Source organism: Vidua chalybeata, chromosome 4 (genome assembly GCF_026979565.1).
Source record: "Vidua chalybeata isolate OUT-0048 chromosome 4, bVidCha1 merged haplotype, whole genome shotgun sequence".
NCBI lineage: Eukaryota > Metazoa > Chordata > Aves > Passeriformes > Viduidae > Vidua > Vidua chalybeata.
The window spans coordinates 39,438,130-39,510,218 of NC_071533.1; the positions used below are offsets into that span (position 1 = coordinate 39,438,130).

At 38.5% G+C, this 72,089-nt stretch overlaps 2 protein-coding genes across 2 annotated transcripts; one reads left to right on the forward strand and one right to left on the reverse strand.

Moving 5' to 3' along the window:
- Positions 1-12,557: 12,557 nt before the first annotated feature.
- On the reverse strand, positions 12,558-35,960 carry TRAPPC11 (trafficking protein particle complex subunit 11). The gene is made up of 29 exons (XM_053941177.1): positions 35,627-35,960; positions 34,471-34,640; positions 33,983-34,053; positions 32,996-33,110; positions 30,609-30,708; positions 29,800-29,873; positions 29,480-29,576; positions 28,533-28,666; positions 28,074-28,221; positions 27,536-27,629; positions 27,105-27,184; positions 26,931-27,009; positions 26,796-26,850; positions 25,568-25,713; positions 24,436-24,497; positions 24,201-24,333; positions 23,477-23,607; positions 22,768-22,923; positions 22,096-22,283; positions 21,743-21,891; positions 20,073-20,194; positions 19,294-19,413; positions 18,867-18,932; positions 18,611-18,767; positions 16,922-17,030; positions 16,580-16,671; positions 15,563-15,696; positions 15,014-15,181; positions 12,558-13,529 (listed from the first exon to the last, which is right to left on the reverse strand). The coding sequence occupies exons 1-29, from the start codon at positions 35,831-35,833 to the stop codon at positions 13,485-13,487; spliced, it is 3,402 nt and encodes a 1,133-aa protein (XP_053797152.1). The 5' UTR covers positions 35,834-35,960; the 3' UTR covers positions 12,558-13,484.
- Positions 35,961-36,265: 305 nt separating this feature from the next.
- Positions 36,266-42,958, forward strand: RWDD4 (RWD domain containing 4). The gene is made up of 7 exons (XM_053941634.1): positions 36,266-36,375; positions 36,635-36,715; positions 39,069-39,178; positions 39,288-39,432; positions 40,174-40,288; positions 41,549-41,598; positions 42,926-42,958. Exons 1-7 carry the CDS (start codon positions 36,352-36,354, stop codon positions 42,956-42,958), a joined length of 558 nt encoding a protein of 185 aa, XP_053797609.1. The 5' UTR covers positions 36,266-36,351.
- Positions 42,959-72,089: the final 29,131 nt, after the last annotated feature.

Here is a 72,089-nt window from a genome sequence, read left to right on the forward strand (position 1 = left end):
CCCATTCAAGACTTACTTACATGAGCCTGACTAGACTTTCCTGGACACAGAGTCAATGTAAACTGGGTCTGGCTTTGCTGCTGCAGGGGTGCAGGAGAAGGGCCAGCAGCAGGTGTGCTGGTAACACGTGGGCTGGGTGCTGCTCTTCTTGTCATACTGTGAGAAAAACCAGGAGCAATCTTAGAAGAGTGAATGTTCTGAAACAGCAGATCATGAGCAGTGGTGGGGACTTGCACCTAGGGAAAGCAAAATGGTGGAAGGGGCATACTAGTAGTTATTCCTTAAAACTCTTCCCAGAGATGTGGCATCCTTTGTAGGTAACTATAGCTCTACATTCACCTAGTTTGCATCACTTGATGACACTTATTTGCCACCAAGAATTTCTAAAACAATACCATGTTTAGCTTCACCATTTGTTTTGGTAACCAGTTTTTGCGATACAGGGATAGTAATACTTCTCACATTTGTGAAGTCCCTTGAAGCCTGCTATTAAAAATCAGGAACGGCTGTTTCACTGTCTCTGCTCTGGTAGGGGCCAAGTATTTCTGTGCTCAATCCTGTCCTGCCATCTTCCATCAAGAAGCCCTGCGCAGAAATCCTTGCTCAGTGTTCCCAGTGAAGTCAATGGGAGTTTCCTGGTGAAGAGTGATGAGCTGGGTCCAAACTAAACACCCAACTAATAAACACAGCAGGAAATAGCTGACTGCATAATTTTAAAGCTCTGTGCTTTTACCTGACTCAGACACGCTGGCATCAAGAAGGATCCTAGGGCCAGGATGTGACCCAAGGGAGGAGAGGAGATTCCAGGTTATGGGCAGGCATGTCTATCTTCTTCTTCAGGAAAATCTTTGGCAACAGTGTTACACCTTTGCAGCTAGGTGAGTGTTGCTTGGATAGGTGAGCTGGTAGGTAGGCTATTATCTATTGTCTGCTTAACAATAGCCTACACATACTGGGGAAGTTACAACAGACTAGGAGGAAAATCACCTCCCAGCAGACACTGAAAACAAATTTCCGCTTTACTCACAATACAGGGTACAGGTTTCTCACATTGAAACTCAGGTGCCTATGTTTAGACATGTAAATAACACAGCACTAAAACATCTGGATTGGAAAGCCCTTTAATTTTATTTATGTATGAATTTGCAAAAAGGGAAAAAAGACTTGCAGATGTTTTTGAAAAAAAAAAAAAAAAAAAAAAAAAAAAAAAAAAAAAAAAAAAAAAAGTGCACAGCCTATAACAACAGTGTGGGTTTATATGGGCCAGAATAGATTTTCTGCACAGGAAATTCTTGACTCTAAAATAATAGAGGCAAGAGAAGGGCATGTTTATATGTTGACTTTCTAATTTTTTTTTCTAGAGATGTTTTTTATGTGCCTTCCAACCTATATTTGTCTCTTACCTGCTATGGTATTGATGATTATTTTTGGCCAGATTACAGTCAGACACTAAGGTAGGGGCTTAGGTGATGTATTTGACCAAGACAGGGTTTATTTCAAACTCTGCAATTGTACTCTACTGAAGCCATAAAGGACTCAATACTTGGAGGAAACATACAATTTTAATTATGGAAATAGCACACCAGTTTGCCTTCAAAAATATGTGCTTGTCATGTTGCCTTGGAAGAACTACTGAAACATTGAGGCAGCTCAGGCACTGACATGCAAAAAAACTAGGGTTTGTTTTTATGATTCCCCTACCAGTAATAGAAAGAGCTTGTGAATGAAATGGCCATTAATTTTCATGAGTGCTTTGAAAGAAAGAGCAATAAAATCTATTTCTCCACCATTTTTCTTATTTCCTTTTACAGCCTGTGTCTTGAACCAGCCTAGCAAAGGCATGTGGTTGATCCCTGGCAGATCTCATATTGCCAAATTTATGATGCCAAAGTCAGACCAAGGAGATCAGAAGTTATTCCCCAGCCTTAGCATTTTAATCTGAAATTTCTCTGCTTTGAATAGAATGCTTTCCTCCTACAGTCCCTTCCCATGTAGTACAAGGCAACTGTAAGTGCTGGGGGTAGTGCAAAACTGTAGGAGAACAAAATTCCAGTGAGATACCTATACCTAAGACTATGCAAAGGTAAATAGCATACATAGGCCAAGTGAGATAAAGGGAAATCCTTGTTCATATAACATGCACAGCCAAGAACTGCAACCCATACTGGCTCAGTTTTCCTGTAGGAAGCCCATTAGACTGTGGGCCAAAATGAGAGAATGATGACCTGTGACTCCACATTTTTATCTGGCAAGTACATTTTTTGCCTAAGCAAGAAAGCAAGGTAGGCAGAGCTGACCACTTCTAAATGAACAATTAAATGAACTCTTCTAGCTTCCAGAATAATTTAATCAGGGGCTGCTATTACAATGCCCACCTGGGGTAAAAAAAAGAAATTTAAAAAGGGATTCTGCACCACAAGGCAGCCTGCAGCCAGGTTGATCAGCACAGAGGGTGAGAGAACCAGAGCTGGGCATGGCTTTGTAAGCAGCCTTTGCTCTGCCCTGGTGGCAGAGCTGTGGGTGACAAGTAGACATTGGTCTCAGCTGAACAGCGATGTGAGCTTGAAAAGGGTAGGAATACCACGTCTCTAACGCAAGGGTAGGAATACCACGTCTCTAACACAAACTGCAGCTATAAAGAACTGCATTGTTGGGAACCATACAGTACATCCCAGAGAACTTTCACTGGTGCCCACTGGCATGGGGGGAGCTGGCACACGGTGCTTGAAGGACAAGTTAGTGCATGTTGGCTTCTCTGAGAATCCCATGGTGGCACAAACATGGGGTGGTTTTCCCAGATCACAAGGTGGGAAAGCTCTACAGTCATTTGTCTTGCCAATTTTTGGATGGCAGCTTCTCTTTTCTAACTGGGCAAAAGGAAAGTGACCAGTGTTTCTAGTTTCAGGTAAAAGCTCTTTGATATTTTGCCCTGCTCTTCAGACAGACAGGCAGACACCCATACTGATATGCAGCACAGGGATACAATATATCAAGACACAAGGAGGCTCTACCTGTGCCACAGCGTTCTTGCTCTTCCTGCTGGGAAGCAGAGGCTGAATGATGGGCTTGCTCTCTGTACCCAGCCTGTGACATCTTCCCACTTTCTGTGCACTGATCCACCAGCCATGACCAAGTTCACAAAATGTGACCCAGGCTTACAACCTCCCTCTGGGCCTCCCTAAACCAAGGGCTTGTCCTTCCCACAGAGTTTTGCAGGAAGAGGATTTCTACAATCAAGCAGAGGAAAATGCCTGTGGGAATCGGAACTAACCCCTACCAATGTCTTTGCAGGTAGGGAAAGGTTGAAGGCAGCCAAGAATGTTGGATAACATGCCCACCGTGGGTTTTGATTCTCTGCTCTTTTTGCTGTTTCTCCATCCACAACCACCCACCAACATGTTTTTAACTCATCTATGTTTTTTCTTGATTAGGATACCAATTTTTGGTGTTTCCTCACTTGATACAGATGCCTCTGGGAAAGGACAAAGTATCCCTGAAAAATAAATTACCATCATGGCCTTTTTCCCCCTTTTTTTTCCTTTACAGAAATTTCTTATTCAGTTTGCTCAATTCAACAACCTTCTCCTTTTTCATGTCAGGCCTTAAGTTGCTTGCCCTTGATGAACTAGTTCAGTCAAAGTCATGAGAGTTTACAAATATGAGAGTAACAGGCACCTTACAGCTGCCTACAATAAACAACTATTACTTTTAAAAACTGACCAACACCTGTTACACTGTGCTGTGACACAATCCCTTTTGCTCTTTTAACTGGTGAAGGGTGGTGGAATAGCCCAGCAAATGTTCATGTGCACAGGAAGGGAGGTAATAGATCTCTTCTCCAACAGGACCTGCCACAGCTCTTCCAGCACTGGTTTTGTGCCCGTTGGGGGAGTGCCAAGAACACACATTCAGGTTACAGTGTCAGCCAGCCATCAGCTAGCTTCTTCTCTCCTCCATCATTTTCATTTCACTCAGAGCAAAGGGACAAATATGAAGGCTGATGGGCTAGATGCTCACCTTCAGGTCCCCTCTGGCAACAAGGAATTGGTGAAAGGGGTGGTGGGGTGGATGTAAGAGAATTTATTCCTGGTTTAATAGCCCTTCATTATAGCTAAGCCTTTTGCATAAACAGCAATTTGGCTCCCATCTCCTGAACATTACTCCCTTGTATTAGGCCTTCTATAATGGCTGTAATTACAGTTGCAAGCTCTGCTTTTATTTTATGGGAGCTGAGGTAAACCTGCCCAGTGTCCCAAGTGTTGATCTTCAAGTACAGCCATGTCTGTGAGACAGTGTCTCCATGCAGTGAGGATCTAATAATGGGTGAGTCACAGCAAAGACCTGCCAGTTTCCTCACTAGCCCTGTCTGCTCTCAGGACTGATCTCTCTTGTAGGTAATTTTAAGCAGCTACCATGCTAGTCTCCTGCCTCTTCTCTTTGCCTTGGCTTGCCAAGATTAGACAGTTTAACCAATGACCCCAGTTGTCATCAATCTCAATATTGAGTGCACCAAGAAAATACAGGCACTTTTCTGTGAAGACAGGCATTTATGAACTATTTGTGAAACCATTTTAGCTAAAGAAGACAGACAGCTCTATTTTGTGCCTAATATTGTCTGACAGGTGTGGACACACCCTGGGATGACTTTCTTGTCATCCTGACTAGAAGGTCAAGAGTCTACATTTGACAGAGAATTGCCTTTGGCACTCCAACAAAAAATGAAAACACAGCAGCATTCAGAAAAAAGAAAAAAAAAAAAAAATAAACCCCTTTGTAAACCAGATATGCCAGATTTAACATTTCCCAGAGCTTAATTCCTTTTAAATTTCGTAGCTCCTCTTTGAAGATTATCCATGGACCCAGGCCACCAGGCTATACCAGAAAGTTTAGCTTTGGTTCTTCTATTAACCATTATCAGCTTACTGTTTTAAACATCCCAGGGATGGTGGGCAGTGTCTTTCTTCTCTCCTCTCCCCTCCCTCCATTTTCATGCTTTGCCTAAGGACCTCTATGCAATACCACCATGCATTTCCCTGCCATTCCCAGAATGCAGCTGAGATCCACTATGGAAGAAGAGAGCAGGGGCTGACCTCAATCACCCCAGCAGTGCTATGGTTCTGGGGAGAGATCTCAGTCCCACCAGGATAAGAAGGTTGAATTCAGAAAAGAAAGTTCACCAAAAGCTCAAGAGCTCAATAGTGGGACCATAAGAGATATCAGGTAAGCTCTCCTTGGTTATTTCTTTGGCAATGTACATTTCAGCAACTAAATCTGAGCCCACTCCATTGCTATTTACCAATGGACATTTTCCAGACCCAGGATAAAATACAGTTTCCTGCTAAGGTAATAAAGATGATGCCTATAAATTAATTTTGTCTTGGTTTGAAATGAGGTTCCCTGTTTGTATAAAAATGGACACATCACTGCTTCATATTTGTGCAGAAGAGAGTTACATGTTAGTAGCCAAGAATCGGATCATTTCTTTCCAAGGAAGTGGTGGGAATGAGTAGTTTTTTTCATGGGTTTTAAGGGAAGAGCTTTGCCAGGGTATGTGTTAAATTTAGAAAAAACTCCTTAGGCTTTTCCTTCTCTTTGCCATAGGAAATGCTGCAAGTTACAGACCCAACAGCCACCTTTTGTACTAGCTGCTTCCACATACTGAAAGGGCACATTCAGAGATGCTGCAGCAACCAGCTGTGGTCAACCCATACTTGACTTTTTGACCCTTTTTGAGGCCAACCTACTGCTGCTTTCAAAGGCTGGATGGTTTCCAGGAGGATCACACCAACCCAGGCATTGGAAGGGAGGAAGGAGAGAAGAAATCTTAGGGTTTCCTTGCTGCCTTTTTAGCTCACACTAACTCATTGTACAAAACACTTGAGGCAGTGTACCTGGAAAGACCCCTGTGGAGAGCAGAATGGAGATTACCCTGCTCTGACTGGCTGATGGCTGTGGCAATCCTGCTTCAGCAGGTGCCACTGGATGGTGCTGTATGGAGGGGAGCAGGAACAGTTGGGTTTGCTGCTAATCTGAACCTCAGCAGCTTTTGTTTTCAAACTTGATCTTTTTGACATGCAGAGTAATGTGCATGAAGTCCGTGGCCATCTGTGGGGGCTCAGGCAGAGAGCGCTGTGCCTTGCCCTTCATCCTCAGCTGTGGGATTCTTGGGGGAAACATGAAAGCACAAAAAGGTACAGCTGACAGCAGAACATCAACGGGACACCCAGCAGGCACTGAAAGCCAAGGATGGAATAAATTCATTTAAGAATGTCCTGGCTGACCCACTGCTCCAGCAGTGCTGGTTTAGGTAGTCCTAGGAGTCTGGCTTCCATTCATTAACTTCCTCTTCTCCATCACCAAAGGATAAGAAGAGGAGGAGGGAGGTGGCATCCAGGCCAGGGTAAAGAGGGGATGGCTGGATCAGCCCTCTTCCTGAGGCTTCTTCAGGCTCCGCAAGAGTACTTCGCAGTCGGGGGTCATCACTACTCCTGGTCTACAGTTTTTCAGGATTCCTTGCCTAGTCCTCTTTCCGTGGCCTGTTGGGTTTTTCTTTCATGCTCTTTAACCATTACAGACCCCAGCATTCAGTTTTTCCCTGCATTAATCTTTCAATCAAACCAATCTTCTTCCAGTCTTTGTGGATGGGGTAGAGGAAACTCCAAGAGATCCTGATCGTGGTTTTCAGGAGACAGTAATTGGTTTTGCAGCCTAACAAGGCAGGTTACTTCCAGTAAAGTCATGCAGCAGAGTTCAAACAGCCTGCATCTGTAGATCTCCTCACATGGATGAAGCAATAAAACATCAAATTAATTTACCTAGAAATAGGACAGCAATCACAAGCCAAAGTTCACTACAATGATTTACATTACAGTAACAAACACAAAGCTTAATCATAGCTGTACATCTCTATTTCCCTTCAGGAAACACTATGCCCTCTGCTCATCATGGATAGCTCATAACTGGTCATGCATGTAACTAATGCTGGTTTTCCTCTAGCAATGAAATTCCAGGTAAATCCCATGTGCTCTGCTCAGCAGTGCATGCTTCATCTCCTGGAGTAACCATGGCACAAAGGACATCGTGCCAGGTCCCCCCAGGTGCAAACGGGCACAGCTCCTTTCCAGTCAGTGGAGCAATATCAGGTTACTCCTGCACAAAGCATGACCTCCTTAGGGAAAAATAACCAGGAATTAGAATAACATTTCTGTTAAAATCAGCTGGTAATACATGGCTGAGGGGATAAAGCATTCCTCTCTCACTACCTAAAAACTCCTTCACTGAATTCAGAAATCATTCTTATCAGCATCCCTTTGTTCCTGGGCTATAAGAGTACTTGAACTAAAAGTCTCTTAAGTCCAAATCCACTCTAAGTGATGAGTATCTTTGGGGTCATAAATTAATGCAAGCATTGTTATGTTAGCCACATGAAAGTCTTCAGTGGAAGAGCAGTGACCCTAAGAGAGAGTGAGATTTTACTAAAGATAACTTTTGTCTGACCTCTCTGCAACCTCCTAGCCAGGTAAATATCTTATAAACATCTTATAAGGTGATTTTGTAGCAGGAAGAGAAGAATTTGCATTTTTCCTGTTAGAAAGAGGCTGGTGCTTGAAAATTGGACTAAAATTACTTTATTCTGCTTTATAACTTCCAAATGTTGGTGCACAGAGAAACCATTGTATGGAAAACTAAAGAGGGAGCATTTTGATATCTTTGAGTACATTTCTATTTTCCTTCTGTAATTATCATATATGTTTTGATATTTATCATTACAAGTGTTTACACAGTCACTTGTAGACTATTTTGAGAAAGCAATCCATTACTGAACATATATGTCCCAGTACCAAGCTTCCAGGAGATGCTGAGGTGGGATTCTTTGATGTCAGTTACAAAAGAGAGGATGTATATATCTATATATCTGTATGTGTACCTATGTGCTTATGCCAGGCTTACAGCTGGTGACTCTGGGGGGACAAAGTATTGGCTGCTGTAAAGCAGGTCCATGGTTCTTTAGGGCTGGAGCAGGCACTTGGAATGCCCCTGGCTGAGGGTGCAAGACAACCACCCCCACCTCTGCTGTTCATGAAGACAGGTGCCAAGAAGATTTCTATTATGGCATTGTAAGAAAAATCAGGCTAAGTTCATTCCAATGAACTTGAATGTCTTCTGTGTGGGACAGGGAACAGAAATATAAGGGGTTTTATCCTCATTTAGGTATACATTGTTGTTTTACTGGAATTTATTTATTTCACTGGCATACATAGGTATGAGTACATATACATGTATGCATATATAAAAGCTACATAATGAGAACCAAATGGATTCAACATATTTCAGCTAATTACTTATTAAAATAGTTTGGGAAATGAGTAATTTAAATACTGGTTAGCAAAAAAAAATCAAGTAAAAAAAATTACAAGTTCAATATTTACCCTTACCTACTCTATTAAAAACCCCACAGTAACTGCTAAAGAGTACAGAAAAGTTAAACTTTTCTATGCAAAATTATGTATGTGGGGGAAGTATGCACATGTTCTAAAGCAAATATACTGTTGGAGGAGGAACAGTTAGACTTCTAGAAAGATTAACTGAAACTTCAGCCTTAAAGTCAGCTTTGAACATCCCAATGGAATCAGATGCTTTAAAAGCAGGCAAAAAAGTGTCACCTACAAATTTTAACTTACTTTCCAGGGGTAAATTTCGGACTCTCAGATCTTGCCACTGGCAAATTGAGACGACGGTAACCATAGTTAACATAGTTAACAATGTTAACATGTTAACATAGTTAACTAGTTCACTAGGCATAGTTAACATAGTTTTGCATTGATACGACACATCCTGCAAGATTGGCCGTACAAACTCGATTGCCTTTGCACAGTAACATGTTCCTTAGCAAATGATACAAAGATCTGCCATGGAGAATTTGACATAATATTCCTGAAAATAACTGGAATAAAATATTTACATTTTGTTCAGGTGAAGGAATTAATATTGTCTTGAATAAATCTTTGGCTATCTTAAACTTTTATTCAAATACATAAATGCCTGGGTTTACTTCTCCAACATTTGCCATCTCTTTGGCAGGAAAACACTGAGACATATAGAGTTCTAGTTTTCCTAAAATCTTGTTCATTCCTATTATTATTTGCAACATTTATTCCTTACCTACCCCAAATTAAAACTGAGCTTCACAAAGGCTGCTGTCCCCATACCTCATCCTGCTGCACTGCTCAGTCAAGCATGCACCGCACTCAGCAGGGTAAACGAAGACAAGTCTCAGAGCTGTATGAAGATTGGAAACTTCCCTGAGCCCTGCACCAGGCTCAGGGTAATGCCCAGGTATTTCTACAGCAAAAGGGTACATATGCATGTTCCCACATGGGACAATGCCAAGCAGCATTCACTCCTAGTCTGAGGCTGAGGGAGCTGTCTCACAGAGGCCTTAATCATGGAAATACACTGGCACAACCTCACAAGAGGCTCCAAAACAATCTGGTTTAGAAACAAAGGAAGGGTTTTCACAGGAGTACTTTGCCTTGAACAAGCAGAAAGCTGAGGCATGTGTGGCATCCAAATGTGCTCAGTTCTGGGGCCCTGGAAAGGCAGAGACCTGTTAGTTCCCTGACTAAATGCAGAAATCAGAGCTCATTCTAGAGGAAATTTGCAGAACTTTTTGAGAAAAAAATGTGTCAAGAAATACAATAACATATAGACATCAAACAGAAGGCCCCAGTGCCCTCTAGAAGCCAGCACCTATTTGCATGGGCAAGGAAGCAAGCAGGAAGGCCACTGCCTGAGTGTGAAGGGAACCTTCAAACCATTTCATTGAAAAGCAGTGAGCTCGTTCCTGGGCCCTCTCTGGCAGCAAGGGGAAAGGCAGAGAGTCACATTCTGCATGGATGATATTCTTGCCAGTAGAGAAGATTGCTGACATCCAAAAGTAGAGAACAGCTGGGATAAGTTTTGACCAGCTTGCAGTAAGTCTGGATGACTCTGTATCTGTGTTATCTGAAATCAGCTCTGTGGATTTTTGCAAGCAGACAGATGTAGCACAGCTGCATGCTAGCCCTTAAATTTAGGGGGATTAAACAGGTTCCAGGTGGCATGTAACTCTTCTATTAGATTTGTTCATCTCTAGGGTTTACTCCAGCAGAAACCTCAAAGCAGATGAAACTACGTTTCCCCTTATCTAGTTCTATCAAACTACAGTACCCAGAACCATCCCTGCAGAGAGCTCTAAAGAAACTACTCTGAAATTATTTTACAAATTATATAAACTTATTTGCTAAAGTTTCTTTAAGCACAATGACTAATTGGGATATACACTATTTTTTATTGACAACACAGCTCACTTCACAGCTGCTCAAGAACCATATTTCTGGTGAGGTAAGAAGTGTTATAATCATGAACTATTTTACAACCCAGTGTGGCAAGGCAATGGGACAAAGCTACTCAGTGAGCAAGAGCTGCCTCAGTAGCCCATTAAGCCAAGTGTCTGTCAGGGCACATCTGATACACTGAAAGCTGAGAGATGCAAAGCACTCTGCATGGGCATCCTGAATCTGAGAGAGCTAAACACAGTCACAAGTCTTGCACAGTTCCCTATTCTCCACTTCAGTTAAACTGGTAGCATGCCTAATCCTTGGAATACAGCAGAGATTGCTCCTCTTAGCCCCAGAAGTCTTTTGCCAAAACCATCCCTGGAGGAGGATTGGGAAGGTACTTTGGTGTAAGATACCCATGTTGCTCTCCTTTAGCCTAACTTCTTCCCTGAAAAGACATGAAGGAGCAGGAGGTTGTTGTTGGGAAATGAAGTAGAAGAGGAGGTTTAAGGAAGGAAGTGTCTTTGAGAGTTTTTTCTTCTTCTTCCTACTTTAGAAACAGTAACCTCAAACCTGAAGGCTAGCAGAAGTGCTCTTACCCCCAAGAGGCTTCCAATCTCCCAGGTGAAGACAGAGAAAGAATGAAGAGAAACAACTTGCTCATTAGGACATCCAAAAAGGAAGCTGGTTAGGACCTCAAACTCCTCTATGAATCAACAATCTGAGAATACTTCATGTAGGACCCTAAAAATGAATCTAAAATTTAAATCTTCCTTTTAAACCTTCACTTTTCCTTAACTTCCTATAAATAGAGGTTAGTGGTTGGAAGCAATGAAGAAGGAACAGAGTACTTTCTTCACTCCATGCTTTGCTGTAGGCCAGATCAGAGAGGATGAGAAATGTTCTTCCTCTCCCAAGCACTGAGATGGGACAAGTTTTCCCTCTCATGCACCAAGTAGCATAAAATGGGAGGAAATTACAGTGCTAGGGCTAGGTCTCCAGCTCAGCAGCAGTTTGACCATGTTCATCTCAATCTTTTTTTCCCTGAAAGCTATTTTTAAACTAATCTGTATGTAGCTTCTCTTTTCTTTGATACTTAATTAGTTACAATTAAAATAGACTACATTTATGCAGTATAAACTGAAGTGTGAATGGTGCTCATCAAAATACAGTAAATAAAAAAAATTGCACTTACACTGAAATACATGTGAATATATCTCCTTAAGACTTCCAAAGGGATTTGGGTTATGAATCACAAACATTCCCCTCAGCATTAGAACGTTGTGAGTCAGAAAGATAGTCATCATTAATCACTTCTCGAGCATTTTTAACAAGGTGGCTCCTGCTTGCTGCATGTTTTCATTCACATCAGTAATTTACATAGCATAAAAGGTGTGCCTAGCACTTTAGAGACAATTAGCACAAAAATATTTGCTTTGTAGTGTTTACAGCTATAATAAGATCATATGAGAAAAGAAAGGATTCCCCCTGTGAATGAAAGAACAGGAATTATGACTATAGCAAAGTAGCAAGCTTTTTCCATGGTGTGGGATATGCCTGCAATTCTGTTTTTCCTTATTATTCTTACTACTCACAATTTTAAGTAGGAATGTATTTACACAATTCCCTTAAGACTTCAACAGTATTGTAACCATGAAAGTATTTCATGTCATCCCCTTTCTCAAAAGGATAAAAACCACTGTTAGACTGTTTTGGGGGTGGGGGAAGGCACCCAATTTTCCATCAAACACTTACACTACTTGCATCAACATGTCTTTTAAGAAGCAGTAACAGAGGTGCCAGCATTGATGCAATCTGAGTGACTACTTAAGAGAAAAAAAAATATCTGGAAAAGAAATACATTTTCCACTCTAAAAAAAAAAAAACCCAAAAAAAACCACAGGAGAGAGAGAAAGATAAGATACCTATTCCATGACTGCCACTTAGTTCAGTACATTTAAGCAAAGAATAAGGAATGTTTAATTTGTTCTTCCCAGCACAGTTTGTCAATCATTTTCTTATCCCCATCTATACATTGGAAAAACCCTCATAATAGAACTACCTCTGCACTCCATGGAAAAACAGTATATCCTGACATATTTTTTCAGGACTTCACTCATGCTTTCCTTCAAGTATTACAGCTGTTATTTTGGAGCTCAATGCCATAGATGGAAGTGTCAGTCCACAAGTGAGATCAGAGTTATGAAAGAACTGTGAAAGCAATGCAGTTAGGGACAGTTTCAGAAGTACTCTGTCACAAGCAGTTTATTAGAACTTCACTTTGACAATAAATAAGGTATTTCCCAAGCAATCAAAAGGTAATTATTTAGAAAGGTAAACAACGCAAGTTTTCACAATGCAATTTTTTATATATACATATTTTACTGTACTTTACACACCAGTTCATCCAGAGCTGTAAAACAATAGGATGTTTATTTTTTAAATTCACACAGCAGGAGAATATCAAGACATGTCTTTAATCTGGAAACTGTGTGTAAAAGTAACCCCAAACCACACCAGCTCCAGGTTGGATAGTCCAACTAGTATGACTGAATCTGTGTTCTTTAGACTAGCTGCTGAATTCAAAATTGGATGTATGGCTTACCCAGGAGAAACAGTGCCTTTTGAGAGTTACGGTTTTAAAGGACTAGTAAGCTGCTCAATTGCAACAGCACGATGTAGCCATTTGTAATTTACAGTGCTACTGCACAACCTGCTGTGTCTTCAACACAAGTGGCACAGGATAAACTTCTGTAAAAAAATGATAATTTTCAATGTTGTCAATCTCTAATAGTAAATACAAACTTTGCACTTTGCACTGTTAACTGTGAAAACATCTTTTGGGTTTGGTCAAATGAATTAGCATTTCTTAAATATTCAAGACATTTAATATGCCTCAATAATACTTTTAAGAGTTTGACATTCAAAATTTACTTCAAAAGAATGCTCCCATTAAATAAAGCACCGAGATTTTCCCACGTGTTTATTCCTTAAAGAAAGTCTATGAAACACTAGCTTTTTTTTAAACATTAGTTCTGCTAAGAGTTGTAATTTCAAAATAAAATTTAATTCTTATGGTTTGATCAAAGCCTTGTTTCCAAAGTGAGCTTTACATATTCTGTGCAACATCCCATTTCTTTAAGTGCAGAGGTACAGGTCTCAAAGTTATGCAGCTGCAATCGAGTTGTCATCTGCCTGACGACCCTGAGGCTTTAAGAAAATAAAGACAGAGAATTAAAACAAAAAAAACCCAAAACAAGCTACCCAAACAAACTCCCCTCAAAAACCCAAACCCAACCAAAAAGCCCACATCCAGGCAAAAATGATAGACTAAGAACTAACCCTGCAATACACTATTTTACAACACAGTAAAATAATGTTGTCATTGTAGCTCTGGTACCCAAGTGTAGCATTAAGCTTATCCTACTACTCCTAAAGGTTTCCAGTAGTGGCACAAGCACACAGGACATCCAACTGAAATTTCAGTTTGGCCTCTAGAGGCCTCAGCTCCCCAACTGCCCTAGTAAATGCCTTCTCCACACACATCTGCACAGCTTAGACAAGGCCTGGCTTATCAGAGCTCCAAGCATTACTGCAGTATAGAAAGCTGATAATTATCAATGTGTAAAACAGGAATTAGACTGACAGTTTCTTGGAGAAATTTTAAGCAACATGACTCGAGATAGAAGAGAGCAAGGAAGTAGTTCTAAAGAAGAAAAGGCATCCTTACAATAAGGTTTTCTGATGTTCTGACAACTCCAAAGCAAAAGCAAAGAATTCTGAGGCTTGAGAGTCCACAGGAGTTTTATGAACATCATGCTCTTGAGAAAAAAATGCCTCTTTTATTTACTTAGGAGGACACCCTGACAACCAATCTTGAGGAACCAGTGACTGCCAGCATACTCGAAAAGTAAGTTCTGCCTATCTCTTTTGGTTAAAACAAAATTGAAATAATGCCAGGCCCGTTTCCTAGAAACATGATTACAGATGTCTGAACAAGTCCGTCTCAAATCATATAAACAAATCTTTGGGCTCCTTGCTTGTTAAGAATCTGAACAAAAAGTGAACAAAATATTCCAGAGACAACAGCAGTGGAATGAGAAACCACTGTTTTGGGTAAATGGATTTAAATGATTATTAAGAAGTAAAAAGATCTGTTTTTCATGGCATGACTGAACTGTCTTCAGAGTTATACCACCTATGAATCTAGACTGATTCACTGACAGAATGTGCTTTTAGAAGTTATTTAGGGAGATGTGGGATGCTGCAGTGTCTCTGAACCTAGTCATATGGGTTGCTCAAACACTTTTTTCAGAAGTGCTATGAATCATGGTATTAAAAGTATTTGATTACTTAGCTTGATCTACTATGCTCAAAATAGAGGCAAATTTAAAACTCATTTTACAGAGTCAGACATGGAACAGAACAACAGAGACATGACAAACACTTTCAGTTAGTTCACCTAGCGGTAACCAAATACATACTGCACTGAAACAGATTTCCTGAAGATTTTGGCTGACAACACCAAAGCACAACACAAGATTTTTCAAAGCAAGTAACCCTTACAAGATGGACATTTTAGTCTGCTTAGAGACACTCAGCTTTGAACACAGTGGTGTTCTGGGTGGTTGTCCCCAGAATCTGAGCAGCCTCAAGGGGAGCCTTGAAATACAAGTCACTCCTCACAGCCTTACCTTTACAAAAATGTGTGTCGGTATGAAACGTCTGAGCAACTGATTGGTGAAGTTTGGGAATCTCATCAGGTTAACGTGAAGAGAAGGTAACTGCTGATAGCCAGCCATCAGAGGATAGAAGTTATATAACATTTCCTGCTGCGAGCCAGGAAGGATTCGTAGCCGGATCTTAAAAAAAGAAGAAAAGAAAGCCACAACCATAGGTAAATTCTGTGTCCAAAAGCTCTGCCTATTTTCTATTTATACAGTGGTTACTTTCTGAAGCTGGAAAGAATGCAACTGATTTCCAATTCTAGTTAAACTATTGCTTCTATACCGAAACACCATGTTACCCATAAACAACATGACAAACAGATTCTAGGCAGGCTTCCATCTAGCCCTTTTTAAAATGGAGTCTGCATTCATATATTCTTCTAGACAGAATTTACCATAATTTAAACATCTAAAAAACAATAAGTTTATCCTCTCTATACATCACTGTAAGTCTAATCAATGTATTCTTCACTACCAGATAAACCAGCAGCATCAGTGGATGTGGCAATTCTGTACCTGTTTAAGGCCAGAGAACATGAAAGCATCACTGGGTTCCACGGACACCTCCACATCCTGGACTAAATTGGTCTTATTTTGCAGGTGATACCTGACAGGTAAGGATTCTCGGACTCGACCAAATGATGGCAGATCTTTGGAAAGAAAGTTATCTCAAATACAAAATACATCTTCAAGTTCCACTCAAAAAAAAAAAAAAAAAGTCTATTGCAAAAAGCAGTGGAAAGTTAACAGAAAAAGATACAAGAACTAGGCATCTAACACCCTTCTGACAAGTTTCTTTAGAAAGAGATTAAACAAAAGAACACAGCTTCATTACAGTTTTTCAGTATCATGTTTCAACACCTAGTTACAAACCTCCCAGCTGCTAACACTGCCTGAGAATACTGACTAGGAAGTCACTTCCATTGCTGCTGACTATTTTCAGTTTACCAAAATCTAATCACATATTGTCAGGAAACTCCTTCACAACGTAACAGGATAGGAGGATAATGGAAGAATCTCAGTACATATGAAACCAAGCAGAGGAAAGCATTGAAATTAGGTGTGTTTGGTGGGCATTTCAATCCCCCTCTGTTCTTGTGCAGGTGAAGTGCTGTAAGAGAAACACTTCACCTGGCAACAAGCATCTCCAGCTCTTCAGTCTGTTTCTTTCTGGGATGCACCCCAGAATGTGGGTGGATGGAACAACTGCTGCCATAGGCATCTAGAGAAACCAACTGGGAAGGCAGCATCAGCAGAGCTAACTCCAGTCTGTGCTGCCACATAACACAGGTTGAGTATTATTTCAGCTCCATTGACATCTTTTAGGAGAACATCTGTGTAACTACTACCTCCTCTTCCCTTCAAGTGGGGAAAGAAGAGCAAGCCTTGAGGCCGTTTCTTTCTCTAACTCCATAATATTCAGCACCACTTTTCTGTGTTTTGCTACAGTAAATTGAAGCTCTGGGTGCTGTAAAAATTGCGGCAGTCTTTAAAATTCTAATTGGGACATGTATGTTGCCAAATTAATATTACCTGCATTAACATGGAGGGGAATGCTCTCTACAATCACATGTGGTAGAGTGATGACTGTGTTAACAACAGGTACACTTTCCACAGGTGAACTTCTACAGGAAAAAGTCAAATGCAGACCATGTTGAATATTATACTACATAAAGTATCAAGTAAGTATACAAACTAAATAGTAATTAGTAGGTACAAAGTCTAAACAGTCTAAACAGGAAAATACAAAACTTTTTTGTTTGTTTTTTGCACTCCTCCCCACTCCCAAAAAAATCCCAAACACAACATCTCACTATCATTCCTAAAAAAAAATCAGCTTACTGCCTCTCCTTATCAAGGCCATGAGATGCTTACCTCTTCCAGGTAATTATATAACATCCAGTTGCCACTCCACTAGCAGTAGTAACTGGAGGACATCGAAGGCAAAAGCACTCACTGGCACTCTCACCTGTCTGTAAAACAACTATCAGCAAGATTTTGTTTAAAATCAAAGCATAACAGCAGCCTAAGCCACCAAGTCTAGAAATGCAATATGACACAAACACAAGCATTCAGCCAGAAAGGCCTTTGAAGTGCTTTGCAAAGTGTACCTACATAATGTATAACTCCAATAGATTGGGAAGTATTCTAATACATGAAAGGGTAACATAAATGCCACTTTCTGAACAGCGTTATAATATCTTTAATATACACAAAGAATGAGTCACTGCAAATTTAGAGTTCATAAACACGCACAAAAAGCAAAATAATGCCAATTAAAATTCTACACTTCTACAGCACATTCCAAGACATCAGCATAAGATGCCTCTGATGCTTGAAAATTAAAATGAACATGGACACATCCCCTTTCCCTCTGAAATGGATGAGAGCAGGGGAAGAGAAGAAATACAAGAAAAATCTACTGGCTTTTCAGTGAAACTGAGTTCTCACTTTTTCTTTTCTTTTTTCTCTACTCAAATAAACTAAAAAAAGAGAGCGCCTTTACAGGTAGAAAGTGTTTTTTAAGAAGTATTGAGAAAATAGGTTTCGGTCTTTAAATATTAATGATAAATTTTGAAAAAAAATCCATCAACCAAAAGATGAACAGCTGAACAGTTGATACCTACAGGGTTCATATGTCCTGGCACTTAGCTCTTTAGGAACATCAATCAGAAGCCATGAAGCACAAGATGCCAGAGCTGAAGATGAAATATCATAGTCTGAAGACTAAAGGATCTGGGAAGAAACTGCTTTTTGCCAGGAAACCCTTGAATCAACAGAGCAAGCAGAGCCTTGCAAGTCCTTGGTTACAGGAGTGGACAGCTGCCCCACAGTCAGGCATCCACCTAGAACACCTCACTGCATCCACAGTTTTGATAGAACACATAATTCACGTCTCTGATGCCACAAATGCAAAGACAATGTTTTGTTGGAAGATTTTGGATCAGCTCTACTTTTAAGTACTCCACTTACTTAACTTCAAAGCTAACACACTGCAGTTTTAATGGCTGAGATCTTCAAGATAATTTTTAAAATACAAATAAATAGGTTACAGAACTGTGGTAATATTAAAAAAAAAAAAGATGGCTACTACTGGTTGCTCTTCATAACCTACCCTTTCTAGCTTCACATTTTTCAGTTTTTTGACTGCAGTCATGGACATGGATCACTGGCCTTTGGATACTGCCTCTACCACATGGTAAAAGTGCATTCCAGAAAGTATATATGGCCCAAAAAAACTGGAAATATTGAGTATCTTTTGATATGGTTATCTAAGAAGTTGCATTTCAGAAGTATTTCAGGTGCTTTCCCTCATGTCTATTATATTTAGAATTTTATTTACCATCCATCATCCAAGTCTATTTAGTTGACCTAGTGAAGCAGAACTACATTCTAAAGCATGCTGCTGTCCAAGTTGTATTCTGGCAAGCAACTAGAGTACTCAGCAGCTTTCTTCTACTTACAGTTCAATAAGCAAACATTATTTAAAGCATCCCCCTTTATTACTCCCAATTTATGCAAAAAGTATCCTCCTGATAGAGAATATACTCTAAGAAAACTTACCATTCTCCACATAAGATTCCAGTTGATCTACTGGGGTCATGGAAGCTGACAGTTGTAACTTGCTTGTTACAATAGTGACAGGCCAAGGAGAGGCACTCAGGATGTCCGTCATCAGTAAAAATGGTATATCTGCAAATACTCTGTCCAAGTGCTCCAGCTGTCAAGACACACACAAGCTCTGACTATTTCTAACTAAACAGGGTGTGACTCCAAAGTGCTGTGATTCCAAAACATGAACAACTTTTCAAACACATACCTTTGTGGAGACAAATTTGACGGCAACATCAAAAGGAAATACTGTGTCTATGGTTACAGTTTCATCCTTTAGAGGCAACGAAAGGGATGGGAAGAATAGAGGAAAAAAAGTTATATTCAGCTTAAGGCCTGGCTATTGAAGTCAAAGATTATTAATATAAAGTTACTTTTAATCAATATTTTAATCAAGTCCTCTCCAGGGAAGAATGTATCTTTAAAGATATTTATGAACAAATAAAGAAAACTTTTCTTCTGCTAATAGTTACAGAACTGCTCATGCTAAAAATGGCTACCATACTGCTGACTTAGCATTTCTTCTATCTCCTGGAAAGCGTTCTAAGATACTCAAAATTACAGCTTTTAGAACATTTCCTGTATTTCACAAATTTATCTGTATAAAATGCTAACAGTGCATCTTTAAAACCTACCCGGTGACACCTGCAGAGGATTTCTTTCCCCTCAACAACAGTGTTGATTAAGTAAGAAATGTAAAACAGAAACATTCTTGCACCAACTGTTCCACAACGGATGTATATTGGTTTTTCCAGCTGCAAAATAAAGGAGACTGTGTGAGCTATATCTAAACTATATTAATTAGGTCTAGAGCTGTCCAAAAGCTGTTAATCATCTGACTTGGTCCAACATGACAACAATAAAATGGGCATTATTTTGACCATAATGTATCTCCTGGAATGCACAATCTGGATCATGCAGCAAATGATTTTAACCAGAGCAGCACAACTCCAGCTGCTTCACAGGATTTGTTCCAGACGCTAGTCTGTTACTTAACAATACAAAAAGAACCATAACTGTGTAATATATGACATAACCAACTTCTAACTAACTAGTCATAACTTCAGTTTAGTGCATATTTGATCCTCTACTCCCTTGAATCACACTTGTTGACTATTATCTACTGTCCATTAAGCAGTGCATTTCATTAGCAGTTGAAGTTAGCCTCCTTATTTCATATCTCCTAGCTGTATCATCAAACTCAGAACATACCTTATTCTCCAATTTAGTCCAAAAGATGGTCTCATTAAAGGAATACTAAACAACATGTAAACAGTAGGCAAAATATGCCATAAGCATTTCATTTATTGGTTCAGATACCAAAAAGTAAACTGAAGTTTGTCTAAGGGAGCCTTTTATTAGTTGGTCCCTATTTTCTTGAGTGTGATATAGAAGTAAGGTTTTAAGCCTTGACCTTTTCCCCTGGTTGCAAGTCTCCTACAGGGATATCAGGAAGCAGTGCAGGAAAAGAGTCATCACATGCATCTGTACCATGAAGAGTCACCTGAGTTTTCTGAGTCAGGTTAGCATCTTGCCCTAGGATTAAAAACAGTGTTCATATCCACACAGGCTTACACACTAAAGCATGAAAACAGTAACAACAACAAAAAAAAATCTCTAAAAGCAATGCATGAGGAATTAACACAGTTCATTTTGTCAAGAGAATTTTTCAAAAGTACCAGCAGAAGGTAGATTTGACAACACCTCAAAATTTTCCAAGTTGAAGCATTTGTACCCTTGCAAGTTTATTGTTTCATCTCTTTGGGGCAGGAAAAAAAAAATCTCAAAAATCAGAAATGATATATGTAATACAACAGGATTATGTGATTCAAGTTTTTCTCGATATTCTATAATGAAGTAGAATGAAGTTTCACTGTTCTGTGATTCTTTTGTTTTCAAGAACATGGTTTAATGATTTCATGTATTTTAAAAACTTTTCTTTCAAGTCGGTGTTGAAAATACATTAAAAGAAATGTATAGATGTTAAATGACACCATTCTTCAGTCAGAGCTTAACCAGAATAATGGCATTACTGCAATTACATGGGATTATTTTCAAAGCAAAACAAGCCACATCTTGCCAAAGAGTTACTACTGTGGAAAATACATCACCTTCCCTATAAGTGAAATGTCAGATTTCAATTGTTCTTTTAATGCAATCAGCAAACCCACACTGACCTTGCATATCCCATGTTAAAGAGATTAGATCAAGCAAGGAAAAAAAAAAAAAAAAAAAGAAAACAAAGACCATCTATTAAACAGCGCTTCAGAAGCCAAGCCCAAACATCCAATTAAAGAAGTTTCAAGAATACTCCAGTGACTTTAATGAACCATACAACTCTATAGAAAACAAGGTTCTATTTCAGAATACACAGAACATTTGGCATCCTATATGCTAGTGACTTAAAAAATACTTTTGTCTTTCTGGTAAATTGCTACAAATAGGAATACTGAGTATAACACTTGGGCTTCACACACTGAAAACTGTCAGCAGTATCTACATAGAGATAGCTAGGACTCAGACATACTATATTTGCATTTTTTTCCTTTGCTTTCTAAAAAATACTGCTTCAGTGCTCCATTCTTCTCCAAATTTCAAGTGGTCTAAAAACCAAATCATGTTGTCCAGGGCAGGAAAAACAAAAAAAAGCAGGGTGGGTGCGAGAGAAAACCCAGTCTGAAAAACAATGTCTATATTTAGAAAACATTTATCTAGCACTGTCTAGTGCTGTCAGCTCAGCAAGAAAAAGATCTCTCTTTGGGTAAAAGAAAACTTCAGTTACAGGCAAACTGAATAAAAAGTTAGAAAATAATATAAAAGCTTTCATGTTTTCTTTCAAACTTGTAATGTTTTATATTTTGAAAATACCCATGTAAGCACCACAGACAAGCAGTGATTAAAAAAATCATAACTGAATGAGTCTGTTAGCTGTTGTTCTTACCACTGGTATTTCATCATTCCAAACTTTCATGTTGGTTTGGCTTTTAATTACTGTGAGAAAACTGTTTACTGTATTTCTCTGCATTGCATCCACAAAAAGGAGTCAATTATGAGACTGCTGGATTAAAAGAAAACTCCGAATACCTGGCTTTAAACCTGCTGTAAGCTTGACATCTTTGGCCACTGTCTCCTCATGTGACTGGACTGTCACAATCAAACAATACATTTCATTAGTCAGAGCAGGAGGTTCATGACGGAGATGAACAGAAATGTTTGGCACTCTAGAAATGATCCTTTAAGAGAAAAGACTCAGTTATTGTATCTTTCTTAAATAACTTGCTTTTAAGCCTAGTTTAAAGGAGGCTAAAACACACTATTCTTTAAGAAAGTCCCCACAATTGGTGGCCTATTAAGCTAAGAGATGCGAGACTCCTGAAAAACAACATAATGGGAACAACTCAATAAAAAAAGACCACTCTGGAACCCCAGTTACTCACATCGTGCTTGCCTGAATAGTCAAAGTTTCCCAGTGCACTTCATTGTCTGGAAGCTTAGGTCTTCTCTTGAAGGACCGTGCTGCCTGCAATGCTTCTTGAGAGGAGGAAGCATCTCCCCCTCCTCCTCGCCAGTTCAGAATCACACAGCGGCCAGATTCACTTCCCAGGATCAAATCCACAGAAGTGATCTGATAGACACAAATTTAAACACCTATTGGTGAGTCTTCTGATCACCTGTTGTAGGAATATAGTTTTCCAACACAGACAGACATAATAAATACATGTACCATCAAAAAGCTTCTGACAGCTTGGAGACTGAGGACCTCACCACCCCAGGATTTAATTTAATGAAACAGCAGCAGAAAAAGTATCCATGTTCAGGTGCAAGCAGTGTAATAGGTCACAATTTCCTACCCTCCCATAGTACTATACCAGCACTCACTTTTTAAGTATTGCACATATTTCAAAAAAAGGATAAAATTTTCTTGAAACAATTCTTCAAATTTTATGGCTTTCTTCATGTTTTGTCATTGTTCACTTTTGATACTCAGTTTCAAGAATTCAGACATTCAGAACTACAGTTACTTTTTAACTGGTGCTAGACTAGGGACACATTGTAGTTTGAGCTCATTGTATGTAACAGTAAGAAGGGTACAAAACAAATGGACAAACCTCAATCTTCTTTCCTACATCTTCAGTTTTTGCAACAAATTTAAAAGAGAACTTTCTTGTTTTGCCAGGCACTAAGCACATTGTTCCTTGTGATGACTGCTCTAGAATATCACTTTTCTGATAGGCTTCTTCTACAACACAGTATTGGTTGTAATCCTACAATGGAGAAGTGGGGAAAAAAGTTGATACATTCAGACAGAAGATATCTTTAGAGAGTAATGGCAATGTAGCAAATATTAAGGGTCTGTGTTACTGGATCAAACTCTTTGGGTTTTTCCTACTTTTCACAATATCACAGTTAAATTAGCAACTAATTACACTGCAATTCTTTGACACAAGATATCCATTATATTAATATAACTTCATGAATCAGAAGAAATAAGACATTAAAATGATCCTTCTGAAACTTTAGCAAGCTTCATAAAAAAACGGATGAACTAACGAAATGAACTAATGAACTAATCAGATGAACTAATGATGATATGACAGATGAACTAATCAAACTGCATTTGAGAGTCTTAATCCAGTATCACTATATTTGTCAAAAGCAATAGTTAATGCATTAAAAACCCAAACATCTTTCAGTTTAAGTATTAACATAATTTTTGGCAAAACGTTTGATTTTTTTTAATGTTTAAAACTAATAAAATGTTATTCCATTCTTATTATCCGTTTCTCTCACTAGGTCAGAGATCTATAGAATATGTACCTGATTATTGAAACTGATGCAGAGCTTAGAAAACCTGATAGGATGAGGACAATCAGCTCTCAAGTACACATCAAACTGCACAGGAACATCAACATGAAAACTAGGAGCAAGAAATTTTGCTTTGCACTGTACTGGAATTAAAAAAGAAAAGAAAAAGAAAAAGCAAAAAGAAACAAGAAGTGGTGTTAACATAAACTATAACATTAAATTCAGAAGCACACTCCTGAAATGATTGTGGCAAGAGTTGTTCTGTATATACTCTTACAACTCTGCTTTGCAAGTGGACAAATTTGGCAACTAACACTGTCACAGAAAGCCACTTTTCAGCACTTGGCCAAAACCCTTGCACAGGAGAGGAGATGCAGATGTCCAGCAGAAAATAGATAGTCCTGTACACTCGGATGTCACGCATGCCCCCTTTTCAATGGGACGTATTACTCTGCATACATTCTGCCCTCTTTCCTCAGAATCCTATTTCACAGCACACCAGAATATCAGAAATCTTTCAAAAACAGGGAATTCTTTAGTAATCCATATCAGGGATAAGAGATCACTGACTTCTCTCATTATTTCTTATCTTGTTGATTTAGACAAGGAGCAGACCAAGGCTGGAAGACTGTTGTTAGTTTTAATACATCCTTCATATTTTCATCCTAATTAGTTTTTTTCAAGGTATAACTACAGCCAAATTTATGATCTAGTATAAATTTGCTTTCTTACTTACCAAATGGTATAAAGTCTTGGACTTCTATTGTAAAAATATTACTGCCTGCCAAGGAAACACGGTCAGCCCACAATTTCTGTGATGCTTTCACAGCAGCAGTGTCACAATCAGGTTCAGGATCAGGGCTTTCATTCTGCATGCAGGCAAAGGATTACAAAGATCAATAAAAGAAGGTTACCAGACACTGAACACTCTTAGGATTATTTGAAATGGTAATAGGAATTCTGCCACTTACCATCAGAACTTTTATGAGATTTTTTTCTATTCGAGATTTCTGATCATCTTTAAGAGTAGATGCTAAAGAAGAGAACAAAACAAAGATTACAAGACAGAAGCAAGGGTCTCTACTTTTTTTCTTAACAGTAAATCTTCTCCTCAGATTGCATCTTTCAAATAACACATTCCAGAAGGAAAAAATTCTAACATCCATCTACCATAACAAAGGACATTCCCATTTTAAATGTTTCCTTTTACTTTCACTGGAACCAAGTAAAATATTTTTGATTAGATAAGCATTTTGTAATTTATTGAAGCAAAGCCTCAGAAGAATAATGCTTATATAACTCCTTGTTATTTATGTTTAAAAACAGAAGAAAGCGTAGACAAGTCTGGAACACACAAAGAGGCCAGCTCAAATAATACTGGAAAAAAACAACTGCAAAAAAACTTCTTCCTGTCACCTTCCTTTCACAGAAGATGACAGGAAGAAACAAGGACTACTTAAAATAAGCATTCTTTTTTTGAATAAAAGTGGTTTTGCATCATTTTCTATTCTTCAATAGACAGTAGCCTGACTAGCTCTAGGCAGATGCAAACCCATTACCACTGGTACTAATAGTGGTATTAGCAATTTAGGGCCCCAAAGGCTTATTTCTGCAACGTCAAGGAGCAGGTATTACACAGACCAGAGTGCTTGCATTTTTACTGTGGAGCCACCCTATGCCACATTTTTCCCCTAAAACATCCTGTGTACATATTTCATCAGCAGAGTTCTATAAAGATTCTTGGAGAAGCATATTTGGGATATTAAAGTCCAGAAAAATTGTGTTCGCTTTGTTACTAGGAAAAATGTTTTTCCTCTTTTAGCTATACTACTGTTCTTTGCCATCCCAAAGCTCAGGAAGTTCCTGTTACATTATTTGAACAGTCTCAAATGAAGCTCTGCGTCTCAGATATCCTAACACAGTCTATTTGAATGCAATGAATTTTGTAATAGAAGAAAGACAACTCAACTCCCAGTGTAGCACAGAAAGTAGTAAAAGTCCAGCACAAGTACATAGTTATTTTGTAGTCAAATAATTTGAAGTACTGTAAGCACTGTGTCTGACAATGATTTGTTATATTTCAAAATATGCACAGAAGATTACCTCTGCCCAGTAGCTCTAAAGAGTATGTGATATAATCTTTCAGCTGGGCCATCAGATATGAACATTTGAGTGCTGTTGTCAGTATGGAAGTGAGGAGGGTCCACCATCCTTCGCTGCGATAATCACACATAACATAATCCAATAGCCTGCAACACAGCAAAGTTGAGAGGAAACAAGTTATGCTTACCAAAATTTTTTAGAAGCATGCATTTTTTTGGTATCATTAACACAAAATTCATCTTCACTAATACAAATGCTAGATTAAAGTCTACTGTTAATACAAGGCAATGATTTATTGAAAACAGCATGAAACTACGATAAAGAAGCACTTATTCCCTGAATTTTCTATTTCTAGATAGAAAATTTTTCACAAGAGAACAACAAGAAAACTCATCTGTCTTCACATAAAGAACAAAACAGCAACTGGACAGAAGTGCCTTAGTCCAATATCACATTAAAAATATGCCTTACTATTGAATATGCAGTATGGATTTAGAAAAACAAACCAAACCCCTACACTGAAGTCCCCTTCCAAACTGAAAAAATTTAATGTTCCTTAAGTTTCTTTTCTCTCCTACTTCCCATCCCCCTTCAAGAGTTTCAAAGGTCCACAACATATGCATCAATATTTATCAGGCAAAACTACACACCTTAATATGTTCCTAATACTGACCACTGTTTGCTGTTACTAGCAAAGCAGAAAAGCGATTTTTTTAAACTCTTCTCAACTATTTAAGACAAGAATTTCTGCCTACCTCAGAAAAATCCACCTAACAAACAAAAAAATGCCTGTTCATAGAGCAATCAAGCTTGACACAAATTGATCTGCTTATCCTTGCCTATCTTCTCTTCCATGTAAAGTCCAGTCACCTACTAACAGGTAAATACATCTCTCCTACTTCAAACAAGAGAGACAGACAGCATTCAATCACTGAGTTAGATATAGATAATTTGCCAATATGGCAAATTCCCACAACAGCTCAGAGCGGGAAGTTTTTATGCTCTAATAACTGACTCATATGTTTTAGTTTCTTTAATATAAGTGGGGTTCATAGACTCAATAGCTTGTACTTCAATCACAACCAGATACAAGGAGCATCTCATACAAGCTTCCAACATTATTCCATAGCAATAAGACATGGGGTGTTAGTGAGAAGGCAGCATGAGAAGCTATCATAAATGATACTCACTTCAAATGATACAAGAAGCAATCATAAATGATACTCACTTCAAAGCTTTGGCATAATCTTTAGCATAGTAATATTCTTCTCCCATTTGAACCACTGGAAAAAAAAATCCAAATCACCACTGAAAGCCTTTGCAAAATTAAATTTTAAAAATGTATCTGATTATCTACACTTACTCAAATGACTTTTCATTCTTGGACATTTGTATTTCTTGAACTGTGCGACAGCATTACTCAACAAAGTGATTATTAGCTCCTAGTGGATAAAACCATTATTGATATCATTATATACGCAAACATTAGGGTCACGTTAAAACAACAGATTTTTTTGTTTTAAATAATGAAACTTACTGAGTGAAGAACATTTTTCTCTTTTAGCTGTAGGGATAAAATCCCCATCTTCTCCTTTTCAGGATCAGAAAGATCAAAGCCTGCATAAGGCAATGAAAAAACACATGAAACTGGAATTCTGTCCAGACCCAAAGGGAACAGTTTATACCATGACCAACATGCAATGCAAGCTTCAACTCAAACACACTCACACATTCTATTACCTCACAGGCAGCTACATCTCCCTAGAAGGAAAATTCTACAACAAAATCATCTTTCCCCATGCTTTTAAGAATCTACCCAAAACCAGCAACTGACAAAAAAAAACACCTAGTCCTTATACTGCATATTTTAGCATTTAAAGTGTGTATGTTACAACAAATTAGTCACTTTCTAATCTGATATCAAATAAGGATTCAAGCTCATATTTCTGTAGAAGTAGAGAGACATACTTAATATTCCTTGCCGCCATGGTCTTTGCCCATAAAAGTCAAGCACTCCAGTTTGCGTTTCCAGGGGATCTGGATTGGGATATGTCACAGAGGACTGTAAATTCAAATATAGTAATTAAAAGGGGTCCTGTTTTGTTTTCTGTCAGGCAAGTGTTAGAAAAAAACAATACCCTCCCCATATCCTAGTACCAATGCTCTTGTTTCTCTGCTTCCTGTAAGTCACCAGACACAGTGCACATATAAACACACTAGAAAAACAAAGTAAGTTTTCAAGTATCCAGAGATGCAAAAGTATATTAAAAAAAATTAAAAATATGTCAGAATTAATTGTAAATAAATAAATACCAATGTATTTGTCCTGGGACAACCTTTTCCATACATTACAAATACATGTAATGTTAACAAGCATCACAAAGACACATATCCTTTCCTCAGATTGCATTTACATGTATTACAGATTGTTCCACTTCCGTTTAAGACCACATTAGGGAATTCACTATCTGGTTAATTACAAAGCATTTTTCCCCTCACAACTTACATCATGGTTACAAAGCATACTTGCTAGTTGTTTCCGTTCCTGTGCATAGTAGGCTGCCTGCTGGTAATAGAATCCTGGATTCTGAGTTTGAATTGCTGTCAATCCCAGCTTAATTGCTTCATCAAACAAGTCACCAAAAGCCTGAAACCTGTTTAAAAAAAATTCATAGCAAAGATTATGTAAAGAACAACAATATGAACTAAAAGGTATCCTATACATCAAAGTTCTGGTTACTCAAGACAGATTATATTTCTCTGAACTTTTGCATCTAAGTTCTATGGCTGCATTTGTTCATACTCTCTTCATTCGAAGACAGTAGTAGTCAATGATCAATGCAAAACAGAACAACAGTGTATTACATTCTTGTGTATCTCTTAGCTAAGAATTTGTGTCTTGTCTAGACAAGTAAATCTTTTGAAGTTCACTGTTTATCTAAAACACTACTAAGCAAAAACATACTGTTTAGACATCCAGGCAGCATGCTCAAAAGCCAGTTCTGCACTTCCTATTTTTTTCTTGCATAGGTCAATATGCTTCCTGAACTGTGCAATAGCATCCAGTGGAGTATTATGTTGAAAACAGAGGCGACAGATCTAGGAAAAAATAAGAGTAAAATGAAAAATCACTGTTAGGCTGCTAAGGATTAGCACTCAACCCCACCACTCCCCCAACTAATTCTACATATTTCTGAAGAGCAAAAATTGCATAAAAAACAAAGGAAGAAAAGTTTATGGTTTGCATCTGTAAACCATAATGTACTACACCTGAAACAATGTGGTTCTCCATTTCATCTAGTACTATTTATCATCCTCTTCTTGCCCAAGACATCAATGGAAGAGTGCATAACTCACTGCTGAATATAACAGGGAACTTCAGAGCCTCTAGAAAGATCATTATTTTGAAGCCTCCAGTCCACAAATGGAATTTGATGGAGTACAACTCCAAGATTCTTGTAAGTGGTGGGATAGTTTTGCTTTACCTAAAAGCCCTCAAAATACCACAAAAGTATGGACTGATTCTTAGAGAGTTACTTTCTTCCCCCTTACAAATAGTAACTGAACTATATTGGCCTAAGCTTTGCAAGAAGACAAAACTATTAAAGGAAAAAGCAGCCCTGGTGTTCATTCTCCCCGCACAGAGTGAGAGTTAGAGCCTAGTCTTTCAGAAGACTGCATCTCAAATGAACTCAAATCCTTCAAGATAATCCCAAACTTCAGCTAAGGATCTTTTTTTTTTGTGTGGAATTCAGAAGTCTCTGTAAGTCTGAGCATAATTGGTGTTCCAATTTCTAATCCATCTCTGTAAAAGCAATATAAAACTGAACTTTACAACCTTTCCCCATTAAAGGTGCATCAACCCTTTTCTTTTAAGTAACAGATGTCAAAGACTAGAAGTACAGTTGTTACCTTGTAATTTATAAATCCTGCCATGGTCTTGATTTCCAACATGTTTGTTTCATGAGCCCTCAATTCATGCACAAGATTATATGCAGTCCTGTAATTCCTAAGCAGGAACAATTAAGAGTTAAATCACACATGATAATAAAGTTCTTTAAAAGGACTACCAACAGTGAAAAACAGCCTTCCAACCAGAGCAGTCTTCCCAGTGAAGAACTTGCCCCTTACATACATGTTTAAATAATTTTGCATTCAGGAAAATATTTGTCAGTTTATGGCTTAGCAGTAATTTGGGGTAGAGAGGGTGGGGAAGATAACGTAAGTCTTACTTGAGAGCATTCTGTGTATCCTGTTTCAGCTCACTGAAGAAGGCTATTTTGAACTGGTGTCTAACAAACAAAAGCTGAAAAACACAACCAGTGTACATCATTCATAGACATCCAAACATACCTTGTTACTTACAAAGAGATACAGGTGGTGACTTCAGAGGTTTACATAATACAGCACTTGACTTGAAAAAGTGACTGTGCAACTGTTTCCTAATAGCTGTGTCTGCCACCATGACGCAGGAGTGATCTTTCAATAGATTTAATCTATTCAAAGCCTGTTACCCTGGCACAAGGGAGAGGCTTTGTAACACCCCAAAATCTCTATGCCAACAGAGCTGATTGTGGTTTGGAGCTCACCACTTGGATTCCAGCTTCCAAGAGAGCAAAGCTGGCAATTGCAACAGAACATAATGTGTCCGAGTGCATTTGAAAAGCAAAAGTTAAAAACTGAAATTAAGTGTAACTCTGAGTACAAAATATCTAAGGGAAGCACATCCCACAAGTTAAGATACCACACTCAAATAGGTTAAACCATGTAGATAGATGAGAAGTTTTTCTTTTTTTAATCTGAGAATTTAATTTTGCCCTGCAGCTCTTCTAAGGAAGATATGAGAAAGACAAATGTAAGAACAAAGCCAATCAAAATAAAAGTTTAAATTGCAGAAAATAGAATCAGATTTACTTCCTATACTGAGAGGACATTTCAAATTGGAAGAGAGGAATAAAAACATTTAAGTAACAAACAGTTATTTTCATGTTTTAGCATGCAATATAGCTTGCACAGTATTTCAAAAATAGGGTAACATTACCTGATGAGTGGTTTTGTTCAAGAACTCCTTATGAGATTTAACTCTTCTTATTTCCGTATAATAGTAAGTTTGTGCATGCTCATAGAAAGCATTTTCCAACCTGCAATAAAGTTGCTGATAAGTTTCACAAAGTTTCTCCCACATACAAAGAAATTCTTAAGTTCTTCAAAATAAGTTACTTTTAATCATATTTGTTTTACTGTTGGCAAAGGACCTTGTGGTATTACTAAACTCCTCTAAGTTACCACACAGGGTAAGAGTCTGCAGACAAAAACTTTTTACAAAAGGGGTAGTAATAAGTAGGACAAGTAAGTTGAGAGCTTTATATACTAACTTCTCATACAACAAACTCTAGTATTTAATTTAAAATAATCTCAGGATAAGCTGTTCTAATTTTGCAAGACAATAGAAAGATGAAAGATTCCCTTAAAGTCAAAACAAGAAAACCCTGCAGAGGCTCACAGAATATGTCTGAACAGCATCTATTTGCTGGACTGTGGGGAAGGAGTGGAAAGGTAAAAAACAGCAGTAAATAAAATTTTGAGGGTACAGACTAGGTCTCATCATTCTGCCCAAACATCAATAGCAGAGACAATGGAACTTGTCTGCAAGAGAAATAGCCCACAGCAACTAACAGGGAGAGAGGACAAAGAGGACAAGAACACCAAATGCAACATGAGACTGAGGAGAATCTAAGAAGCATATGTTGTATGATCAAGCTGTAAGGAGTAAAACCAACTAGAACAAGATCAAAATCCAGGAGAGGAATACATGCAACGACACTGACACATGCAGGAAATAAAGTACCAGTTCTGTTCTTATAATCTCAATTTAGCACCGAAAAACATATGAAAAGACAGAAGTAATGGTTACTTTATTTTGATCAATTCCAGTGGCAGTTTGTGAGCAGCATGGATACAATAGCAGCATTAATTTATGTTGACATTTATACTGTTTATATATAAATATGAGGGTGAGAGAAGAGTTAGCTTCAGACTGTGACCCCCTCCTCTCCCTGAGGATATATGGAAAAATTTAAACTAATTATAGTAAAACATGATTTGACTTAGTTTGAGCCCTTCTTTTTAGAGCTATGCAAAAGTGTCTACCTTTCCTCAATCTGCTTTTGAAAGGCCTTCCTAAATTATTTGAAGTTGTAGTCCATGTAAATATCAAAACAGAAAGCACAAGAAATGTATCAAATGGCAAAGATATAATATTTGCAACCAGATAGATGCCACTTAACATAAACAGAAGGCGAGAACTACATGGCCAGGAAGTGGAAGGGGAGGAAAAACCAAAGGCCGGCTAAGAGATAAACCTAAAAACGTATTTGTATGGAAAATCATTTCAAACCAGCAGGGCCGAAACCACTGTAGAAGTAGAAAAGCCCACTTTACCTCTTCCTGAGGAACATCTTGGGATATCTACTAATATTTCTTTAAAAGCAACATCTCTGACTGTCATTACTCAATCTCACAGAGAAATGAAATTGTGTGGAATTCATCAGAATAACCTGAAGAATTCCAGCAAACAGGTAAAACATTCACTGCTGGTCTACAATCAGTGTGCCACATTCATCTCAACCTATGACCTCTCAAATTCTCCATTAGAATCATGGAATTGTTTAGATTGGAAAAGACCTTTAAGATCATCAAACGTAACTGTCAACCTGTTACCAAGTCCACCACTAAACCCATCCCGTGTCTTTTAAATACACCTTCAATGGTGACTCAACCTCTTCCCTAGGCAGCCTGTTCCAATGCATAACTCCTCTGGTGAAGAAATTTTTCCTAATATCCAATCTCCCCTGATGCAACTTAAGCCATTTCTTCTCACCCTACGGCTTGAAGGGAAGCCCTGGGGAAGAGACCAACTGTCCACTACAGCCTCCTTTCAGGGAGTTGTAGAGAGCAATAATGTCTTCCCCAAGCCTCCTTTTCTCAGACTAAAGACCCCCAGTTCTCTCAGCTGCTCCTCATAAGGCTTTTGCTCCAGACCCTTCACCAGCTCTGTTGCCCTTCCCTGGACACACTCTAGCACCTCAATGTCTTTCTTGCACTGAAGTGCCCAGAACTGGACACAGCACTGCATGGATTTCCATCCACTATCTCCACTGAGCCAGCAGAATGAAGGCCCTTGCTAGCACACTAGTAGTCCAACACTGGCATGTTGACCTCAGGATTATTTTTAATGAAACTGGTTTTATCCTTTTCCCAATTTAAATCTAGTTTAAAGCCCCTTCAGTAAGCTCTGCTAACTGTTGTGTGCAGATCCTTCTTCCCCTTTGAGACAAGTGTTCACTACCTGCTGCTAGCAGGACAGGTGCCATGTAAGCCAACCCACGGTCTGCAATCAGAGCAAGACAGGGGTTTACAGTCACTTACCTTATAATATAGCCAACAAGATGATCAGTGTGGGGAAGTACAAAGAGTGATTTCCCAGAGAGGTCACAAGCATTACATAAAGCTGCAGCCCTCTCTGATGCAATAACATCTTCCCCTAGTGAAGTCAAGGAAAGCACAAGTAAGTGGTATGTGGTGCTGCAATGTCAAACTAGTTTTAAAAGCTTAAAGGTCAGGTTATGAACCTTAGGTAGACCAAAGGGTCTAAACAGTATTGAAAAATCTAATAAAGATAAAACCAAGAGCACATTCTTTCTTACTTCTTTCCGAGTACTATGTGTTTCATCCAGCAGAACACATGCAGAAACTTTCTAGCAGTTTTTAGCAAAAAGTTACAAGTATAATGTAAGTTTTTCATCTCTCACAGAATTAAATATCTCGTGTCTTGAGAAATACAATGGTATCCAGGAAAGACAAACACATATAGCACGTAGCCCAAAAAAAAAAAAAAAAAAAAAAAAAAAAAGTTTGCCACGCATTGCCAGACACTAGAAAGCACACAGTAGCTCTACAGAAATGTAAAGTGTATCACATTTCACAGTTCCACGTGGCTCTAAAATTTTATTGATTAAAACCAAGTTAAGACAAAAGACCTCTGATGGTACCAAATACTCTTCCTCTAAGTTCTCAATGCTTTTACTGGTTTACCTGATCTCAAGCAATATTTAAAATGCAACTTGCTTACAAGAAGGCAGGTCAGATGTATTACCATATAAACCAACTCTGATACTGTGTATCAAAAAATGCACTTGGACTTAGGAGGAAGAAGTTAGGGATAAAAGTATCAAATGTTTAGGGTCAACTGTCCTGAATGCTCTTTTTATCCTTACACCTTCCTGCAGTCACAATGCATTTAATGAATGTAGACGACATCAGATGAAGAACCACAGACAAACCAAAGTCAGCTCAGTCCACCGGGCCTTCTGAAAAATCAGAATTCCACAACTGTACATAAGAGTTTTCAAGTACCTGGAGGCAATGGTGTTTTTTTCTGAATCAAAACCACAGCAACTTTGGTATTTCTTCCCTGCAAACTCTGCCTAAAATAAAGACAACATAGCACAGTGTCAAGGTTTCACTTCTTATTTCTGAATAACCATGAAAAAAAAAAAATCAGTCTAGATGGAAGCACTGGAAGAATGCTACAAAAGTAAAAAAGCCTAATGACACAATATGCTCCATCATTCAGAGAATGCTGTCTTCCTTCTTTTGAGACAGAACAATTGTGCTGAGTTTAGCAAGTAAAATTTCAGGGGCTGTTTTTACTTAAGTAAAATAAGTAACAGTTTTACAAATAAACCATTAAAAAAGTTCTTTAATGTGAGTTGTATATTAAAAAAAAATTTTCAAGTTCCCCTTAACGCATGTTTAAGATAAAAAAATTATATGTTCTAGAATTATATGTTCACACTTACATTAGCTTGCAGTACATTATGAAGCAAGTGAAAAAAATCTACCTGACAATTTCAACTCGAGTAGCACACTCCAACTGTTTTTCCTTCCACTGTGGCTCATCCCAGTCCAGTTCATAGAATACCACCACAAGTGCTGGAACCAAATTCAGGTGTTTGTTCATCCAACCAGTCTTCAAGATTCCTTTTGGAATATACCACTCATAGGATGTCCGCTGAAAATATTGAGGATATTGAAGCAAGCTACAAAATCCATTTACAAATATTTATAGCAGGAGAAATGGCATATCCTCTACATTCTTGTCACTAAATATGTTTGTCATCTTGCCTTTAACATTGTTCCCCTCAAGCCTTTGCTTCCTATTAAGCCATATCCCTCAATAGCTCAGGCAACAGGGCGTGATGCCTGAGATATGAGCAGCAAAGAACAGATTCCAGGAAAACTAGAGAAGAGGGTTCAGCTCAGGAGCAAGTCTCATACACCGCCATGAAATGCTAGGCTCAATTGAAAACAATATTCTCAAAACAGTGCAAGGACACACCAGTTTAGATTATTTGTCTTTACCAGCATCATGGAATTATGCAGTTTCCTAATAGTTAAACTCATTGACATTGCTTCTTAACTTGCCATTGCAAAGCAGAGAGAATAGCAGAGATATTCTTTCTGTTGTGTTTCACTCAGTTAAAGTGAAATGTTTTGTTTAAAAAAAAGCCTTATTGGTTAGGTTAGGGTTTTTTTTTTTTTCAGAATACATTATCTAGTTTCTCCAGAGTTAAGTTTTGGGTTTCATTAAACATCAAATTTTACAGGGTACCTTAATGCTAGGTAGAAGAGTAGCAAGTACTTTAAAAAGCAAACCATACGGGCTTTCTCTGCTTCTGGCTCAGGAGCTAAGGCACCCCTAAGGCTTTCTGTGCACCCACAGCGCTCCATCACAACGCCCTCGGCTTCCCCTTCGCCCTCACAATTTCCCTGACTTGAAACTCCCACACTTCCCCTCCAGCATCGGGGGAAGAGGCAGCCGAGGTCCGGCAGAGCGCGGTGCCAGGCGGCTGCAGCCCAGGCAGACCGGAGCACGGCCCTTCCCCGCACGGAGGCACCGAGTCCCGCATCCCCGCTCCCGGGGCCGCTCGTGCTGCTGGGGCAGCGGGCTGGGAGCCTGCCAGGACGGGGCGCACCGGGGCCGGCGCCGCTCGCTACCTTCGTCCTGCACTTGGGGTACTCGTGGTCGCCGGGCAGCACTTTGAAGGAGATGGGGACGCGGTCGGCTCTGCGGTTGGCGCAGAAGGCGTCCCACACGGCGCGGTGCACGGCGTTGTACACCACGTCCAGGCCGGTGAGCGTGACGAACGCCATGGGCCGGCAGCACAGCTCCACCGGGAAGTCCCAGTGAGACGGAGGGGTCATCCTGCGCCCGGGACGGCGACCTGCGAGGCAGCGGGACGACGGCGGAAGGGCGGCCTAGGCCGGCCACAAGAGCGCCCCGTTGTCCCGGGCCCGTGCTCCCCGTAGCGCCGCTCACTGCGGCGGGATGGAGCCGGGAAGCGCCAGCTGGGAGCGGCCGCGGGTCACGGGAGGCGGCGCGGGCGGGCCGCCGCCTCAGGAAGCGAGCGCCGGGCAGCGTCAGAAGGGCAGCGCGAGCGGCCAATCGGCGCCTCCGCTGCACCCCTCGGACCAGTCAGGAGCGCCCGCGCGGGGACGTCACAGCGAAGGAGCCAGTGAGCGGAAGGAGGAAGCGCGGGGGGACGCGCAGCCGGCCAATGGCAGGGCAGGGGGCGGCGCCCTCGGGTGCCCCGCGCTGCCCTCGGGGAAGGCGCGTCCGTGCGAGTCCGGCGGGGCCGCGCCAGCCAGGCCCGCCCTGCCCCGGCGGCAGCGGGGCCGGGCCGGGCCGGAGGGAGCGCGGCTGGGAGCGGGGAGCTCCGGCCATGGCGGCTAACGAGGACCAGGAGGTGAGTTCCGGGCCCCGCTGCCTGAGGGAGAGCGGAACCAGGGCTGGGAGGGCGGGATAGAGCCGTGCGCGGGGAGGGGGCGGCCGCCCGTGGCGGGAGCGGGAGGGAAGCGGCGGCCGCTGGAGCGGGCGAGGGGCGGGAGAAGGGAGCTGGGCGGCGGCGGCGGCGGGGCCGGGCACGGCGTCGCGCAGGGAGCGCGGTAGGTGCGAGCGCCGTGCCGGGCTGCGGTCGGTAACCTCTGCTCTGGCCCTGGCTGCAGATGGAGCTGGAAGCGCTGCGCTCCATCTACGAGGGAGACCTGTGCTTCAGGGAGCTCAGCCCGGTGTCCTTCCAGTACAGGGTAAGGCCAAGTTGCACCTTGAAGTTACTTTGCTGCCTTGTAGATGCCATACTAGGGGGTTCTAAGCCAAAGAGATAGCCGATGTGCAGTAAAGGATAGATCCACAGAGGGTTTTTTCAGGATGTTTGGTACCACAATGCTTCATAGCACAGAGTATCATGTATATGACCCTGCTCCCACCGTGGGTTTATTACCCAGAATCACAGAACGGGTGAGGTTGGAAGGAGCCACAGTGAGTTATCTGGTCCAACCTCCCTGCTCAAGCAGGGTCATCCTAGAGCACGTGGCACAAGATTGTGTCCAGATGGTTCCTGAAAATTTACAGTGAGGGAGACGACATCTCTGAACAATCTGTTGCAGTGCTTGGTCACTGCACAGTAAAGAAATCCTTCCATATACTCAGGTGGAACTTCCTGTCCGTCCGTTTCTGCCTGTTGCCTCTTGTCCTGTTGCTTGGCACCACAAGCCAATTGTCCCTGAGCCAGGCATCCCACTTGCATGTCTGTGCCCTGCGTAGCCAGAACTGTCAAGTCCTCTGAAGGAGCCAGTCTGCTGTGTAATACTTACCCTAACAGGTCAGAAATGGAGAGCTTTGTAGAGATGTTTCTATGTAAAATTTGGAGCCTTTGTTAACTGCTCAGTTACAAGGTTCCAGCCTCACGTCCAAAGATTACTGATCATGTCTTGTTTACCTGCTAAAGAGAAAATCCACAAACTGCTTTGGGCGTGTGCACCGATAGGGTCTGGTCAGAACAGACATACAGGGAGTGCTGAACTTAAGGTACACAACTAGATTCTGGCATGAAATTCTCACCAGCTTTCTCAGATTTAAAATCCTGGAAGTTCTTCTGGGCACAGACTGAGGCAGATCTTTTGATGGCCAGAAAACTTTACTTAGGCACCTGTGGGACAGAAGGGAGACTTCTGAAAATGCCATATGCCTGTTTCAGGGAGGAACCATCTAAAATCACCTTTCTGTGGCTTCTCAAATAACTTAAGAATAATGTCACTAATTGTAATGAGAATCAGCTCAATTAATTAATAGCACTTGGAATCCCAGCCATGTAAGAACAGTCTTTCTTCATTTATTGGATCATTCTTAATAAATTTAATTTCTTTAAAAGGGGAAATATGACATGCCTACAAGCCTAAAGTATGTCATTTTACTTTTCACTAGCTTTGGTTGTTGCTGATTTTTATTAGACAAAAAATAATTGTCGAAAGTTAGGATAACTCAAATACAATAAAACTTAGTGTCATACAAAGGCAATAATACATCTTTCCCATTAAGAAAAAATTGTATTGTGAGAAGTCATAATGCAGAAGATAGAAAGAATTTGTGTGGCTTTGTAGGATTTGTGCTGCACACAGAGAGTGCTTTCCTTAGAGAACCCTGTGAAAATTGCAGCCAGTTCTGCTCTTGGTAGCAGCAGGAAATGAACTGTAAATGCTGCCTTGAAAAATGTTGCAGATTCTTGATTTAAAGTCTTATGTATTTCACCACTAAACAAGTGCTGTTGAATGTCACTTAATCCAGTCTGCTGAAGCAGATATTGTAAACAAGAAAGCAGCAATTTTATACTTTTTTAATTTTGAAGAACCATAGCCTTACCTTGATTAGGACTTCTCTTGTGGACACACTTTATTCTACATAGTTAGGTAAAGGCTGATTTTTATAATGAGGCAAATAAGGGAAAATTTTGGGTGGTTTTAGAAACCTTACTGTGCTAGTCTTCCAAATCCTTGTGTGAAGCAGTTATTTCTGACTGTATGTCAGTAGTATGCTGCAATTTGTTTTTTTTTAAATCCAGACTCATTCTACTGACTTCTTAAATCTTTTACTATTAATTCTTTCATACAGGGAAATAAAATATTTGTAGGCATAAGACAAATATTCATGTTCTTACCCATTATTTTTGCTATCTTAGGTTACTAGTTTATTATAATCTTTATTTCAAACCTGTTTTGTGGCTTGTTTTCATATTGCTCTGTGCTTAGATGCATGGGGGGAAAAAAAGGCTTCATATTTTCTGTTCTCATATGTGTTAGTATAATACTTGGCTTGAAGGTATTACAAAGTAGCTTTTAAGCAAAGGAATTTAAAAACCCCAACCATAAAAAGAGATTGGACAGTTTCTGCTGCTTCTTCTAATGTAAATGTTAATATTGATGTCTAAAATTTAATGCTCTTTCTAGGTAACAGCTTTTTTTTCTAACTGATAACTCTCAAAGTAGTTGTCTCAAGGAATTTTGATGGTCTAAAAGAAGTAATAGACTTCTGTATTGACTTCATAATCCTCAGAAAGTGACTAGAAACTGTTGATTTATAAAGTTGGTTTTTTTTTCTCTTCAGATAGGTGAAAGTGGAGATCCCAAAGCCTTTCTAATAGAAGTTTCTTGGCCAGAAACATATCCACAAACAGCACCCGTCATATCGATGGATGCTTTCTTCAACAACACAATGTAAGTATTTGTGACAGCTTCACTCTCTGGCTTTGTGGTGGGGGCTCTTTCTTTGAAAAGCTTTTTATCACCTGTCTAGCTTACAATTGAATTTAATGATTTCTTTTAGATCTTCAGCTATTAAGCAAAGTATATTGGATAAGTTAATGGTAGAAGTTGAAGCAAATCTTGGAACTGCAATGACATATACACTTTTTGAATATGCCAAAGACAATAAGGAGGTGTTCATGGAAAATCAGCCTGTTAACACTGTGGTATGTAGATAAATTCTGATTTTAATTTTGTGCTTTTAAAACTGAAAAAAATTACTGATTATTATAACTTGAATACTTCAGAGTTCTCTCTAAGCTGTAAATCGATTCATTGGTTATATATGTTAGTGGCTGAAAGTGACACACAAAATATGGTGCTGCAATGCTCTGTGGTGATAATTATTCTATTTGATAGTTATTTTGCTGTTACACCAAAATGTTTGCAGCCTGCTGTTATGTCCCACAGGATAACATTAAAATAGAGACTTTGAGCAGAAGCAAAAAAAAAGGGAAGCTGAAACAGAGATGTGTCTGTTGAGGATTGGAGGGCTGGCAATTTACTGCGGCCTTCCTGGGATTGTATAAGTGCACCCCCAGGGTCTTTGGGTTGTGTAAGCACATTGTTTGCCGTGATGGTGCAGCAGATCTGCTTTGAGGAGGAAGGAATGATTTCTATGTGCGTGACATCTGAATCCATTCAGACTAAATCACACCCTATGATTAAATTTCAAAAGTGAAAAAGGTGCCCTTTGCAACTGGAAGAGAATAATTCCAGTTTCTAACATATGTTTTTTTAAAGTACAGCCCTGATTATATGTGGATTAAAAGCTGCAGGCTGCTGACAGCATTGCTTCTTTCTGACAGTCATGGTATTTCAGTAGGTCAGGTTCAGTAATCACATCACACAGGGATATCCATGGAACTAATATGCAAAATGTTTACAACCACTTTTATCCTTCTCAGACTTCAGTAAGCAATAGTATTTCAATTGGAACTCCTGATGTGCCACCAAGTAAGAAAAAAGAGAAAAAGGAGCAGTTATCCAAAACCCAGAAACGAAAACTAGCCGATAAAACAGGTTTGTTCGCTATACTAATCTTTGCTTTGATCAGTATGAAAATCCAAATTTTATAGCAAGAACACCTGGCTAGAGAAAGAGTAACTAGTAATTTGTTTATAAGAAACTACTTTAAGTCTGTGGTCTCAATTTTATTTGTTCTAGATGAATTATTCTTGCCTGGGATGTTAGTTCTGGTCACAGCAACTTTCTATAGAGTTATGATTTAATGACATCTTTGTTTTATTTTATTTCAGCTGGTAACACAAAAGAAATTTTCAAAAAACACTTGTGGAAGGAGAGGATTTGGGACCTCTAAAAATTTACTTTAGCAAAAAAAACAGTTTGTTGATGGGCTCTCATCAACATTTTAATAATGCACATTATTAAAATGTAATTTCTAAACAAAAGTATTTTATTTGGAACCCAAAATAAAGCATCTAATTTAGTTTGCATTCTAGAAATAGAAGTGATTCTGCAGATACTTAATGCTTTCAATGAAATAGAAAAATTTTGATTGAAAGTGTTGATTACTTCAGTTAATTTTGCTGATGAGCCTTTCATGTTCACCTTCAGTTTCCAGTAATGATCTGGATAATACTATCCTGTTGTAGCAATAAGTGGTACCCTGTGATAGCAATTTCTGCATATCGTCTACCTAACCTAATGTATAATTGGCAAGCTTAATGTTAACTGTAGAAAGGAAAAGCTGTATAAAGTGTAGTTCTTTGACAGAATTCATCATTGCTGGTCAGCCCAGCTCATATTGGAGCTACCTTCTAAACTAAATTTCAGGTGAAGTGAGGTGTTCTTATTTAAATTGAATTACTTTGAATTACATTATCAAGAGAATCACCAAGGTTGGAAGAGACCTTCAAGTTCATCTGTCCAACTGTCAATCCATCACCACCATAATCACCCCTAAACCTATCTCCAAATGCCACATCCAGACACCTCTGGAATACTTCCAGAGACAGTGACTCCACCACATCCCTAGGCCACTTATTCCAATACCTAACTACTCTTTCAGTGAAAAATGTTTTTTTGAAATCTAATCTGAACCTCTCCTGGCACAGCTTAAGGCCATTTCATTTCCTCCTTTTGCTTTGAGGTTGGTTGAAGAACACACTGTGTTTAAGACATTAAAATCTGTTTCTGTTCTCATGGCTTCAGAGCGCAGGAATTGAGGGGTTTGGATATTTAGCATTTTGTGGGTCGATTTTGAAGAAAGATAAATATTCCCCTTAGCTTGTGTGCTGACATTAAAACCTTTTTCTGCAGATAACAAAGGAGAGCTTCCACGAGGATGGAACTGGGTTGATGTAATTAAGGTAAAGTGAGTATATTATATACAGTATTGTGAACATGCTGCATATGTAAATTAAAAATTATTTGTACTTATATCTGAAGAAAACTGATCTGATAATTTTTTTTTCTTGCTTTTCTTCCTAACTATGTTTGGATTTGACTTTGATGTCTGATTAATTTCTAAATGTGTCCAGCATGTAAGTATTTCCAAGTTCTCTTTTTTTACTCTTTTTTTTAGAAAGATTTGTAAGAAAGAATAAGAACTGCTTCTTATTTTAGAGTCTAATTTACAGATTTCTCAAAAGCTTTAAAATGCTAGTTCTTCTGAATATTAGTCTGAAGGATTTCACTCTTTGAACTTCATTGGTTTCTTTTTTATTTACTGAGCAATTAAATTTTAATTTTGTGATGAGAGAACTTTGCTAACCAAATGCACTGCAAATATTCTGTCTTCATATGACAAGAAGATTTAGAATAAAGTTAGTAGTGCTGCCAGGTTCTGGAGGGCAGTGGATAAGTAAGAAATAAAAGGGAGCTGTCCCAAGTGGGAGCGCCTTGCTGTCTCCTACAAGCCTCATTTTCTGCTGCAACCCCTCCAGTGAATAATTCTTTTCTACTTGCTCCCTCAGTATTGATTTCTTCCACCCTCTTGTCTTTGCTGATTCAGTGAAAATCACTGCTTGACAATTTTGAAAGCAAACTATTTTATTTTACACAGTTGAGGTAATTTTCACTGTAAGACCTAACACCAGTTCCAGTTGTTAAATAAGAGCAAGTAAATGATGAAGATTTGGGCAGAGTCCTTCTGAGTAAAAAGTGGCTATTTGTAGTGGATATCTTGGTTTTCAGATAGATCTCATGATAGGCATGCTACTTTTAATAATTATAAGCCTAGCTTTAAAAGGTGAGAAATACTAAGTTAATGTTACTGTCTATTTTTATATTGTTTAAATTTCTGTATGGGAATTCTCTCAGAGGTGTGTGAAGGTAATGTTCCATTACTTCATCTTTTTTTTTTTTTTTTTTTTTCTTTTGGAGAGCTGGTGATAAAGCCTTCAAATTTAATAGAAACAGTGCCCTGAGGTTTTTCTGGGGTTTATTTGTTTTTTTTTTTTTTTTTTTTTTTTTTTTTATTCAACTTTCATGATCAGGAAATAAACTCATTTAGTGTTTAACTTAAGAATTAATTTTTGATGCTTTTCAGTCTTTTGATACAGTAGCACAATCAGTCTGTATTGTTAATTAAGTAATATGCATGTTCAGTGTGAGATGGAAATAATGTTCTTGTTTCCTAATAAATGGAATGACAGTCTAAACTTTGAATACTTTCTTTTTGTGTCTCTTTTATAGTTAAGCAAAACTGGTTCTAAAGATGATGAATAAAGGACTTTGGTACAAGGAAACTCCACCTTTTAATACAGTGCAATTCTGGCTCACCATCTCTCTCTTAATAACTTTCATATTTGTTGAAGTAAACATTTTATAAAGCTCGATTTCCTGACTTGTTAATCTAGTCACACAAGCTTATCTAGAGACTCTATGGTCGTCTTCAGAAAAATCAACCAACAAACTTGCCTTAAATGAAGGTTAGAATGTGACAAAGGATGTAGAGAGCCAGTGTGGTGAATAGTGCTGAAGTGTTTATTAATTTATATTTAGTCTGTAGTAAAATCCTGTTATAGTGAACCCAATGATACTGTAAACATTTCCTGATGTTCTTATTCCAGTTGAAGAAAAAAGCACTATAACAGTGATTGGTGGCTTGATGGCTTAATTCATCAAAATAAATTGTTCCATGGAAATAAAAACTTTGTCATTTGTTTATCTAGTATGAACTAGAAGGAGAACATACAAATTGTTGCATTGCAAAACAGGCTAGAGCTTGTGGTCTCATTTTCACTAGTTGCTGGATGAAACACTAAATACTAGTGAAAGCAAGGCCAAATATTCTAGTCTGCTCAAAAATGAATGGTTATAGCAGGTTATAGCAGCAGCTTCTTTATTCTCCACAATATCCCATCTGTTGATCTTTCTCCAGTGTGCATGTTTACAGACCGTGGGATGTCTGAGGAGGGGCAGAAGTGCTTTCTTGCTAGTGTCTCAGTGACTGTTGGGATTTTGTAGCTGCTTCATTGGAGAAATAGGCATTCTTTGGAGGGATTTGCTGACTAAGTGGTGGGACAGTGGAAATCAGTAATCCATTAAACGTTTTGGGAGAACTTCTTTGTGAGAGCTCTTTTTTTTTCCTAGCCTGCTCTCTTGTATAAGGAGAAGTCATCTTTACTGTATGAACTATTATTGAATACAAGATGCCTTAATGTCTTTTATTATTTTTGTTTGTTTTGAGATGAACTTTAATAAATGCCTATTTATCTGCTGTGGTATGTGTTTATTGTTTTAAATTCTGTATTGCCTACTGCACTTTTCACTTTGCAAATTTGAACTGGAAAGGACTCTGTTACAAAGAAAGCATTCTTAAAAATTGCTGGAAGAATTCTATCTTCCCTCTTGTGGTATATGATCTTCAGGGTGGCTGTGTTTGTTATTGATAGTTTGTTATGGCTTACCATGATCACAGGGCAGTATCTGTTGTGTTCAGTACACACAGAGCAAGTCCAGTGTCCCTTTGGAAGAGTGTGCTCCACTGTGTACAGCATCCATCATTTCAGAAAGTCTGGTTTCTTTTTGAACTCTACTCTCATGTAGTAAAATGTTGTAAAGTACAAAAAGGAGGACTTTTTCTGAGCAGTGCAGCCTTGCCTTTGACATAAACTGGAGGTTCATGGCTGCAGTCTGAACAAGAGTGCCTGGCGTGGAGTGCCAGTGCCGGGAGAAGTTGCTCTGGCAGTACACAGTGAACCTGTAGCAGGGAAGGGCATTTAGTTTTAGTCTCTGCCAGCATCAGGACAGCAAGGACTCTATTCATGAGTTCTCCAAGGAGAGTTGACATGTTTGTGCTGGTATCCTTGGTGTATAAATCAAATTGCTATGACAATTTATCTGAATAGATTAGTTATGAGAGGATGGGGGGAGGACAAAAAAGAACCGTATCTTTTGCCTTCCATAGTGTTATTGTGTGTAACTTGGTAACCTTGTGAAATGCGTGCTTTTTCAGATCCTAGTCTGCCTGTAAATCCCATGCTTTCATGAAGATACCTGAGTCTTCTCTGGTTCTGTTAGCAAATGGAAATATTTTGCATTGGAAATTTTTATACCCGTTTTTTCCTTCTGTGTAAATTGTGAAAGGTAATTTGTGTCATTCAAACCATTTTCTGATATGATGTGATGGCTGGAACAGGATCATTTAAAGAATCTGGGTACTTGATATTATGGAGAGGCCTGAGCAGTGATAAATGAGAGTAAGGAAAAATCTAATGATTCTTATCAAGCAAGGCACAACTGCAATAAGAGATCATGACTCCTGAAGGAATTCTAAACACTGTTGAAAAATCTACTGCCACCTTTTTTTTTTTTTTTTTTTTTTTACAAAGACCTACTGGCAGTGGAAAATCAGTGATTACTCAGCAGGATGAGAGTCTCTTGATTGTATGGCTACACCCCATATTTAAATTAATCAGTTTTGCAGTACAGCTTTGTTTGGCCTGAGAAGACAAGTGTCAATACTAGTAACAGTAAATAAAAGGTAGCAAATGTCCAGAATGCTGTGGGTACCATGACCAAAGATGCCCCATTGCACTGAATGTATCAAATTCCAGGGAGTAATGCAGTCTGCCTTTAAGTATGTTGAATAGAGAGGTGATTAGTCAGCAGGGTGTGCCTAGCATATCCTGCTCACCCCCTTGGTCAGCCTGACACAGGTACACTGAAATCAAGGCTGATAACTTCTGCAGTCCTGTTCTGACTGGTTGTATGTGGGGTGGATAGATAAAGAGTGCCCAAGATAAGCAATTATATTTTAGTGAGTAAAAGACCAGTAGGAAAAAAAACCAGCATTTCTCCACAGAGGATCTGTGGCAAGAGTGCAAGTGTAAGGATACTATCCTCATCTCTTCTCATCTGAGGCAATACAAATGATTTTGGGTTATACTGTGAAATTTGTGCTGTGAAAATCCTTGAACTGGTCTGAACCAGAAATAATTTCCCTTTGGAAATTGTTTTCTTCAACAGTATGGCACCCTAAGCTCTTGCAGTTAACAGCAGAATGCAGTGGAGAGGAGATGTTCATTCAACAAAGAGAATACCAGAAGTGTGAGAATTCTGGGTGGATTGGAGGAGGAAGTGGATGGGGGAGAACATCCTCATAAGCAAAACTAGAAGAGCATAGGGGATAAATTTTCACTGCTGCAGGACAATACAACAAAACAAAAGCTAAATACTGGCATGAGTTTGGGATATGGTAAAGGACAAGAGGATTGTAGATGTTTTTCTGTTGCTCTGGCTTCTTTCACCAACATGGATTTGGCTTCATCTCAGAATGGGTCTGTTTTGTGGCTGTGGGAAGAATTTCTGTTTGCCTGACTGTTATGTTTCCTGATATTCTCTTTCTGAGCCCATGTAAGCAGCCTCTGAAAGCCTGGTGTACTCTCTGAAATAACTTAAAGCATATTGACTAAGCACTGGAAAATCATGAACTGTTTGTCCTACCTCTCCTTCATTCAGAACAAAGTGAGGAGTGGCTCCAAATGTCTTAATTACACAAGACATGAAAATCTACATCCCTGGTGTCTTGTCAGACTGAAAATGTTACATAGCTGTCCCTCGCTACTGTGTCTGAGCATTCATGCCTGTGGTTCCTACAGATGATGTGTTTGAAGTACTCATGCTAAAAATAGGGCAGAAATTGGAAAACTCTTATTGTAGTTAGCTACTACAAGTTGTTTATGTTGTGAGATGGGATAAGGTCACAGCAGTGAGAGGGAAAGCCAAGCTGTAACTACAGAGCCCTACTGGAGAGGAGTGAGGTTGTGTGGGTGTCTCTGAGAGCAGAGTTGCTTCTGCAGTGTCTGTGTTACTGCTAATGGTCAGCAAGGGAAAATTAGCCTGGTCTGAGTTTGGAAGATACCGTTCAAGAAGTGATATAGAAGGAAGAAAGAAATCTTTTCTCAAACAATTACCTGCTTTAATGTCATTGAAAGACAGTAAACACAGCCTTGACTGAATTTGCTCTTCAGAGCAGAATCTTACTTTAAGTCAGTAATGCTGTCAGTAATGCATTTTATGATTTCCTGCAGGTAAAACAAATGTGAATAAAGCATTATTATGTGAAGAGCTGTTGTTCCACTGTAGAGAGCCATTTGATCTCTACCTATAGTGAAAATGATGCTTCAATTGACCTTGAAGACACAGATTTTATAATAGTTCAGGGAAAAGGTCATAGCCTGTCAATAAAACATAGACAGCCTCTGTAGACGCTTAACAAATTTTGCCCAGCATTATCAGTTTTATATTTTTCTGTGAAGATCAGCACTTGAGTATTACCAGGTTTTAGTGAACTGGTATGTTGCATAATTGTGATTTTCCTTTCCCCTCCTTATGCCATATGTCTTTAGATGATAAAAGTACAGAATGTCATATAGAAATTTATTTCCAAAATTAAAACAGTGCTAAAGTAAAGGAAATAATCCTACTCAGAAGTAAGGATGTGCCAGAATTAAATCTGGCTATCTGATGTTTATATAAAAAAGAATTCATAGGAAGATTTTCTTTCTGTGACTAAGTGTTTTTTTGGATTTGTTTGTGGGTTGTTTTTTTTTTTTCCCCAGTAGGGTCCAAACAGATGGTTGGTGCTTTTCTTCCTGGTGTTCCTGTTAGTGGGAAAACAATACAAAAACTGACTTTTAGTACCCTCCTAAGGCTGAAAAGAGAAAAAAGTTTTCACTTAGTGAAAGCAAATAAAGTAACAGAACTGTGTCTGGAACAAAGTGAATCTTTGAACAGCATGGCCAGATATTGAGGCAAATTAATTTGCTTTAATAAAACATACTGGATAGGAGTGGTTTAGTCTGCTTCAGAGTCTATCTTCATGTGGTGGATTTGTGACTTATAAATGCTTAGGAATAATTTTAGCTTTTATAGAGAAAGGTGTATTGGGTGGGGAAGGAAGAAAATAGAAACTATTGAGTGGTATTTATTCCTCACACCTGGAATGAGTTAAGATAATCTGTGTCATGTCACATATAATGCACAAGGTACAATGTGTCACTCCTGTTTTATTTTCTCCTGTTTTAAATGTATGTACTTGAGACCTCTGTTACAATCTCTGACTGGACAAAATTGGGCAGAATCTCCTTGTGATCATCACATTGATCTTTGTTTCACAGACAAAAGCTCTACTCTGTTAGATGCTGTACTGATGAACACAGAGGAAGAAAGGCAGGTCACTGTCTTGCAAGATCAGGAAATGGGAAAGATATTCTATGAGGAGACACATGCTAAATATGAAAAGCAAATACTCAAATTCTTTGGATATCTGTTTAGGGAGAAAAGATGACAGTAGAAGTGAAGAGTGGAAGAAGGAAGAAGGATCTTGAATTTGGAGCCTTAAGAACATGGTTGGTTAGTCTTCTAAAAATTACAGTTGATAAACATATGTTGTTTCTTTGTATGTAAAAATATCTCTTAAGGTATTTTAAAAGATGGTAAAATGTTTTTTAAAGTGTTACTAGTAAACCCTTGAGGGGAGGAAAGAATGTCACCAGAAAAAAGTTATGCACAGGAACAAATCTAGAAATTTTGATTTGAAGCTGTGGGATTCTTGTATATCAAGCAAATGCAATTTCTGTTATGTGAAGAAGTGGAGACAACTCAAAAGCCTCACTTCCTCTTTTCTGCAAGATTCTGAGTAGTTTAATATTTTGAGTGTTGCAAGCTCAGAATTTTATCTGCTGGAAGAAAGGGGAGTACATAAAATTTGGATTTAGTTGTACATTTTGCAAATTTAAATCCAGCTCATCAGTATTTAAATCTCCAGTTAAATGCGTGTCTTGTAAGCAGAATGGTTAAAATGTGATTTGCTATGCATGTGCTTATAAACACAGTCTTGGTGAGGTACATCATTACATCATATCACTTCAGGTATCAACGTACAAAGATTAAGAAGATCTGTAAGAATATCTGTCTTATTTGAGAAATATTTATCCTCTGACTCATTCAAAGTTTCTGCCATCAAACACAGCAAAATAATGAAAACTGCAATGATTTTTTTTTTTAAGTTACACTATCTGATCTCACTATGATTATTTGTGCTAGAATCAGAGGCAGAAAGAAGTGCATTAATGGAAGAATGCTTTCCTCAATTATACAACTACTGTAAAGAAAGAGGTTGTAACTCCAGCTGATGGACCTGAGGTGGGGACTCCCAGGTGGTGTCAGAAATTGTCACCATTGTGTTTCACTTTACCTCTGGAAATTTTGAGGAAGTATCAGAGATGAGATATTGAAGATTTCTTGTAGGGTTTTCCAGATATTTGTTTTTAATTTTGGAATTCTATTGAATTTATACTTTTAGGGTACAGTAAGTGCATTAGTGGTTTTGGTATGTAAAGAAAGGGCATATTGTAAATCTAGAATGCAAAAGAGGAAGCGACAGTAATACAAAGTCTTGACTGATACAGACTGTAAGAAACCTGATAGGTTTGTGCTAGATTAGGTTTGTGTGTAGATTAGGTTTGTGTCCTTGAATGTGTGGGTTTTTCTCATTGTTTTCAGGTTTTATGGGGCAAAAGCCTGATAATCCCATCATCTCAGGAATATTATGAAAGAAAATCTTATAATTACTTAAAGGTATAATTGGAAGAATTAACCTAACTGACATAATGCAAAAGCAGACACTGTTCTGTTGTGTCTCATGGGGTATCAAAAGAGATCATTCTGACCAAAAAAGCAGTGCAGACAGATGGTAATCAAGAAGGTGTTACTCAGCACTTTTTGGGAACTGGCAAATCATCAAAAGTAAAAAAGGAGTTAATTCTAACAGAGAATTGTACTCAGACATTTCACATGCACAGGATCTGTTTAATGTGTCATCTTCATTCCTAGAAGGAAGCTGAAATAAAGGAAATCAGATTTGACAAGCAGGACTTCCCTCTCATGAAGCTCTGCTGGCTGGGACTGATGGCTGCACTGTCCTCCAGGTGTTTTTCAGTATCTTCCAGAACAGTTTTTTCCATGATTTTACCTGGCACTGAAATGAGACTGACAGGGCAGTAACTTCCAGGGTCCTCCCTCTTGCCCTTCTTGAAAATCAGGGCAATATCATCCAACTTCCAGTCCACTGGGATTTCTCTGGATTCTGAAAACCACTCAAAAATCAAAAGAGGTTTTGCAATGACATCATCCAGCTCCTTGAGGATTCTCAAATTAATTCCATTAGGCCCTGTATGTTTTTAGGGATGCAGCTGAAGCAGCAGATCCTGCTGAGCTTCAGGATCAACTGGGATGAGCCCTGGTCTTCCATCTCATGGCACTGAAACCCCCTTGTTTCCTCATCTGTGTTGAAGACAGAGGCAAAGAACACATTAAACACCTCTGCCTGTTCCCTGTCCCTGTTTGTGAAGTGACCATCCTCAACCTGTAACAGGCCGATGTTATTTTTCACTGCCTATTGCCATTAATATATTTGACGAAAACCTTTTATTGTCCCCCACAGTTCTGGCCAGCTTCATCTCCAACTGAGCTTTGGCTGCACGAATTTTCTCCCTACAGTGGCAAGAAGCATCTCTGTATTCTTCCCATGTCACCTGACCTTGCTTCCACTGGGCATACACCTTCCCTTTTTTCCCCTTATTTACGAGAAAGGGTCCCTGTTCAGCCAAAAGAGCCTTCTGCCTTGTCTGACTTCTGACATTTGGGAATTGTTGCTCCTGTGCTCTTAGGAGGAGATGTTTAAAAAGTGACCAGCACTGATGGACCCCAGCACCAGCGAAAACATTTTCCCAGGAGATTTCACTTACTAGTTCCCTGAGTTACCTGAAATCTGCTCTTCTCATGTCCATTTTGTTGCAAATACTTACAAACTGCAGCCTACCAGGTGAGTGCTGAATTCTCTCTGTTCAGAAGTTGTTTGGTAATGGAGTAAATATACATTTCTTTCCAATCTGTTAAGGAGATTAATTTATTCTTCATTAATCTGAACGTGATTCACTTCTTTAATCAATGGAAATCTAATTGCTAAGCACTTACATGAAAAAATACTGAGTCTGAAGAGTTTCCTTCAACATTTTATCGTGCAAATGAATTGCATATTTAAATGAGCAGCAGAGCTTTTCTCATTATAGCATGAAGTACAGCACTGGAAGATACTATCTGAAGGAAAATAGTCCCTGAGCCTTTATTGATGATGCTGGTTACACTGGCATCAAATAGATGCATGAGATTTTATCCCCATCTTAGAGATGGTGTAACTTTCCAGTTGAGATATATACTTGTTAAAACAGAGGTAATAAGTCTCAAATCCACACCTGTCCATCTGCCGAACTGTGTAGCAACCTGGTAGGCAAGAGCTGCACCTACCTCAAATAATGGTGTTCTTTAATCATGTTTTATGATTAGAGCACCTTCTGAACTTTCCAGTATGTTCTCACAGCTTGTCTTGTAGTGATGTTCATAACACATTTTTCAGGGATATTTTCAGCAGAGATCTGTGCACAGGCAGCAAGCTAAGAACAAACGGCTGAGCACTTTCCAGAAACTGCATAACATATTTCAAGAGTATGCTCCACTTGCTCTCAGAGAGGAAGCATCCACTGAGCTTCTGGAGACAGGTGAGACTAGAAACCCAAAATTAGGAGAAGGGCATTCAGCCAGAATGATCAGCAATACATTATTTCCTAAAAGAGGGGGATAGATCAGTTTTGGTAATAAAATAAGTTAGAAGACATCATGGGTTTGGCACTCCTCAGAATCTTGTTGTAGGACAAGCAATGCTTTACTGAGAGGGTTACCACTGTAATAAATATGTAAAATAGACATTATTTCGCAATAACCCTAAATGCCTTTTCCTGTTCAGTGTGCTTTTTAATCCACTTTAATGTATGTAACTCTTCTTACAGTCTGCAGGCAACTCTTTAGACTCTACTAGAGGACCAGAAAGCCTGGAGTTTGGCCAAACAAAATAAAACACATGCTGTGAAATACTACTTAACTGCAGAGAATAAAATGACTCAGAGTAGTCTTAATAACACAGTAATAATTTCACAGCAAAGCCACAGATTTCGTGAGCTTCTTACAAACAAATCTGTTCTGGGTTCAATATTAAGAACAAAGGAAAATCAGATATTTTCTCTGAGGTTCAAAGGGGTTGTACATCAGAGCTAATGAAGTCACTTAGTACTTCTTTCTTAGCACAGAACTATGAGTATTTTATCATGTTCATACAAATGTGCTCTGTCCCCAGTCCTCCGCCACATGGAGGATTCAGTCCTACATGTCTACAGACATGTCTGTCTGTACTGTATATATGACTTGCATGTAAGCCCCTCACCTCATAAAAGCCTTATGTTGCTTAATGTAAGTGGAAACATATGAAGCAGCATAAGGGGAGAGGAGCTAATTACAATAATTCTGGAAGAGGTTTCTAGGGCATTTTATCCATTGCTTAGAATTGCAATTAAAATTACATATCTTGTGAAGAGCTTCTGATATCAGGTTCTTATTTGTACCTGAAAGTTGGATGGTTTCCTTTTTTAAAAGGGGAAACATATTCATAAGAAAGAAACGTCTTTTGTAAGTTCTACAGCTTCTTTATGAATGAAAGTTGTGATGTAAAACCCATGCCTGCAGCTTAGTTATCAAAGAATTATAAAATGGTTGGGAGGGACCTTTAAGGGTCATCTAGTTCAACTCCTCTGCAATGACATCTTTAACAGAGCCCCATCCAATCTTACCTTGAATGTTTCCACAGGCTGGACATCCACCACCTCTCTGGGCAATTTGTTCCTATGTTTCACCAACCCCATCATAAAAATCTTTTTCCTCATATTCAGTCTGAATCTATGCTCTTTAAGTTCAAAACCATTACCCCTTGTCCTAGGACAATAGGCCCTGCTAAAATATTAGTCCCCATCTTTATTAGAAGCCCCCTCTAAGCAGTGGCAGGCCAGAATCCGGTCTCCACAGAACTTTCCCTTCTCTAGGCTGAATGACCCCAACCCTTAGTCTTTCTTCACAGGAAATGTGCTCTAGCCCTCAGAGCATTTTTGTGGCCCTCTTCTAGAGGCCCACAACAGGTCCATGTCTTTCTTGTGCTGGGGACCTCAGCTGGATGAAGGTGGTGTCTCATGAGAGCAAAGCAGAGGAGCAGAACCCTGGATGCAGCCCCGGACATGTTTGGCTTTCTGGGCTGTGCCAGTGCACATTGCCAGGTCATGTCCAGCTCTCATCCACTGAGTTGTCTTCAAATGTAATGTAATTCCATAAGCAGTGTAATGAATAGGCTGCACAGTTGCTTAAGTTGGACCTCAGCCTGAACAGTATAGTTGTGGTCCATTGAAGAACATGAATTTACCTGACCATTCTTATCCCAAATGTTTTAATACTCAATTGCAGTGTTCTGATGGGAACATTGTTTGTTTTTTTTTTTTCAAAACAACTCTCAGTATGTAATTCAGATCAATAAGCAAGCTTCTGAATGAAAGAAAAACCAACACAGAGATGCAAGAACTAACGTTGATTTATTGGTGCCACTTGTGAGAGCAGAAAAGTACAATTCATTCTGAGCCTCTTCTGTCAGATTGCTGATGTTGGCAACATTTCCATGCATTTTTATGAGGTAATCAAAATTTAAGTACTATTTTGTAGAGGAGAGATTACTGATTTTATTTTAACATAAGAATTATCACAAGTTGCCATTATCGTAACCGATGTGTTTGGGATACTGCCATACAGTCTGCACATTGTCCTTGTGGAAGGACTTACATTTGTGCCCAAGTATATAAATTATAAAATATGCTGTAAGTTTCAGTTATTTCAGCAGATAAATAGGTGGGCATGCATGTTTTGTAGGTAAGATAATCACAGATTTAAAAGCATAGTTTTCTTTTTCACTGAAACTAAATTCATTTTAACAAATGAAGACTCTCTGGGGTGTGAGATTCGCCAAATAATGAAAATTTTCTGAATCCTGCCAACAAAATGCTTTTCAGAAAGGGCATCAACCTTTATGCCTTTGCTATGCTTTAATCCTAGCCAGTAACTAAGTACGGCAGGGATGCTCGATCACTCCACCCATGCCCATGGTTAGGAAAATAATCATGAAAAAAAAACCCCAAAACTCACGGGTTGAGATAAGAACAGTTGATTAATTGAAAAAGAATGAAATATACTACTAATAATAGTAAAAATAATTGTAATGCAAAGGAGAGGGAATAATAAACCCCAAGAAGGACAAGAGGTGCACAGTCCAGTTGCTCACCACCTGCTGACCAATGCCCAGCCTGTCCCTGACCAGCCATCAGTGGCCCTTGACCAGCTTTCCCCAAATTTATGCCCTGAGCATGACATTCCATGGTATGGAATATCCCTTTGGCCAGTTCAGGTCAGCTGTCCTGGCCATGCTCCCTCACAGCTTTTTGTGCACTTCGTCAGTGGCAGAGCCTGGGACACTGAAAAGCCCTTGACTTGGGGTAAGAACTGCTTGGCAACAACCAAACATCAGTGTGTTATCAACATCATTCTCATACTGAATTAAAAACACAGCACTGCACCAGCTACCAGGAAACAAATTAACTCCACCCCAGCTGAAACCAGGACAGATCAAAGTATCAGTCAAGAACAGAAATCCAGGTGAATATTCTCATAAAAACAAATTGTGTTTAACTAGTTCTTAATTTTAATCAGTGTTAGATGCTGAAAATCAGTTTCTGCCTGGACTGAAACCCCCATCTGTTCTCTGAATTCAAAGGGAGTTCTGTTCTGACAGGAGCTTTGTATCTTCTACTTCTCAGCACAAATGTGTGAAGTTGTAGCTTTAACTCTGATCTCTGTTGTAATAATTGCTCATCTGGTGTATTTATCTGTATTTTAAGGAAAATATAGCAACCTGCAGCTTCTTTCATTTATTGGTAGTTACCTTTAGCAATAATTGCTGGTCTCTGGGGTATGGTTTACCCACCAGAGGGAGCTGAAGCCAAGCACAGTCTGATTTTCATAGAATCATACAATCATTTAGGTTGGAAAAGACCTGAAAGATCACAGAGTCCAACCATTAACCCAAGTCCATCATTAAGGCATGTCCCTAAGTGCCACAGCTACTTGACTTTTACATAATTCCAGGGATGGTCACTCAACCTCTTCCCTGGGCAGCCTGTTCCAATTCTTGGCAACTCTTTTGGTGAAAAATTTTTTCCTAAAATCCGACTTGCCATCTTCTGGAGCAACTTTCAATACCCAGGAGGTTGCCAGGTGAAAATCATCTCTTACACTTCACAGAGCTTTGGATTTGGGCATTTGTCCTCAAGTTAGCTTGGGAGCAGATGGTGACCATGTAGGAAATAATTTTGCCTCCCTATGCTAAGTCATTACCTCCTTTGGGAACACTCATTTCAGTGTCAAAGCAGGCAAAGCAAAACCTTGTGATGTACATGTCATCATTCTTTGGTTTTTATTTATGCTGTTCTTCTTGTAACATGAATAAAGACACCAGAATTGTACAAAATAGGAATAACTGAGAATAAACTAGTCATCCTTAAGAAAATTAGGCCAGGTAGAAGCTAGTGTGAATAGGTTCTCAGTCTTTAAAAGGAAATCTCAAAATTCTTGACTACAAACAGTATGCCAGTACTGACATAGGCAATGAAGCAGGAACTACTTGGGGTGTTTATTTTTGGTAAACACTTGGTCAAGGTAAAAGGGGATTTATTGTTCTAGTTCTACTTTGTTAAATTATAAGATCAATTTGTATTTCATCCAAAAAAAAAAAATCTTCCTTTGTCTTAGAGTATAGAAGTGCTGGTCCTTGTGGACAAATGGGTTAATTTCTACACATTTCCTTCTGCACTTAGAATAAGTCATCCTCAGAGAAATAAGTAGATGTTGAGACATAGAGATTAACAGCTGAGAGGTGGTCAAGACCAGCTTCTGATACCATTTCCGAGTTGTATCTGAACACACAAACAAAAACAATCTTTAGAAAGCGGTGGAGTTGACTTCTTTATACTACAAAAGGCAGGAAAGCTCACACAGCTAATTATAGCTGGGCAATTATGTACAAAGCTGGTCCCTTCTGCCTCTCTGCTGTTTGTTCAAGTAATTTGTAATTTTCAGTGCCTTGGCATCCTGTGACTTCTGCTAAATGGTCAGTCTTCTGGTCATGAGAATTTTGACTGACAGGAGACAGAAACTTCCCTAGGTAGTAGTTAAATTTGCTTTCTACACCACCAATAATTGCTTAACAGCCTCTTAGAACTTCCTAAGGCATTTTTTTTCAGTTTCAGTCTTGTCTTGCAAAAATGGTAAGAGTCTCATCAAGTAACCTCAGTTTCAGCTCAGGTTTCTGTTCCTTGACAGTATTTTGTCATGTCCTTCAAAGGAAGGTACAAGACAGTTTATATCAAATTGCTCCCTAATAGACTTTGCTTAATGGCTTCCTCAGCTGGAGGTTGCCTTATATACTGGAGCATGAGGTTTTAATACCTTTTTTTAAAAATGTCTAACTAATGAAGGGCTCATTATCATTTTCTTTTCAGCATTTCAGAGAGGTGGACTTGTTACTGTATGTATTTTGCTTATGAATTTAGTTAATAATAGGATAATTTGTCAGGACTTTTAATAGGTATTTTCCAACATTTCAATGGGAATGAGTCTGTCAAATGTAGAAAATAAAAAGAGAAAGGTAAAAATTTAAAAAATATTAGCAAGAGACTTATTAATTACAAAACCAAAACAAACCTTAAATTATGCATTTTACAATTGTTTCTCTCAGCAGTAGCTGTTGGATAAATTACACACACTTTGTATGTCCACTTAAGGATTTTCTTAATTGAAAAAATAGAACAGAAGAAAATTCCACAACTATTTTGGAAGATATATTATAATTTCTTTCAGAAGTTAACTAGCTATAAAATGACCCTTCACTTTGCTTTCTTAGGGGTTTTCTTATTAACTTTCTATGCTTCTCCTAATTATTTCTGACATCTTTTTACTTCTCTCTCTGCACTTCATTCCTGCTGCCATTTCAATCTCTGTTTCAATTCTCTCTCTTGTTTGGCTTTTTTTTTTTTCTCTTTTGCTTTGTGTATGGGTTATACTTTCACATTCTCTGTTTCTTATTTGACTTTCCTTCCCCTTAGAATTTTATTGCCTCATACTTCATTCTGAGGTCAGGAAAGGGAAAGGAATACATGCCAGCTACAAACTCAGGAAATATACTCAGCTCTGTATCTTTTTTCATTATTATTTCAAGGTTTTGATCTGATGGACTCATGCCAGTTGCTGCACGAAATACTCATTTCTTCAGCAGATACTACTATACACAGGAATTTCTCCATACTTACATCAGGAAATTCAATGAAGGATTATATTCCATGTGTTTATAGACTGGAAGAAAGTATTTTTCACCATTGAGAATTCAGGATTAAAAAGTTCCTCTTCATAACTCAATTAAATATCAGCCTTCCGTCATTATCTTTTTGAGAAGTCAGGTCTGTTAATAATTTCCTTATATTTACTCCATTGCTGTATAATTGATATATTACCGTTATAGAAACCAAATCCAAATTTATAAGGGATTCCAAGGATAAATTTTGTAGGTTTGAGTTCTCTCATCTCTTCAGCAGCCTTCTATATCTTCCACTAACAAACTGCTACTCAAGTATTTCTTCCAAACATAATTTGAAGGTCATTATTTCCTGTTTTGATACACCAGTCTGGCATGCAGCTTTATGTTTATTGAGATCATCAAACTGAATTTTCTGAGAACTAGATTTGTGCTAATGCAGTGCAGGAGTGTTCTCTCAGTTGGTGTCATATTCCCAGTGTCAGCTCAGGGTTCATTATAAATCTTTGCTGTGTAAATATTGTAGTCCTGTAAAAAAAATTATGGGTTTCCTAAGGGTGACCACTTTTGTAGCATATAATGCTAGGAAATGATGGTCGTAATTACTTATGCAGTATATTTGACAGGACTTGAATGATGAGGTTTAGGACAAGTGTCTGCTACTCACATTCATTTGATTTTTCAAATGTCATTGGCAATACTCTATATCAAAGACAGAAATAATTTGCAAAGGTAAATCCAGGAGTTAATTGTTAGGAGTTAAGACAAAGTGTTAGAAAGAAAATTGATGTAAAAGGAAGGAAGCAACAGACCATACATACAAAAAATTGTAAAGGGAATCATCCAAAGTGTCTGCTGGTGTCCTTATTCAGTCCTGGTTTTTGTCATTGGAATATCTGAAGTATATTAAACTATAGTTGCAGATAGTGATGACACTGAGAGGACAGCAAATCATAATGAATGCTGCATCTAGATTCAGTGCAGGCAGAGACAGGAGATGGGGCAAAATATTTTGAAAATAGCAAAATCAAATCACATTAATCACAAAAATCCCAAGTACAATACATGACAATCTTATAGCATTAAAATGTGCAGTTAACTAGAGGATTTAGCAATGTGATAATTTTTATTCCTCAACTGTCACTGCCAGGGCAGTCCTCCCTTCCCAGTCATGTCATATAGTTGGTATGAAAAGTCCAAATCTGGCTGCATCAGAGCATGTGGGGGTTATTTTGTACCTTGCTCACCTAGTTGATTCTGACAGTATAGACCTGTCATACCTCTTGCACTGGGTTGAGCATACACATCTGGAAACAGTTCATTCTTCCTTGTACATGCACTTAAGTCTCCAGGTTTTATTTAGTAGAGTGATACCTTAATGCTACAGATATATTTTTTTCTATTTTAATTAACTTTTCTTTTATACAGAAATAGAAAAGAAGCCAGGGTATTCAGTGCTAGCAAAGGAGATGTGGTAGTTAAATTGATATGTTGGGATTCTGTGGCCGTTGTTCAGGGAGAAGCTGTTACTAATGACTAATTCCCTGTGATCTTTAGCAAATAAATGTTTAGAAACTTTATTTTTGCTTCTTCAGAAAAGGAAGTTGTGCACAATTTAAAAAAATATTTTGGTGGTGGCCCATGAGGTCTTCAAGGGCATATTTTCTAAATTCTTCTGGAGTTTTTGCAAATCACACTGGAAGCTTTTCAACAACTTTAGGTTGTTGAGCTTTTACCCACAGTTTTTTAATCCAGCTGTGTTTTGTCTGAAGGCAGGAGGTTTCAGCTCTTTTACACCTCCATTCACCTTCCAGATTCTGGTACCTGCATCCTATCATGCCCAACAGTTGCTCCAAGAGCAAATCCTGTATTACTCAATTATTTTCAGAAGGGTCAGCAGGGCTGCGTTGACTTTTCCCTGACATAAGTTTGACCCTAAAATATTCTTGGTAGAGCATATTTTCTTTTCATATAATCTTAGAGAGTTTAAAACAATTGCTGTTATGAAGTGCCTCCTTCCTGCTATGAACAGCTCTGTTGTTCCTTACAGAGCAGCAAGTAGAACCTTTCAGTGTTAGCACCTTTGTCTACTCTCACACTGTTCAGGGTTGCTGCCATGACTTTATTTGCACCTGCTTCATTAATTGTCTAGGCTATCATCTCATGGCATTAATCCATGTTGCAGACTCTGCTGAGATAATACTCTCCAATGTGAAGACCACAGGCATATGGCCCAGTTACTTTCAGTTTACCCTGGAGGTGAGTGGTTTCATTTCAGTTGCCATTTCTTAAAAAAAGGAGAATTGTTTCTTTGGGTTTGATTAATTTCTGAAGGGATTATGCAAATGGAAATTTCAAACTATTGCTATTGTTGTTCCATATTCTATTCCAATAATCTCTTCTACTTTACCATGGTACATTATATAATTTCCTACTGTTTCACATGAACATCTGTAACAAAGTTGCAATGAAAACCAGCATGCCATTTGGTTAATGAAATTCATACCAAGTGACCTGAGTGCTCTGGAATAAATCATGTGACAAAGGAGATGGGCTTAAGCTGTGAATAAGTGTATTCAGGCTTGTGAGAATACAAGAGATATGAACCAAATTTAATGTGGATTTTTGGTGTGATTTTAAGATAATTATGTTCCAAATGTTACAAATGCTCCTTATCAATGAAATGTATTCTAATCCTAAAAATCTCCATATTCTGGAAACCAAGGTATGATTTTCAGTGCTGACTTCAAGTTTCTGTTTCTATCTCAATAGTTTACGAGTAAACTGAATACTGATATCAAAGATCTATAAATTAATATGTATTTTAGATCTTCTTATAAATAATAAGAAATTAATACCTGTATCTGATGGCATTAAAATCATAAAACCATGGCATGTTTTAAAAAATATTCTGGGCAGCTTGGCTCAGAAAAAGATACCTGGAAACATTCCTTCTGAACACAGCTGTTGTGGTAAGATAGTTGAAGAGAGAAAGTTTTGCTGATTTCTGCTTTCTCTATAAGCCAGATTACATCAGGCTTTACACGTAGTGATCAGCACCCTGTATTTCACCTAGAAAGTGAAATGTTCACCACTGCAAACATTGGTGTACCTGACTTCTGTGTACTTACCAAAAAGGTGGACAGCAGAATTCAAGTAGACTGTTAAGCAAACTCCCAAGGTAGTCCCAGTAGAACAACCACAGACACGTGTTAAATGCAGAATATTCTATTGCTGTGCTACAAATGCTTTTTTTTTTTTTCAGTTTAACCACAAATATGTAGGTGTTTCTCTTCTTTGTTTAGCTTTTTGTGATGGAGAGACTACCTTTAAATGGAACTTGGCTGCAAAGATCAATAACCAGGCAAAAAACACAAATGGAATTTGAGAAATTGTGACTATACTAAATTGTTACAGGCAAGTTCAAAATACACAGGTATTTGATGTTTAAACATTGCCTTCCTCAGATGAGGACAGGTAGCTGACAATACAACATGAAAAGCATGATGTTGCCTTTGAAAACATGATGGAAACCTTTAAAGGGTTTCAGTCAAAGGGTTTTGCCAAAAAGGACACAAAAAATGTACTACTTTCTGCAGTTTGTGCCTGAATTGCCTTGCCTGTTTTTACACTGCAAATGGCTGGATTCAGAATTTACAAAGATTAACACAATGCTGAGCATTGCTGAAATAATCTCCTTTGAAAGAAAGTTAAACATAAAGCATTAGCCAAAGACTCATCCTTGCAACACTTTGATGTGGAGACTTTTTTAGGCCATGTCTCAGCCAAATTACAGCAAAAAACCAGGATTTTTTTTCTTAATTAGGAAGCCTCAGAACTCCAACAGTGAACTCCTGATTCACACTGGTTTCAGTGAGGCCAGGATTTCAGCCCTGTGTTGCAACTGGATACATTTACATCTGTGCTGAGGAACTGGAAATCACTGTCATAGGATTGTTCAGAAGATTCATAAACCAAGCCACATCAAACTTTAAAACACAATGGTGACAATGGGCAGAATAATTACTAGTCATAAATTATGAATGTTTTGGGGGTTTTCTGCCATGGAGATGTATGCAGGAATCTCATTGCTGCAGTGGTTACAGTGTTAAACATAGGGAAATCAGAATGCCATGCTGTTAGAATGGAAAACGTAGAAAGCTTTGAAATTGTGCTGATGAGGGATACTAAAGTCTTTGTCTTTGCCTCTCTTCCAGATTCTCTAACACTCATTTTTCAGGCGCTAAACACAAATTTACTCAGAAAGTAAGTTTAGGGGATGTGCATGCTTATAGATTTTTTTTTTTCATTTCTATAAACTCTAACTAAATAATACATGTGTTTAGACAATTAATTGCAGAAATCAGACAAGGCATTTTTAAAATACGTTTTTTCCTAGACTCTGTTAACTTATGACCTTTTAAAAAAGTATGTGAAGAAACAATCAGGTCATTACATCGTTCCTTGCCAAAGTAAAGAGTACAGGATTCTTGAGGGAGGACTACTGCTTGGCCTCTCTGAGAATAGGTAGGAGTTTGTCTCTGGCACTGACTGCAGCATCCACAAAGTTTTATATATAGAACAAACCATATGTTCACTCTCCATACAACTAAATGCTAAATACTTTGAATTGGAATGATTGTTCAGTCAACCATCTTAATTTTATTTTCTTGAGTCACAATAGTTATTAGCATAAAGAGTTTAAAAATTCCATTGGATACTCATGGAAGTCTCTAAACAAAGTTCAGATCCGAAAATAAGCAATTCTTTATGGTGTATTGTGAAACTGAGTAGAAACTTTAAGTCTGGTTAAGGTCAGCTTTACTTCTTAGATTCAAAGCTACTGTGGGATCTGAAATGGCAGCTAAGGCCCCATTTTCCAGAAATAGAGGGAAACAAAAGAAGTTGCTTCCTGGAGATAAAACCCTCTAATAGTAATAAAGACCTCACTGGAGCAGAAAGATGCAACTCATTCTTCCCTGTGCCTGTTGGACTGAGTTGGTTTTCCCTAGTGTTTGTGAGGTCTGTGAGAAATGTTTGGATAAGATCTTTTGGTTCTGTTCCCAGAACATGGTTCATGTGGTATCAAAGATTCCTGATGTTTTGCCAGGGACCTTTTTGTCATTGGGAATTTAGAGGCTGGGCTTGCAGAGTTGGCTGAGCTGCAATACAAAGAAAACTCCTGAGCAACCTATTCTGGCAGGCCATCTTCAGTCAAAGGCCTCCAGGGAGCTGTACCAGCAGGCTCCACCCAACAGGACAATGAGCAAAAGAAAGACAAGCGACAATTTTAACTTCTGTAACACTGCAGAGCTGAAACAGGCCATGGATTTACACTGAAATATGAATTACTGGAATAACTAAAGGAAATACTGGAATAACTAAAGGAGGTCATTGTAACCTTTCTTAAAACCAGACTCTCCTTGTCTTGAAGCAGAGAGATCAAAGAGATGAAGAACAGACTGATGTGCAATTATTATACTCCCTTAGCTGCAAGAATTAGTGACTCAAGCTGCTTGAGAAGTGGGAAGGAGGGATTTTGGCTGACCTCACTTAAATACTATTCAGTAGCATTACTGTCTCTTTAGACATCAGTCTAAACTGGAAGTTTCCAATCTTTTTTTCCATCCATCATCCATGTTTTCTTCACTGACAAGGCAGTCCTGGATTAATGGGAAGGAAACATGAACAATTTTCCTCACTACTTCCATTCACCTCTTGAAGTCTGGAGTTACAGACAGCATGTTTTGGCTTAAGTTCCCACTGCTGTGCACAGTACTTGCAGTTTGCCATCATGTATTTACAATACACAAAAGATGAGAAGGAAGCAGGTTTTCCAGAAGCCTTACATTTGTAGTGGTGACATATTAGGTAAATTTGCATCCTTCCTGCTTAGTGAAGATGAAAAGGTGTAAAACAGTATCCTAATGGATCAAGTTGATAGTTTCTCTCAGCTCATAAAATATTTTCTGCTTACTGATGAATATGTTATGGTACAACTGTTAGAAATCCGAGAAGCTATTTTGTCCAATTTTGTCTTCCATTTTTAATTATTATGCCACTTATTTCTGTATTGATTTCACTCCATAGTTTCCATTATGATCTGGTGTCAGAAGGGTCTAAAATAGGTAAGTGTTTTGGAGTCATAACCATAATTAAGGCCACTTTTTAATTGCTTAATTTACACTGACGATTAAATTTAAAATCAGGAAATTTGGTTTTTCTTCATAAAGATCAAGTTTAAATTGCAATAAGAATCTTACAATTTCATTTTTTGTAAGCAGAACTTATTTTTTCCCAACTTTACAAAGATTATTAATAATCTCTGCTACTTACTGTCACTTGCCTATATCACTGGTGGGCTGTGCTTGGCTTTACCATGAGCATTTTAGCTAAGCTGCTGTAGGTATTCTCAGCCCTGTGTTCATTTGACGTGATTCACTTTGATTTTTCTCAACCATCACTGCATTTGGTCAACAGACAGATCAGCTGAGGAAGTTACTACAAGTGCATATGTGTACATATACAAAAAATACATATGTCCATGTGAAAGGACTTGTGCCTGGAGGTTTATTTGGTGTTAAGGTTCATTGACCACCACCAATGCCACTTAACTAATCATGTAAGTAAATATGCTAAGATTGAGAAAAGGGTACATATTTTTAATTAGATATAAACGAGATGGAAAAGTATAGACAAATCTGTAGAAATGTTTTTGAGCTTGTGACTGTCTTGCCACATGATCTGCCGCTCCTTAGGGGTTCATACCACATGCACCATGTCTCTAAGTTCAGTGTGCAAGCCTTGTGCCAACTCTGCCTTCTTGAAACCAGCCCATCTATCCTCTTTCTAACATTACTGTCTTGACTTACAACGGCCCCCATCTGGTGCTTTCCTGATTATACTGAAGAAGAGAAAATCAATTGTATCATACCATGAAACAGAAACTGGAATGCAAAGTATTACTTTTTCTACGTTTAAATACACTTTTCATGTTGAAAAGTGACTGTTATATTTATAAAAATAGTTTGGATGGCAAATATTTGCATGAAACTACTCAGAAATTATTAGCACAGTAAGGATTACATACTTGTCTTATCTGAATAAGTTGCTAAAAATTCATAACCTCATTTTGCCAGTTCCCTCCACCAAAAACTAACACTTACCAAAGAAAATACTGTGAAATGTTATTCCAGTGTTTCTTGAATAGGTTGAAACCAAAGCAAAGTATCCAGGATTGCTGCTTAAGATACCTGAACATCAGATTTTTTATGACTGCGGAGAACAGAATTATTTTCTTATTATCAATTAGGTGCAGCAAGTAGAAAGTGGAGCTGAAAATCCTTGTCAGGAGGTCATTTATTTCAATGGTACTGAAATTTACTGTTCTATCTTTCTACTGTAATGGGATAGGTTCTTCATATATACAAGCCCTATATACATATATACATATCTCCCTATTTTCAGTCCAGCAAGTAGGTGTTACTTCTGTACAGTAGCTAGAATCTTGTCCCTGGGTAGTTGTGTTCTGCAGCTGCTGCCTGAATTGCCAGGTATCAATAGAAACTTCCTCTCCCTGACCCAAGTTTTGATGCCCCAGGGAAATGACACCATTCCTCACATCCTATGCCTCTAAATGCTCCTCAGTCGTGGATCTGAATTTCATTAGAAAGGGAAGGGTCAGCCCACATGGGCTTTCTGCTGCTGGGGTAGCATAACCTTTACCACAGTTCAGTTCACTTTTGCCAAGGGAATGCAGTGAACATGGAACAAGAGTCCTCCCAGCCAGCCACTGGCAACACTCAAAATGTGCCCCTAGGTAGGGAGAATCTGATGGCTCTGCTCCCTTCCTGTCCTGCTGACTGAGAGGAAGTACAACATTCTTCAAATGACTTTCTGAGAGAACTTCAAAGGGAAAAGGTTGGAAGAAAGAGAAATACCAAATTAAATTCTTCTGGAGCTTTACCTGGGCCTCCAAGGATATGTCACTGTCTTCCCACAGCTCAAGAACTCCTGATCCAATCCATTTCCCTTGCCAGCAGGATCAGTTACAATTAAACCAATGTCAATGTAGTTGTCTAACCTGCTTTGTGCCATCTTTGTCACTGGAGATCTTTACTTTCCAAAGTAATATATTCCAGTGCTTCACTGTCACTATGGTTGGACAGCTCATTTTTTTGTTTTGTTTTCTCCCTAGTGTCTTATTTAAACTTCCAGTGCTCCATCCAAGGGCCATTAATTATTGTCCTTTTCACTTAGACAGATTATTCCTTTCCTCTTGAAAGCAAACTTACACATTACTGAGGATTCCTGACCTCAGTTCTCTGATTTCTAGGCTCTGTTCTATCATTAAAAGTCATTGTCATCTATATATTTTCTCTATCTTGTTTGTTTGAACTCCCTCCACCTTTAAGTGTGGTTTCTGAAACTAAATAGCCTATAATTACTCAACATCTGAAAACAGAATTCCTATTTATTAATTTCACAAGATTTGGTGGGGTTTTGCAGCTTTTTTTGCTACAGTGCAAAATTAGCAACATGTTGATCTTAATCTCTTCACATCCTAGGGGTTTTTATCATTAATGATTGTACTATATTACTCATTGAAGTGCTGTTTCTTAACACTAGTATCAAATTAATATTAGATATGTTTATCTGACAAACATTTAAAATTACTATTTTTCCTAACTTTTAAGTTTAAAAATTACTGAAGAATGAGCCAGATTTGTACTGCTTGACAATTACATATCATCAGGAGAACTGGGTTTGGAGTCATGATGGAAAATGGGTAAACTCCTGAATATGTTCCTCTTTTTTCTTACATGAATGGTACACTCCAGAACCATCACATTCTTCTACAATATGACTTGGTCAAAAAGGAAAAATAAGGAAGCTGGCTAATGCTGATAAGGTCACTTCATGAAATGCAAAGAATAAGGTAATAGATTTTGTGCTTCTGCTGCTAAGTGAAGGATTTATAATGTTTGTAAAAATTACCTCAACTTATCCTTTTAAGCAAAATTACTCCCATGTCATTTTCATCCACTGACTTGCATCCTTTCACTATGATAAAACCATGGTCAGTCATTTTGGCAAGTCTTTGCTACTTTAAGTAATGACCCAAATATATTAGTTTCTACTTTTATGTTCTCGTCTTCTAAACTGGAAATGAGCAGGAATGTTGGGCTCTCACTGATAAGGAGTTGCATTATTTATTTGAAATTAGACTTTGTTTTGTGTCATCTTTAGTAAGTAGTGAATGGGACTCTGGTTTTAGGTACAACTATTTGTAAATGACCCCCTCTTTTCCCAGTTGAGTAGATTATGATCATTCCACTCTGTACTAAAAATCTAATCATTGTGACACAAACAATACAGGGAGACTCTGGACTGAAGAAGGTACAAGCTTCCAACAAAATAAAGGGCTCTAGTGAAATTTATTGATAAATGCAGCCAGCCATCCCCAGCTCCCAGTGAGATTCCAGTAGAGGGTAACATGATTCCAGTGACTATATTCATATCACAATAAGACTTAGAAGAAATGTAGTATTTTTAATGCATGAATAGCAATGAGAGGCAGTTGAGAGAAGTAATGCATGCCATTTATTTAGAGCTAGTGGAAGACCAGTCAACCATCTCATGATCTTGCCAAGCCTAACAGCTGACATGGTGCTCTCTGATGGGGTTTTTTTTATGGTTTAAACAGTGAACTGCTTGAAATGTTACACTGAAATAAAACTGTGGCAAAACTGTTATATAGTCTGTTTTAATGGAGTTGTTTATATCAGCACCACCTTCAACTGAAACTCACAAAATTCCATTAAATATCTGCCTACATCATTCAAAAGCATGGCAGAAATTGCAGTATTTGCATGCCTAGCTTTAGTTCAGGAGCTTGCAGCCAGTGTCTCTCCTTGTTTTTGCTATTCAAGGCAAAAAAACCCCCACAGTTTCAACATCTTTATGCATTCATGTCTTTCAAGTTTTTTTTAATAGAGACAGTCCTTGAACAGAGACAAAAGCTGCTAGGTGCAGATTCCCTATTTTGCCAAGGCCACAATTTAAAATTTTACCTGTCTTATCTGTTACAGGCTATTAAATAGGAGATAAAACACCTGATGAAGAACATGTCTGCACACCACCTTTGGAAAAAGGGGCAGAGTGAAGAGGCACAAGCTCTTAGAAGACAATACCAGTTAATGTAAGTGGGAAAGTAAAAGGTGTTTGAAAAGCACAGTCAGCCTTAAGAACTTAGTTTCAGCTATAAAAAATTGAATGGAAGAATGTAATTTTTATATCCATCACATAATCCCATTTAAAATCTGTGCCTAATTTAGTAAAAAGGAAAACTAGAACTATATTTGGAGCACGTTTTATATATCTTTATATGCAGATTTACTTTGGCCCTAAAGCTCAAGGAGGAGCTTTACCAAGTGGCAAGCATATTAACATGACCCTAACTCAATAACAACTTACTGAGTTTTTGGAATAAACTTCTGTCTCAAAGCTGTATTCCTAAAATAGGAGGAGATTTTTTTTTTACATCCTTCATCCAGCAACAGAATTGATGCAGGAATGTTTCTGGGTACTGTCAGGCCATTCCTCTTCTAAGGAACCTGCAAGATTTGAATTATTGTAAGTTTTTAATTTCTTTTCAGTTAATTCTCATAAGTTTTAACAGCCTTTTACAGTTAGCAGTTACTGAAGCTACAGTTCAGCTACTCCAGTACACTTCACAAAGTCAAGCCTTTGAAATCTGTGGATGCTTTCTTCTCTGCTACTGCACCTCATGCCAGCAAGTACAGGTGAAAAGTCATTAAATACAAGACAGAGGGTTGTGAGCAAAAAATACTTTATTAAATATGAGACTTATGTCTGACCTGCTTCCCCCAAACCAATTTTGTCTCTGTGGCAACAACCACAAGGGTGTGACAAAACATTTGGGATTTTTCTAAGAAAAAGTTTATATACTTAAAATGTCACTTTTCAAAAAAACGTCATCTTTTATTCTTAAGCAGGTTTCAAAAGTGCAGAGCATGTTTACAGGAAAACAAGTCTTGTGGCTGTAAAGCTTCATCAGATAATGCATTAAAAACCCTCCCCACAGTGAGCACGGCCAAAAGTTGCATGGTGTAAGAGTGGACACATCTCTGTTAACTTACCTGGTCTGGCAGTGCTTTGGGAAAGGGCAAGTCCATCTTCTGAAGTTGAGTCTAGAATACTCTGGTATGATAATCACTAAATCTATTGCATGTTCTTTACCCAAAATCATCCAGAAGAACCGTTACAGTTTACTACAAATATTTTAATTGTGTAAGAGGGGAAAGACTCAAAATTATTCTTACCTTCTATTACTACATAAAATGTAATTATACTGTAGATGAATTTACCATGCTGGTGCATACTATCAGTAGATGCAGATTACTGCACTGAAAGTCATAGCCAAAGTATGTATTTTCATTTAGAAAATCTCAGTTGTCTGTTTTCATATCACTTCATCTATTATTCAACATTTCCAAGTTTTATGAAATCAATACAAATACTTCTTCACTGATGCAGAAATTCTGATGATCTGATACTCAGAAATACAAAATCATTTACCATACTTCAAAGCCCTCTCAAAAGCCATGTAGCTGTGACATATCTCTTGTGTCCCAGCTCTGCTGGTTAACTTTTACAATTCACTGTGTTCAACTGACAGTTGTTTGTCATCTCACACACCCTTGGGGAAAAATCATATTTAGGTTTTTTTTAATAGTCTTTACACCTATCTGTATTTGACTATCTTCTTGTTATCTGTCACAGGATAAAAGCTTGTGATCCATTTGAACATCAGCATACAATTTATCCAGTTTATGAAGAAGTACATTATACTGTGATCATCAAACTCCAGCTGCTGGAGGAAAAGGCAAAAGCAGTCCTACTTGCAGGCATGTAAAACTAATTACACTGGCACTGCTTCTTTCTCCAGTAATAGGTGGCATGTTACCATTAAACATTTTCAATGCAAAGTTTCTACATAGGCAGTAATGTAGGAATGCAGTGGGCTGCAACTCTAGTACATTTTTAAATAGAAGTGGTTCATATCTAGTACATATCTAATTTTGATATTATCTTGGTTATATTTGAGAAATTATGGGTGTTTTTTTCCTTTTAAATAGAATATTGAGGACTAGAACTTTGCTATCTGATGAGGTCTAAAAGAGCCTTGTAATAATTCTGTCTGCCCAGCAGCAGCTGACTGGCTAGGGAGTACGCAAACCACCCCCTCTGCCCTGCTTTGTCCCTGCATGCAGGGCAGGATCGGTGATCCTGGTTACCAATCCCTCCCTGTGTCAGCCACCAGGCTATCCAGGCTATTTTAATGGATCCAATAAAGCATTCCTCAGACAAAGGCATTCTTCAAGGCTTGAAAAATACATAGTCCAGAGACAATTGGGTCAAAAATACTTTAAGAACAAGAAAATGGAACTAAGTAAATAGCAGTACCAGATAATCTTCATGCAAATAGAAATTTGGGGGCTTGCATTACCACCGGTTCTGTTTACTCTAGATTTTTAATGTCCATTTATATTCATTCCTACCACTGATAACCTATGCATTGTCAAGCTCAAACAACAAGAAAGCATCTCCACACAAGTCTTGAGACTCTGCTTCTGTAGCACAACTGAAATACCTGTGGGCAAATGAATTCACAACCTCCATCCATTTCCCTCCCTTCTCCTTTAAAAACAAATGAGAAAAAAACAACCAAAACCAACAAAAAAAATGCACACAAACCCCCAAACCAAGAAAAAAAACCCAAACTGAAAACAACCAAAAAAACAAAAAACAAAGAAACCCCCCCAAAAACCCAAAAAGACTAAAACCCAAGAGCAACCAAGCAAAAAAAAAAAAAAAAAAAAAAAAAACCACCAAAAAAAAAAAAAAAAAAACTAAACACAAAAAATCCCAACCCAGTACTGTTCCTCCACTGCCAGCAAATGCAACTATTGTGACAACTTCGTGTTGTCCTTATCTGGGCTGTTGTCTCCCAGTTGAACCTTGCTGTATTCCTTACTGGAAGGTTACAGTCACAAGTAAATTGCAGTAATTCCCCCAAAAGCATGAAACAAGTTTACACATCTAAAATTTGTCAGATTCTTATTCATACTGCATATGCATCCAATTTGCCACCCACAAAAATCTCTGCCTCACTGATACCATAGAGGGACAAAATGAAGTTTGGGGTGGCATCTACAGGCCTTCCATTTCCTTGCCTGACTGGTGATCTAAATAAAACTTTTCAGTATTAGGTTTTTACAAGATGTAATTTATACTATGGCTGTCAGGAGTTAAGATAGTAGTTGCCATGGAGCTTTCATCTTTTTTTAGGTTTTAGTGAAAGGAAGCTGGAAATCAGTATGCTGGGTAGAACCCCGCTCAATAGAATTTTATTCAAATTGGGGCAGGATTTAATCCTAATTTTTCTGCTGAACGTTAGTATCAAAGGTTCTAGAATTCATTCTATTTTCTTCTCTTTCTCAGGAGATGAAAGTTTTCTTTCCAGATTCTTAAACCACACTACATTCAACCCAAAAAGTACCCAAGTTGCTTCCCCTCCATTCCTTCAACTATAAACTGTAACTTTCTTCTTATCTTCATGTGCACAGCTCATCACTGCAGTGAAATTCATTCACACGTTCTTTCATTTTCAGTGGAGGCATTCCGTAAGTATATGAAAGCAAAGCTTTAGGGAGGATTTTATTTTTTCTATGTACACACTAAGCACTAATCTCTACAGTGGAAAACAGGCCTTTGAAACAGAAATTCCAGTTTGAATCTGTGTCTGTGCTACTTATAGCTTCCTGGATGTATATTTAAGAAAAAAACCCAAAAGCATACAATGCATGAAGTGCATCTCTGAGCAATACAAAATTGGCCATGCTAAAGCCAGTAATACTCTGCTGGAACACAGCTGCAGCAGAACAAAAATGCAATTCAGTTTAGTACTTGCAGTTAAAAAAAACATGCACTTAAAACTGAACTTGCCCTATACCAGGTAAATTAAAAGAATGCAGATCTAGATGAATAAAATGAAGGATTTGTTAAAATGAGCTTTTAGAACTCTTAGCCACCAAAAAATTAGAAAGGATTCAGATGAAATCTTCACTTGACCTTGAGACTTGGATTCAAAAGTAAATGACAGCTTCGCTTAATGAAAAGTTTCCCAGAATTTGCACTAAATACAACTGTTTACTGCCCAACTGTAGTGGCACTGCATAATCCTCAAGCTGTTCCAAAACTGCAGAGTAATCAGAAAATTGTCACAGGAGAGAATTTCAAACTCCTTTCAACTCTTTCATGGCATGTATTATAAAAGAGGCATGATAATAGGAAAAAAAATACATCTTTTCCCTTCTACGATATGTAAGTGTGGGACTTTAACACTTGCACATTAACATCTGTTTCTACCACTGATAGCAAAATGTCTTACCTAACTAGCATTGGACAGAAAAACAATTTTGGGTTTGAGTGAAAGCCCTGCTCATCAACTTCAGAGGATCAAATGCAAAGACCTGTGGTATATTTTTCAGTCTGAGGTGTCAATATCAAAGACTTGCAGAGCTACTGGAGATGAGACCTCTTAATAAAAGAAATATATATGCAGATAAGACAGAGAAAGAAGTCCAAGCCCTTAACTTGCTGGTGTGGCCAAATAGCTCATGTTAAGTATGAATTCAGAAAAACCATAGCAGTTTCCTTAAAGCTGAAGTTAGCAACTTTCAAATGAAGAGTCTCCAAAGTTACAAAATGCCATCTTCTTTATAAAGGCCCATCTCAGCTCTAAAAGGATCCAAAACAAAATGCTCATATAAATTCAGGGAAGAAAGGGGCATTTCCCTTACCTCTATTCTGAATCACTTTCAAGACCTGTCAGTATCACATTACCATTTCTGGATATGTAGATTAGTTAAAGCTTGGCAGTGAAATACAGTTAAAACTAGTTTAAATACAGAAGTATTATCATAGTGCTGCAGATATCAAGATGGCCCTACAATATAGATGGCAAGTATTAAATTT

What these genes read in the sequence shown, in the direction of transcription:
- RWDD4 (XM_053941634.1), top strand. Translation starts at nt 36,352, where the DNA reads ATGGCGGCTAACGAGGACCAGGAG. An exon ending in CGGTGTCCTTCCAGTACAGG is followed by an intron (nt 36,716 to 39,068) that starts GTAAGGCCAAGT and finishes TTTTCTCTTCAG; the next exon opens with ATAGGTGAAAGTGGAGATCC. An exon ending in GCTTTCTTCAACAACACAAT is followed by an intron (nt 39,179 to 39,287) that starts GTAAGTATTTGT and finishes GATTTCTTTTAG; the next exon opens with ATCTTCAGCTATTAAGCAAA.
- TRAPPC11 (XM_053941177.1), bottom strand. Translation starts at nt 35,833, where the DNA reads ATGACCCCTCCGTCTCACTGGGACTTCCCGGTGGAGCTGTGCTGCCGG. An exon ending in GATACACAGAATGCTCTCAA is followed by an intron (nt 29,577 to 29,799) that starts GTAAGACTTACG and finishes GTTCCTGCTTAG; the next exon opens with GAATTACAGGACTGCATATA. An exon ending in GTATGCTTTGTAACCATGAT is followed by an intron (nt 27,630 to 28,073) that starts GTAAGTTGTGAG and finishes TTGAATTTACAG; the next exon opens with TCCTCTGTGACATATCCCAA.